At 41.8% G+C, this 62,157-nt stretch overlaps 3 protein-coding genes across 3 annotated transcripts; 1 reads left to right on the top strand and 2 right to left on the bottom strand.

Annotated features, from left to right (window-relative positions):
• Positions 1–2,811: 2,811 nt before the first annotated feature.
• On the bottom strand, positions 2,812–5,001 carry LOC6506193 (zinc carboxypeptidase). The gene is made up of 5 exons (XM_001958333.4): positions 4,554–5,001; positions 3,986–4,501; positions 3,684–3,777; positions 3,322–3,618; positions 2,812–3,264 (listed from the first exon to the last, which is right to left on the bottom strand). Exons 1-5 carry the CDS (start codon positions 4,701–4,703, stop codon positions 3,071–3,073), a joined length of 1,251 nt encoding a protein of 416 aa, XP_001958369.1. The 5' UTR covers positions 4,704–5,001; the 3' UTR covers positions 2,812–3,070.
• A 56-nt stretch (positions 5,002–5,057) lies between these two features.
• LOC6506192 (zinc carboxypeptidase) lies at positions 5,058–7,065 on the bottom strand. The gene is made up of 5 exons (XM_001958334.4): positions 6,869–7,065; positions 6,300–6,815; positions 5,704–5,797; positions 5,345–5,641; positions 5,058–5,288 (listed from the first exon to the last, which is right to left on the bottom strand). The coding sequence occupies exons 1-5, from the start codon at positions 7,016–7,018 to the stop codon at positions 5,095–5,097; spliced, it is 1,251 nt and encodes a 416-aa protein (XP_001958370.1). The 5' UTR covers positions 7,019–7,065; the 3' UTR covers positions 5,058–5,094.
• Positions 7,066–24,915: 17,850 nt separating this feature from the next.
• Positions 24,916–28,911, top strand: LOC6493752 (amidophosphoribosyltransferase). Its single transcript, XM_001958335.4, has 3 exons — positions 24,916–25,697; positions 25,764–25,927; positions 27,397–28,911. The coding sequence occupies exons 1-3, from the start codon at positions 25,655–25,657 to the stop codon at positions 28,822–28,824; spliced, it is 1,635 nt and encodes a 544-aa protein (XP_001958371.1). The 5' UTR covers positions 24,916–25,654; the 3' UTR covers positions 28,825–28,911.
• Positions 28,912–62,157: the final 33,246 nt, after the last annotated feature.

The raw sequence follows: 62,157 nt of genomic DNA, 5'->3' as shown, positions 1-62,157 counted from the left end.
TTAAATTCCTTAAACTGAGAAGTATAGTCCTTCTAATATCTATATTTTAATAAAACATATGTATAGTACATTAATAGCCCTCGTAGCTCAAACAGTCAACTTATACCCTTTCCTATTTGAGTAACCGGGTAGACAACGAAAATTAGCATTACTTCCGAGTGATCGCAATCTCCGCATACTAATTGCTACGACCGGCGACCGCGGAGTTGGATTCATTCATTCATGGGGCAATCATTGAAGGAAGGCCTCCGCACCAAGTTTGGTATTACCTGAATGATTCTGATGCTGCTGCGGTTGCCGGGGCTGCTGTGATTTTTTCCAGCCTGTCTAGACATGGCTTATAAGGCAACGGCGACGCACCGAAAGCCTGTAGCCAGAAGACTGTAGAATCGGGACTTGGGGCGACGCGATGCGATGCAGAGAGCCCACATGTCTCCTTGGCCTTCACAGAAAGAAATTTAAAGTTTCTTTTATTCAAAAAATATGGTATATAAAAATTTATTAAAGTTAAAACTTAGATATAAGAAAACATTCTTTTTATGACTTCCCCATTTTATATCTTATATTAATTGGTTGAGAAAGCTCTGTATATTTTCTTGTTGTGTACTGGACTGCCGTATTCTCGGGAAAACGGGAACCCTTGGCTTTCCTGCGAAATGGGCACAAAACACCAATCATCCAACTCCAAAGGCACATCATTGTCAACACGCCAGCGTCGTCGTCTCTTTGTCGTCAGTCCATAAACGGAGGCTGGGTCTTTGCCATTTAAGGATCGCAGCTCTGCGGCCTGTCATAACTCCTGGTAGGCGTACCAGGGATCTCCTGGCCATCTGAGCGCCATCGGACCGGAGCACTATGCGATGATCATCTACCTCATCCCCTTCGATTCCATGCCATTTCACATTGCCAAACGTCCAAAAAAGGCGCAGACGCCGCAGCTTCATGACGCGCGTTGGGAATATCCAATCCAATCCGAACCATAGCAATCCACGGAGTATCGTCATACTTTCCCTGCTCCCAGACCATGTGCCTTTCCATTCCAATAGCTACGGTTGGCCATCTAAGCCAGTTGGCCAGCTGGCCGGCCGGAGCGTTCTCAAGCGCTGTTCTCAAAGTGTCAAGCGTCAATTGCCGTTGAAGTTTATTGCCTTGGCAGCAATTAAATCGATTTTTTTTGGGGCTCGGCTTCATGTGACCAAAATCAATCCACTTTGATTTGATTTCTTGATTGGCTGTCGGGGGAATTGAAATGCATAATTGAATTATCAAATTAGAGGTGTTTTGATAAATAGTTTATATACCAAGGGGAGTTTGGGGCTTAAAGTCAGTGAGTCATGAGTGATTTTCTAAGTTACTTTAATTGGATTTATAAGCAAATAATTATACCTCTCTAAAAGTTTACTTAAAATTTATGTAAGTAAACCTTAACCTATGAATAAAAACTTTAGCTGTAAATCTTATTCGTGCAGTTATATTATACAAATTAGATATATCTTTTTGATGCCCCTAACTCCGGGCTTAGTGCAATTTGGCTAAGTAAGTTTTTATTGCCACCGTTCCAACTTCCCATTTCCTTGGACTCTGCAGCATTCCTTCTAAATAACTCAAAGAGAAAAATTCATCACCACAATATGCGCAACATACACCTACTACTTTTACCAAAAAAAAAAAACAAAATAAAAAAAAGAAACGAGAAAAGGCAAAGAAAATCCGGAAAAAAGAAGTGGCAGTGGCAGTGGCAGGAAAATTGTCATAAAGGTGCAACTGACAACAGGAAAAGTGGAAGGAGGAAAAGTGCTGAGGGGCGAGGTTAGTAAATTTCAATTTATATGCAGAAAGAACAGTGAGTGAAAAGGCAGACACAGGACACAGGACCCAGGACATGGGACAAGGACTCGCACACTCACACACCCGTAGAGGGCACACGTTCAAGGAGCTTGCAGCGCAAAAAGTGTCAACGTTATATTTTCTCGAATTTTCCAAGATTTTTCGTGCCATTTTATTTCCTATCTAGTTGCCGTCATTTTTTTTATTTTGTCGCCAGCGACGCAAGTGGAAAACGCAATTTCATTAGACAAATTGAAAAAATAAGTGCAAGCGCACACAACAACAACAGCAGTAAGGAGCCCGGTAGAGGTTCCTATGTAAGGATATATATAATATATATCTAGTATATATACTCCCTATATAATAGGAAGACTGGCGCCATGTTTCTGGAAATCTGAAGAATTTCTCTGGTCGTTTGCCATTCGTTGCGATTGCTTTTCCAGCATTTCCCTGACGCGCGCATACGTGTAGGATCTGAATGTGAACATGTATATGCACGGATATAGTCCTGCCGCCCAACGGTGGCGCAGAGCCTCGTCCTTGTCCGACAGGATGCTGTGCGCGCGTTGAAAAGAGGCGGAGACTCTCTGCCCAACCAACACTTGAGGCTGCGAGGAGCAAGCGGTCCGGTGGAAAAAAGGAAAAGAAAGAACGGAATGCAACCCGGGCTCCTTATTCAAGGACTCGCTTCGTTCGGCAGTCCTCGCACACACTCGCCTCGCCCTGCCCCCACTCTCCCCACTTCCCGGCTCTGCCACTTTCCCCCAAAAAGCAATGCGACGTCGCTGATTGGAAGCTTCGGCACCCGGCTCGGTTTTGGGGCGGAGCAAAAGCTTGCCCCGCAGTGGCGCCACCAAATGGGGGAGCATTTTTTCACCCGAAAAGGGGTCTTGCTTTATTTTTGTCCTAAAAAATATATGGACTGCCACCGTAAATTGTATTATTTCGTATTAAAATCATAATTTCAAAATTTAAATTCTTACAGGAGGAACTTTAAGGACACTTCCAGTTTTTCAAAAAAAATCTGCAAAACTTTTCAGCAAACTTTGTGAATAATTTATTAAAAAGTTGGTTTGTGGGAAGCAACAGTAATTTTATTAAGTTCTTTGATTAAAAAGAAATATATAAGTATATTTTTTTTTCTATACCTTATATTAACTTATATTCTTTTTTCAAATTTGAATCCTTAAAAAATGCAAAACTATTACATTTAGACTAAAACAGATTAAAAATTTAACTTAATCTATAATATATCTATTTCCCGGGCAGCAGCTATCATGCCAACAAATCCTTCGGTCACCTCGCGGGCCACAGGAATAATATCCTCGGGCGGCAGGACAAAACCTAATTCGCCTGTGTCCCTCAGTTCGATGGTATAGGGAATTTTAATTCCCTTTACAGCATAGGCCCACTCCTTACCCGAACCAGAAACTTCATCTAGAAAACAATATTAAAAATTAAATCCGAATATTTTTAAGTTTAATGAAAACTCACATAAAGTTGTGGCACTTGACCCATAGTGGAAGACAGTGCCATATCTTCTAAAAAGAGCATCAGAGAAGCCCTTGGCCACATGCATCATTTGGGGATAGTGCTCCGGGAATTCCTCAGCGGTGTGGCCCCATGGGGAAAGGACATACTGACCATACGAGTGCAGAGATATGTAGATCTTGATAGTCCCCTCTGGTATGGACGTGTTGATGTATGAAGTGAGTTGACTGATCTCTGGATCAGATTCTACTGAAGGTCCGGCATAAAATTCAGAGCACGGATCGTCACTGGCGCCAATTACTATAATGAGCAGATTTAATTTAAAGATAATAAATAAAAAAATAATAAAAGTGATATGTACTCACACATCCACAGATAGTCAAAGTTCCGATTTAGATCAGTGCCAATGCATTCTCCAGTGGGATCCGAGGGCAATCGCGACTTGCGCCAAAGACGTTCCTGCCGGTCATTCAAACAGTGATTATCTGACATTAATATAGCTAATTGATTACTATTTACAATGATACGCGATAAGATAGGCTGTGCCATAAAGAGGCCGGCACTTACTTCATCTAATCGCCAGACGACGCTCGCACTTTCATTTCAATCGATTACATTATTATGTAAATGTTTATAGTTTAACACTTAATTTAATAGCAGAACTTACCACTTCGTGCGAATAAGCGAAGCCATCGACATTAAGCACAGGAATAATGTACCAGTCCACATTTTGGGCTAAATCTCTGATGCCAGGATTACGGGGTACAAGGAGTTCATCGATGAAGTATGTGATCGTCGAAGAAGTAATCCATTCTCGGGCATGAATATTGGACTCAATAAACACGGCGGGATTTCCCTCTTTAAATGAGATTTTTATGCCCCGAATGGGTCTGCCTTCGTAAGAGTTTCCAATTGTGAAAGGTGTGACAATATCAGCATAACGCTGTTCGATCAAATCCAACCAGGCGTAGATTTCTTCCAGTGTGTGATACTGCGTCCATTCCATATAGCCAGTACGCTTTTTGGGCCTCTGGGCATCGATGTGGGTCTGAACATTATCGATCTTGAGCTTATAGGTGAAGTTGTATTGTTTCAAAAGACCCTCGAATCCCTCCTGGTACTGTGGGGGAAGCATTACGTCCGAGGTATCTCCCGGATGACGAGCTTCGCGCCAGCTGTTGAGCTTTAATGGGATTTTGTATTAAATTAAAATTAGGTTGCACAATGAAACTTACTTCAAAGGCCTTTTCCTGACTACTCAGCAACTGGTAGTGCTCCACATCGTCGATCTTTATGTTGTAGACCTTGTAGTTGTCATAACGCACTTGCTCAAGACCTAGACCTACACTGAAGAGTCCTACGAAGAGCAGAATTCTAGACCACATACCTTTCGCTCGTATAGTCACCAGAGAACTGTCGCGTTCCTAAAATTTGGCTGATTAGCCTGTATTTCTACGTTACTTATCGCTTTGGGAACTGCCTATCAAAAATTAAAATAGTTACGATGGGCATAGAGAGACTTTTGTTTTGGCTTTTCTGTTAACATTTCCGTCATTAACATTTTTTTCATATGAAACAATTTTTATAAAATGGTCAATCCTATTTTAATTATGAATGATCTTGACAGTTTCATGAATGATAAATCTTTAAAAAAAAATTATTTCTCCTATAATGATTTAAAAACTGAATTGTAAGCGACTAATGGAGAAGGATTTATCTTGAAACTTAAAAACAAAATGTTAAACAAAACATTCGTATTTATTATTTTATTTGAATCTATAGAATATCTACTTCCCGGGCAGCAGCTATCATTCCAACAAATCCTTCAGTCACCTCGCGGGCCACAGGAATAATATCCTCGGGTGGCAGAACAAAGCCTAATTCGCCTTTGTCCCTCAGTTCGATAGTGTAGGGAATTTTAATTCCCTTTACAGCGTAGGCCCACTCTTTACCCGAACCAGAAACTTCATCTGAAATATAACAAAAAAAATTAATTTTTTTTTTTTAGGATTCTAGAGTAACCTACATAAAGTTGTGGCACTTGATCCATAGGTGAAGACGGTGCCATATCTTCTATAAAGAGCATCAGAGAAGCCCTTGGCCACATGCATCATTTGGGGATAGTGTTCTGGGAATTCCTCAGCGGTGTGACCCCATGGGGAAAGGACATACTGTCCATACGAGTGCAGAGATATATAGATCTTGATAGTCCCCTCTGGTATGGAGGTGTTGATGTATGAAGTGAGTTGACTGATCTCTGGATCAGATTCTGCTGAAGGTCCAGCGTACGTTTCAGAGCAGGGATCGTCACTGGCGCCGGTCACTAAGTTGAAGATACTAAAGTGAATATATGAAAAGATTATTATATTTCTGTCTAATTCTTACACATCCATAGAAAGTCAAAGTTGCGGTTCAGATCGGTTCCAATACATTCTCCAGTGGGATCCGAGGGCAATCGCGACTTGCGCCAGAGGCGTGCCTGTCGGTCATCCAAACAGAGATTATCTGACATTAATATAGCTAATTGATTACTGTAGTATACAAGATGGTATACTAAGATAGCAAATAGAAAAGCATACAGTAGTAAAAGATAAGCGATAAGATAGGCTGTTCAATAATATGATCGGCACGTATTTGATCTCATCGCGAATCTAATCGCTAGACTATTTTCGCACTTTCATTTCCATTCATTAAATTATTATATAACAAGAAACTCAATTTTAAGAATATCCGAAGCTCAAATACCCTAAGCTCTACAGCTTATAATACCTTAGTTTTATAAATAACCTTACCCCTATCCTTAGTTTTATAAATAAATATATAAGTTCTAAAGTTGTAGATGACTTTTTAATGCGTTCAACTGATCTATAATACTCTCTGCAAGTGTATGAAAAGCTGTTATATCGCATCGAAAATTTAATCGCTTGAATATTTTTGCATTTTAAGCCAATCACTGTTTTTAGTTTTTGGCTAGAACTTACCACTTCGTGAGAGTAAGAAAAGCCATCAACATTCAGGACCGGAATAATGTACCAGTCTACGTTTTGGGCTATTTCTCTGACCCCAGGATTACGTGAAACCAGAAGCTCATCGATGAAGTATGTGATCGTCGAAGAAGTAATCCATTCCCGGGCATGAATATTGGACTCAATAAACACGGCGGGATTTCCCTCTTTGAATGAGATTTTTATGCCCCGAATGGGTCTGCCTTCGTAAGAGTTTCCAATTGTGAAAGGTGTGACAATATCAGCATAACGTTGTTCGATCAAATCTAGCCAGGCGTAGATTTCGTCCAGTGTATGAAACTGGGTCCATTCCATGTAGCCAGTTCGTTTTTTGGGTATCTGGGCATCGATGTGGGTCTGAACATTATCGATTTTGAGCTTATAGGTGAAGTTGTATTTGCTTAAAAGACCCTCGAATGCCTCCTGGTGCTGCGGGGGAAGCATTACGTCCGAGGTATCTCCGGGATGTCGAGCCTCGCGCCAGCTGTTGAGCTTTTGAGGAATTTTGTAATGAATTTAATTAAAATTTTAAGACGTAGACCAACCTCCAAGCGTTTTTCGTTGCTATTAAGCAACTGGTAGTGCTCCTCATCGTCGATCCTTACATTGTAGACCTTGTAGTTGTCATAACGCACTTGCTCCAGGCCCAGAACTAGACTAAAGAGTCCTACGAATATCAGAATTCTAGACCACATACCTTTCGCTCGTATAGTCACCAGGGAACTGTGGCACTTGTAGGAATTACTGACAAATAGACTCTATTTCTACGGACTTATCGCTTTTCGCGACTGCCTATGGAGCTTACTCTTGAGTGCATTTTTCGGCCTTATTATCAGGTATACTGGGGAAAGGCATTCCGGGGGAGAATCAAAGGGAAACATTTCAAGCAGTTCGAGTTGTCTGCCGACTGGCGAGCTGAGCACTTGGTACTTAGGCTGTCTCTCAACTTTACACATAAATTTTGTGCAACGGCAGCCCATTTCATTGTGGGTCATTGCATAATGAAGTTACCGCCCCGAGGCACATAAATTTTCCTCGAACTCGAGGAGATTCCTCCGCTGGTTCGCTGTATTCTGTATTCTGTCGTCTATTTGACTTTCCGTGCTTAGTGCGAACATTTTGTTTAGGCCTCTAGTTCCTTTTTTATTTTTTTTCTATCTTTTTATGTCCTGTGGCGAGTGCTTAAAGGACTTTGTTCGTTCTGGGCTTTGGTCATATTTTTGCGCGGGTATTAGGGAAACACGACTGGCTCGTTGTCGCCGCATGAGGTGCGTCAACGTGTGTCCTGTACCGATGTGGGTGTGAGGATTTCCTAAGACCCTGTCCTGGACACGGAAGACGTATCAAAGTGGTTGGAAGTGGCTCGAAAATATTTCGCAAAAATGTTAATGGCTGCGTGAAATATTGACGGAAAATGCAAAACTTTCGCTGGTATTCAATCTGCTTAAGTTTCCACTGAAGGGTAAAGAATTTAAAGGCATATTAAATCAGGGATTTAACATCAATTTAGAATGTACAGCCATAAAACATAAGATACATCACAAAGGATTACAAGAGTTTTAAATTTGTGTTATGGTTTTACTTCCAAAATGTGTTTATTTGAGTCCTCATTTAAGTTTATGATTATCTCCCATTCTTTATCCATAAAACGTCTTATTCTTATTTGATTTTTATCAGCTATTTTATAACATAATTTTTTATGAGTTTATTATTATAAAAATTATTAAAGTTTGATCACAACAATAAACATTTAAAATTTAACAAACATTTTGATTTACTCTTGACTAAAATACTCTTAAATAAATATAAGAATAGGATATAGCTGGAAAAGAGGTAAGACTAAAAAAGACTATCTTAAAAAGACTAACATCTTCAATGCGGTGCTGGTCCTGTCGTTTATCCATCTCATTTCCTAAAAACTTAGATCTTAGATCTATGTAAGCGGTTGTGTCTTAGACCAGTCTCTATATATTTTGAGGGGAGTTCTTTATAAAGATCGAAGTAGCCTTGGTTATTTCCTATGGTCTGCCATGGGATCCCTGAAAAGAAACAGGATGAAGAATTCTGTTTGCCGGCAACTCCTTTCGACAATTAGTTGTGGATTATTTGATTAGCCAGCTAATTACCTTGTCCCTGCCACCTCGCCAAATAAATTTGTGAACACTTATTCCTTATCAGCCGCAATAACGGCGAGCCAAGCAGGATTAAAGCCACCGCAGGATTACCCGCCTGCGGCGAAAACTTCCACCGAAACTTTCAACACCTTCCAAGGGGCCAGCGGAGCATGGAAATTGCGGAAAAGTTTTTAACCAAAGGGAGAACACAACACTTGTCGTGGCGCGTGCGATAAGCCAGCACCGCATTTTTAATTGCCAAAGTCCTTGGAAGTCCTTGCCGCGTTCGTGGCAACGGAATCGCTTAAAGCCGCCTTTAAAGTGTCATAAATATCGCGGTGCAAACATTTCCTTTCCGACATTTTCTGCTCGTGGCAAGAACTTTTAATTGTGTACTGGGGCTGCTTTTCTCTAAAAAAAATCAGGAGGCCGTAACATAAATCTCTTGGGTTTGCTGGGAGGACATGTCGTATGCTTAATATTTTGCACTCGCTGACACGGGCTGAAAAAAATGTCAATGCCGGAAAACGTTTAGCATTCGCTTTTTCTTTGTCCGCGATGGATTTAATTAGCCTCAAAATGTCCCCGGAAAATGGCAACCTGGCATGCCACATGGCAAGTGTCCTCGCCACTGTCGACCCGAGGGTCAGGATAAGCCAAGGAAGTCGTCCTGGCCGAGGAAGGAAGTTGCATGTTTGGCCTCAAGTTCAATTTGCTGGTTTTAGCCACATTTTTGGACAGCTCATGTACTTTTGGGGTGGGGTGGGAAACGTTGACAGGATTAGGTCTTAGCCCCTTTGTTCATAACTGTGTATTACAAACTCCTACATAGCTCTGAGTCTCGTACTGAGATATCTGTTAAATAAGAACAAATATGCTTGACTACTCCACCCCAGTTTCTTATTTATGATGGCATTTTATCTCAATTAAAAATGATAAAGCCTCTTCTCACCTGAATCTATGCCGCATGTTTCCCGACCATTATGGTAGAACATCTCGGAGTCGGATCTTCTGATCGCTATCATAGTAATTATGATTCTCTATCATGAGCAACTATCTTATTGTTAATTTGACTTCATTTCCAGGCGGAACATTCCAGGAGCAATTGCGTACAAGTGGTAACATGCGTCGCCACGCCCAACTGGAGCGGAGGAATTATGCGGAAACGTAGGAATAATTAAGCCATGAGGAAGGTGGTGCAATTTAATTGGCAAATGGGCACGCTCGTGTGATCAGCTCTATTCCGAGTTCAATTCTGAGGTGGCCCCAACCATTATATGGTCGGTATAAGAATACCATCAACCGACTTCAACAAGTGCCACTTGGATTGACTTTTGGCAGGGGGCGTGCCACATGCCACATGCCGCATGCCAATGTGCCGTGTTCAGTAAGCGATTATTTTTTCAGTTGAGCCTTTCTTCGCTCGACTCGAACATCGAATTGTTTTCATTTCATGTGTTTGTTTTTTAAACGTCGTTGCTGCCAGCTATTTATTGTTAAATGAAGCGATTTGTTTGTTGTCGTTTTGCGCCGGAGCGTTAAAACATTTTCGCTTTATTTTTCTGCTCTCGAAAAATTGTGTTTGGCCTCACTTCCGCATGGGGAGCACGGTGAGAAAATTGGGAGTGGGTCCTGTGGCAGGAATAGCCTCAGGTTGGCGTGGTTGGGATTTTTTTGGCACATCGTCGTTGGTGTCTTTGGTGGTGAGGTAACTGCCTTCTAAGCTGCCGTTGTCGATGTGTGAATTCCAAACAAGCTGTGCCAGCTGTTGAGCATCAAGGCAGAGCGGGAAAAACAAAAAAATTTCAAAATATGAATTGAATTAGGAATTTTAAAATTGAGAGTCTAACATTGAAATTGGACTACGAAGGGCGCTTGAGGAAATCAAACTTTAATACTGATTTCTCAAAAAGGGTTCTTGTGGTAATACCTCTTCTAAATAGGTGATACTGTATATCACATTAAGAAACGGATATTGAGAATATCAATACCTCTGTGATCCGCCCTTCTCGGTGCTTCTCATATACGTTTCTTGTTGGCAACCATTTATCACAAGGCACCTAACCCCCATTCCTCTCTATCCTGCTATATCATGGGTTTGATTCCACCTTGACATTCTTTTGGCTTGCAACTAAGAACAAGAACCCACATCAACGAACTCAGACATGCTAACTAAGCCCTTCACCTCAATGTGGACCTGGATGTGGATGTGGATATGCTGATGCCACCGTGGGCGTTTGTCTCCGCCTAATCCGCTTTTAAAGTAAGTAACAGAGTAGAAAATGTACAAGGCAAACCGGAAATCACAAGTCAAGTTGATGAACTGTCGCTGCGGAGCTGTCCTCGTCTGAAAATCGGGCAGACGCACACACAAAGCCATAGCACCTGCAAAAAAACTTTGCAGACACATTTGGACCCTTTGCCGCTGCCCTCATCTTCCCTGTTAGAGATTTACGCATTTATTTTGCATTTTTTATTTACCACACAAAACATGCGCGCAGATTTCAGCAAAAATCGCAAGTTCCCCCCCAAAAAAAAAAAAAAGAAAGGCAAAGGCAACGAGTTGAGTTGGTTAGAAACATTTTTCGGTTCGGTTGTCGATTTGCCTGCGTTGACATGACAAAAGGCGCAGATCTGCATACATTTGCATGTCATTGGACCGCAGAGTGGAACGCATCATCAGGCAAGGACACTGAAATCCCCTTAAGACATTCGGGGATTGCTGCGGAACATGCCGTTGGCCCACGTTAACAATATGTTAAGTTGGCCTAAGTCAGGCGGTACACTTCCAACCTAGGCCCGAACGAGTTAATCGCTTAATGTCGCCCTGCCTTGGCCTTTCAGTCATTTGTCAGCTGTCTGTTGTGACTTTTCTGCCATTGGGTGGGGTTTTCTGCCTCCAGGGGGAGGCATAATTGTAATTTGTTTGAATTAACGGGTGAGATCCAGCCCGTCCATTGACAGGCCAATAGTCATCGCTTGAAAGTCCCAAATTTATTGCCGGACCCCACGGACCATTAGCAGAAGTAGCAAATTGCTTTCGGCTGGTCACCACTCGAGGCTAATGTCCTGACTATTTGCTGACCGGAGATCTGGCCGCTTGCTTTCGAAAGGTAATAAATATCTAAAGCACCCTGGAGGCAAATATTTACTTTAAAATTGAAACCCCCGGCCCCCTTAGACTCTCCCTGTTTGTTCAAGATGCGTAAGTGCGTGAAAGGGTTGGCGGATGGTCGATAAAAAAAAAAGAAGTGTGTGGGAAAGAAGCCTTTAATGGCCTCGCTTTTTGATGTTTCCTGAGCCGTGGGTGTTGGCAGGCAATTGGCCTATTCCCTCCCTCCCTCCCACCAACCACACATCAATAGATTTAGGATAGCATTTTGGGCCATTTCTCTATATCTCGACACATCAATACGGCTTAGAGCATTGCATGCCCTGTTGAAATTCAATTTGAAGCTATTTTCGGAATTTTTATGGCTTGCTAAATTGTTTTTATAGGCTCTTTCCAGGCCAGCCAGAAGCTCTTCTTCCGGGCCACTTTAATTTCTCTATTTCCCCAGTGTTCTGGGCCTTTTTTTTAGCCCGGTCTGTTGTTATCTGGCTGTTCTTGTTGTTGTGGCAATTGCCAGACCATAAAAATTAACAATTAACAGAGAGCTCTGGCAGCGAACAATCGCAAATCGCGGCTTACAAAATAGCCGTGGAAATGCCATGATAAAAATTAAAAAAATGGCGTGTCACACAGGGGAAATGGAGACCAAAATCATAAAAAATTTAGCATTTACGACTCTAGCAGATACTCTATGTTTTCTTTAACTAATTATTCCAAACTATTCATAAATGGAGGGAATAAGTCTTAAGTGGTAGAGAATAGTTTATTCTATTTTAACTCAAATCTTGTCTAAGCTAGTATACTTAATCAAATAGTTAATCTTCCCTTAATCAAAAGCCAAACATAGAGCATAATTATGAGACGGAAGACTGGCAACCGTGCCGACCAACGGACAGGGCCGACAAAAAGGGTTATGAATGTGAAATTGTCATGCAAGAATTAGCCATGTTCTATGTTCTGGTCGCGTAGCGAGTATTTCGTTACATTTTATATTTATTTTTTTGTTGTTGTCCAGTCTCTCCCCGGGGCATTTTTATCGGGGTTTTCTGTGGCCACCGCTTCTGTGGCCAACCGTCACGTCAAGTGAACTGGGCTGAGGGGCTTTGGCTTTTTATGGCTCCATTCGGCCTGGAATGTCAGCAATTATTTCCGAAATGCTGGAAAAACAATGCTAAATGTTTGCCATGTTAACCTGACGCTCAGGAAACGTAAACATTTAGTGTAGCTGGGCATAGGTTCGCCCACTCCATGCAGTCTCAGGACCCCCTCTGAATTTCACATCCCCCATCCAGATCCGAGTGGTGGGGCAGTCAGTCCCCTCATATGCATTCATAACTAACCCGATGGAAAATGCATTTTAATGTGCGCAAAAATCCAATTTAAATTCAGAGCATTTTCTCTTTCTCTTCCTCGGTAGCTTCTCTGCAGACGCAGCATGCAATCACAAAATTAGTTGGCGACGAGATAAGAATTTTAGTGCTTTCAGGAAAAGGCACTCAGAAAAATAATAAGAAAAATAATAAAATTAGTGATAATATATTTGAGAAGAAATAGAGAAAGGGTTGCGAGTATCATAAATGCATATTTCATGAACAAAATAAAGCTCGGTAAGGAGTTCTATATCTTTTAAATATAAAATATCTAAAGCAAGGACTTTTTTAGGTTCTCTGTAAAATTCTCTAGGTGATTTAAGCACACCCTAATGCGTAATGCTTATAAATCAACGAAATAGATGAAAAAAGCAGCCACAACGGCAGCTGCAAACAAATTCCAAATAATTCCTGTGAGCGACGTGGAAAATTCATTTGACAAAATGCACAAAAAAGCAATTTCGAGCTGCAGACAAATTGAAATCTACGCAGAGGGCAGGTGGGTGGGTAGCTGTGAAGGCGCTCTGGAGGTTCGGGGGGCGTGGTACTGCAGTGACAGTTGGGTAAATAAAAAGTGGATATATATACACATACATATACTTATATAACTATATTTGAGTATATAGGAGAAGGCGAGGCGACAGTCGCCTTTTATGTATTTGCGAACGAAGATGCAGCCACCACCTAAAAGTATGCTACGGAAACAGACGAAGCTGCTGTTTCAGCTGCTTCTTCTTGCCCAGCTGCCGTATGTGAGAGGCGCCTACGCTTATTATTGTCAGAGTGTGTGTGTGTGTGTTTACGCGCCCGAGCTTTCTCTGTTTAAGTGTGTGTGTGTGTTTGGAGTGCGATTCGCCATTCGCGCGCTGAAAATAGGAGGAGCTCAGAAAAACTTTCCATGCGCAGACCGAAGTGATAGCCAAAAAAAATATTAAAGGGAACCTAAAACATATATTGGAAAGTAATATAATATTTTTAAAGTTTTAATTTATAAGTTATCCAACTTCATAAATACATTTTCAGTTGCCCAATAAAAAGCAGTGCAAGGATTTTTAAATATATCTGATTTTTTCTAATTTCTAAGCATTGGAAGTGAATTTAAATGAATTTAAAGTAGGATTCATTAGTTTTAGTTTAAGTAGAAATTAGGGATTTGGAGAATATTATATCCTTGTGTTTTTATACTTTATGAAATCCTTCTTAGAAAACCCACCCATTCTTAGAAAACCCTTATTATTCTTATATATTCTCAATTTATATATGGTATGTAATATTTGACTTAAATGGTAATTAAACAAAGTGGTTACAAAATTCCAGTAAAAAATGGCTTAAATTATATTTTTCTAAATCCAATATTAAAGCTATTATTGTCTGTCATGTATGAGTTTTTTCCTCTTGTCTTGCCCTGCAACTTTTGTTTCAACTTTTTCCCATTTTTCAACTAATGCGGAAAAGGCGGAGCTGCTGGCTTGTCGGTTTGGGGTTTGCCGCCCCTTCTTTGGGCTAACCCCACGACATCCAGTAGCCAGGACTACCCGCTGCGATCGATAGCTTTGACTATTAGCACATAAGTCAGGCCCGGGGGCCAGAGACTGTTCCCGAGATGGCCCAACAGGCTGTTTAGCGCCATCAGACAATTCCCGCTGGCTCAGTGGCATTCACGCGTGCGCAAACGGGTTATGGGACGGTTTCTTTTGAGGAAGGGGACTCCGATCGGGAGGGGCAAACAGGATGAATGCAAGCTGGGAGCACCCAACAACAATCAGTCGATTGTCACAGATATTTGTCATGTTTATCTGGCTGAAAACGAACTTTCCCTGCTGTTCTTGGCCCGAACACTACGCTGTAAAAATGTCAATTGCATTTTCTGCCGTTTTTTCTGTCCAACATTTGTTTTGTTTGGGCCTCTGTATGGGAGTATAGGAGTATCGGAGTATCGTAGTATCGCTGTTACTGGGTTTCGCCCGTTTCTCTGTTCATCGATCGGATTTCATGTAATTACATTGTTTTCTGATTCATAATTAATTTGATCTGTTCTCTGAGCTCCCCAGTCTGAGTCTGAGTCGACCGGTCCACCAGCATTTTTCTGGGCACTCCAACTGATTTTTACATGAGCGCCCAATCGAACATTGATAGTTGCTGAGTGATGATTTAATGAGGCAAACGTGGCATGTTGTGAATGAAATCAATTTTGTGAATGTGCAGAATGGCAAAAACAATGCCCCGCCGCCTGATGAAAACATCCCAGGAAGCGAAGGATACATAGTTGCCACAACAAGCATGAGTACGAGCATAAATATGTGTAGCCTGGTGTTGTAATGAGACTTATGAATCAATGCAATGTTGATTGAGTCGAGCTTGGGGCCAGTTCTGCGGCACAAGTGCAGCTGCCGATGTGTTTCCCTTATTAGCCAATCGATTGATATTGCTACGCGACTCAGACTTTGTCAGTAATGATTTGAGATTCTTTTCCAAATGGAGGTTACGGAAATAGGAACATTAAATATGGAGGCGGCGGCTCCACAAATAGGAACATCAAGTTCCACATACAAGAAAATAAGAGTTGAGAACTTGGTAGCTTATTTTTAATTTCATGGTTGTATGAAGAAATCTTATTAATATATTCATAGTATCCTCAAAATCAAAAGTAATCCAACTTCTTTTTTCATTTGTAACGCACGACTTGTGATTGACAAATTAATTCGGATCACAAATCAACACCTCAACATGTTTATCATATTAGAAGGGATACTGAGTAGGGGAAAAAGGGAAGAGCCGACCTTGTAAAGTGAACCCTCTCAAAAAAGTCGAAGCAACCCTCTGAAAAACCAAAAATTAATTAAAAACATCAACAGAACGCGTCGAGATTTACAAATGTCTCGTTGGGCTGTTCGGAATTAGTTCAGATGATTTCCATGGTGGGAACGGATTTGGGTTTCGCTTGGATGGGGTTCTGTGGGCTTGAAACCGGGCTCTTGTGGGTGGCGGGCTCTCAGTCGCACCTTTCCGTGCCGATGACTTGATAAACGATGAAATGATGGAACGACCGCAGAGCGAAGCCGTTCATTCACGGTTCACAAAACCGTGAACTCTGAACCAGGCCCTAATCAGCAACCCTTTTGTGCTACAGCTCACTCCGCCTCTTCCCGAAATTGGGTTGGGTTTTATTTTATTTCACAATTTTTTTTTGATATGCAGATTCTGGGCGAGGAACTACGAAAAAAAGGAACGATGATGATGTCATTCGGTGGCTGACAAAACGCTTGACTGATTACACTTGTATCTGTTTTGTGTACACGGCTCAATATGCTGGGAAGGATATGAAGGATTTTAAATTGTTGTTGACTCCCTTCTGTCCTGGGGCCCGTGGCCTTTAGATTGTGCGCTGGTGATAAATTTCGGTTTATTGAAAGGCGTCAGGGCGTGAAATGATGTGTGTCAATTGCATGAATGCCACCGCATATCCTTCCTCCTTCGTGTGGGAAGGAGCTTCGGATTTTTGGTTTTGTTGTCGGCGAGTTGACAGCGATTATGCAAATCGACTGAGCTGGCGAGTTGAAAGTGCATTTATTTTTGGAAAAGGCTTTTGTCCAGGTCTTAAGCTGCTTTCGGCTGCTGGGAGACCCTGGCTGGCCCACCCCCACTCTCTTAAAGTTCTCCTTTTTGGCCGTTAAACTAAAAGGTATGAGCTCTCGCCAATTTGCATTGTTGCAGAATTTTCAATTTATATGCTAAGCAATGCACAGGATGCGCAGGATGCACGCCCCGCTTTTTGCAGTTTTAATAAGCAATTAAAACTTGATTGGTGATGGAGTGTAGCCTCCCGGCACTCCCGTCCCAGCATATGTGGCTGTCATTAAAGACAACACCATTTAACAGCCTTGGCCGACAAATTTATTGTTTTCATTTGTCGCGTGGCCGACAAATCAACCGCAAATAGCCCTACAAATTGAACAAATTGTTTAAAATTGCACCACCTAAACGGTTCATTGCACACCCCGATGAAGGGAAAAGTGACCGCCACCTTGCCTCAGAGGGGTGCATTCTAATGCGACCGGTGCCCAGTGGACAGTGACCATCGCACCCCCATCCTCCGCCCCTGTGTCATTAAAATAATTGATACGCTTGTTCGAACAACGCCTTTACACCAATTTAATTGATAGCTGTCCATTGGGCATGATCGGAACGCATGTGTGTGATTTAATTTGATGACTCCCCCGATTGTCCCTCTTAATTAGTTAATAGATTTCAATGTTCTGGCCTTTACGCATTCCGTATTGGGGGAGTTCTCTAAAATTTATAGACAGGGGTAGTTTCATTAGTTTATGGGCGCTCGTAAAATGCTTGCCAAATTTGTTGACAACTCAGCAATTAATTTCAAGATTAATGATATGAAGGATTCAGAAGAGAAGTCAATGAAAAATAAAAGTGGTTAGTCCTTTAGAAAACGAACAAGTGTCGACTTATGGATGCACTAGAAATTAGAGATTTTGGTGGAAAATGTTTTAGGGATTAAAGGTATTTTTATAAACATCTTTTAAATAAATCCCATAATTCGCTAGTAACAACGTGTATGTTTTTTTCGGAATAAAGTTTTTATTTTTGGTAAAATTAATTTTAGGAATTCATTTCAAAATCCTTCCTTGGAATGGTGCACCTTTCTGTTTGTTTAATGTGAATGAATTCCATTTATTATTATTTTTAGGTTGTTATATTTAAATTTTATTGAAAAAAAACATATGATCTTTACAATGTATCAAATATTGGCATATATGAGAATAAAAATAAAAGTTAAAAAAATTCTAGCACAAGCATTAGTTGTTTTTGTGCCAGAATAGACCACATTTCCTTTTGACTTTTGGAACCATTTTCTCTCAGATTAATTTCTGATAATTTGTGCTGGCTGGCTAACAACTTAAGTTTTATGTCGGCTCCGCTTCGTCGGAGTCGTAAACTTTTCCGGCCTGGCTTTTTAATCTTCTCCAGCTGGGACTGAGTGGGTCTCGCCGCTTATCAGTTGCGTGTGTAATTGTCGTATAGAAATTAACAAGAGCTGCGAGGAAAATGGCGCTGCCAATGGGAGGACGGCAAAAAATGTGGAGGGTGGGGGAAGGACTCGGAGGTCCTGGTGCTGAGATGCGCTCAAGTGGCGAGATAAAGGCCCTTGAGCTGAGTTAATGACTTCCAGGCGCTGCTGGGGGGCGACTTAAGACGCCATTTTTATCCCAATTGTCCTTTGGTTTCTGCTCCCACTCGAAGGACTCTCAGCCACTTGTGATTCGGATTCGGATTCTGGCGCGAGGGTCCTGGCTCTGTTCTGGCTTTGTCCATGTTGCCAAGTGAGCGTGGCAAATGTTTTAATGGCGAACGTCGCGACACTCGAGTGCAGGCGCAAATCTCCCACTCAGGACCACAAGGATAACGCAAGGAGAAGCACAACCATTTTGGCTTTGATTTCTTTTTGTTAATGAAATCACGTCCAGATTCCAATTTGGCCACACCCTGAATAAATATATTCTTTCCGTTTGATATTTGAAATATGTGTATATTTGAATTTTAATTGCCCGCCAAATAGCATTTTTCCCAATCCATGTCCTTCCCAGAGGGACACACATCAATCATAATCGATCAGCCGGGATTTGGCTGATGATGATTGTCCTGAATCCTTTGGGCCGTGATAAATGCCTTTTTAAATGCATTCTAATGCGGGATAGCCCCAAAAAGCGAGCTATGGATATGGTGTGAGTCCCGTCTGCTGAGCATATAAAATGGTGTGTCACATGTCCTGTGTGTCGTGTCCTGCGAATATCTTTGTCTGGCCCTCGAGAGCACTCAGGAATACTCGTCAGCAACGGCAGCAGCCCAGCAACTTGCAAATTATTTGCATTTCAAACTTTTGTTGATGACATTTTTCATGAAAATTTTAATGTGTTTTGCTTTTTTTGTCGTCCTGGTTTCCCTCCCAGCTATGATTCCTCGCACCTGACATTCTCGGGCCACAGTCACACTTTTGGGATATTAATATATGCAGGGCCCGGCTTTTAACACTCATATTCCTAAAAGCAGAATGTGGTGTGAGTGCTGCAAACTTTTTCCATATGCCAGAGAATGCGTTTCGTAATGAAAGTTGGGCCCGGAAACATTTTCAATATTCATGCCCCTCCGTGGCCGACGTGTGTATGTGGCAGAGTGTGGGATGTAAATGTGGTTGGGAAACTTTTAACATTTGTATGAATATAATTAAGAATAAATAAAAAAGAGTATTTGCCAAAACCGAGTCCAGAAAAAGGCTACACAAATACATTAAAATTCCATTAAAAAGACGAGCACAATTTTTACATATGAAAATGCGAATATATGTGGCGGGGAGCTACTGTCTTTGGCAGGACTTCTTTCGCTGGCCGTTGTCAGTCGCATTTGTGGTCGGCTTGGTCCTTGTCACAATTATTGTATAAATTAACGTCACAAACAAATGTTGCAAAAGTCGCCAATGAAGTGGAATGATGCGAAGAGCGTTAAACGTCCCATTGCCAGTTCAACTTATCCAGCTCATCCTCCCCTAACCGCAAATGTGCCTAATTTTTCGTTGTTATCCTTTGTTACTGTTGTCCTCCGGCTGTCTGAATGTCCTTCTGACTGGCGGCCTCCTAATAATGCGTAAAATTTAATGCACCATCCTGAGGTTTCGCTCGGCAAACAAGAGCCCGAGTTCACTCTTCTCCAATCGCGACAAGTGATTCCGAGATTTACGACCCCGCTTGGGGATGGTTCCGCATTCCAGGATGGTGTCCTTTTTGTTGTGCTAATGTTTGGCATTTTTATGGCTTGCAGCAAATTTGATTTATTGGCCGAACTTGAGCCTCGAGTTGTTTGCTAAGTTGTGAAAAGTTTCAAGAGGAGAGAGTTCATCATATAATTGATGCGATTTGCGGTTCATAAAGTGCAATTGCCCGTGAATTTGACAAAAGCGAGGCAAGACAAATGCTTTTTGCACATATGGGAGGATATTTTTTGAGGTCCTTAAGGAAGCAATCATCGCTTGCTACTTGTGTGTTAATCAATGTCCTAGATTCTAGATTTAGCTCAGGATAAAACTAGATTAAATATAAATCTTACATTGTTTTAGTTTTAAATAATTTTGGAATAGTTTTAAAAAACGAATGGAAATAGTTTTTATCAAAATACAAAAACAAAAAGCCACATGCGAAGCCTAAAATATCTAATAACAATTTTGGTGACGAATCTTATTGACATTTAAAAAAAATTATATATATAAAAATAGTTCTTATTTGACACTTTGATCTGTTATCTTACTGATCTTTCTTTCAGAAAAAATTCCAAGCAGAAATATTAGGTTTTCCATATACTTACTTATAGTACTTCAGTAATATCAGTATCCCAAAAAAAAAAACCCTCCCAAAACTAGATCACCTTTATCCATCAGATCTTTCCTTCTTCAAATGGAATTGTGTCACTGCAAAAATAAATGTCTGACTGTTGTCTATCTTCCACGGAGTTCTGCTCATTTCCCATGCCGAACGCAGCCGCGGATACCGATACAGATCCAGACTATGAGGTGGAGAGCGACGAGTCGCCCTCATTAGGTGACCCAAAGTGTCCGAAACCATGCAATTTACATGCACAGAAGCCCCTCGGAGATAGAACCCACGGAGGCCAATAGACCGTGGAAGATAAGAGCGGAACTTCTGGAGACTCCAGACTGGAGAGTCGGACGAGAAAATAAAATGAACTAAGCCCGCCGCCAGACACCAAAAAGCCAGTCTCAGGCGAATTATGTTGTACAGGGGCTTGGTGGTGGGAGGAGAGGTGCGAGGTATCCGAGAGATCGTTTCGGGGCGATACATAAAATTTGAATGCGTTTTGCATACATTAACCCACTGTTGCCCGAACCCGGCTCGGGGGTGACTAGGTGGAGGTAACGGTCAGCAGTGACCAGCGGCGAGCAGAAAATGTGTTTATTAAATTTTATGATTATTGGCCTGCAATTGAGCAGCTTGCCTTGGGAATCGCTGGTGTCGCCAGTAACAGTCCCCGCAGACCGCAGTCTGCAGTTCCCATTCTCCATCGGAATCGGAAAATTGAAATTTTATGCGCACAAGTCGTCCCTTTCAGAAAAAGACGAGAAATGGCCTGAAATTCTCACGCGTAACTGGAGCAGTTTGGTGTCTCAGTTCTCGGTTACAGTCCGAGTTGGTAATTCATTTTACGTTTCCAAAATGCTAATTAACCCGGCCAAGAAGCTATCTGGTTATTTTTGGGTGTTACACATGTTCTGGCGTTGTTCCTCGTTGCCATCTCCTGGCCTAATGTGCCACAAATTGAAAGTCATTAAGGTTTCATGAAGCCGAGGCCGCTGTAGACACGTTCCGCTCCCCTTTGGATGGACGGACATCAATCAGTAGTTTGAAATCGCTCATTACGAATGCAGATCTTGACTTTAAAACAGCGCCAGCGAACAGATTTTGGTCTAGTTCTTAAAGATGCCCCAGAGGGTACTTCCAATTGGAAAATTAATTAGAGCTGTGGTGGGAGGGGCGTGTGGCGGTACACTTCGCTGGACAATTTCAACGCTCCTCAAATTGGCAACTAAGTAAACTTGAAAGCCGGCATAGCTGGTCCAGTCGCCCAGGTCTACACGCCCACTTTTCTGGGGGGTCTGTTTGGTTGTTGTGACTGCTTCGTTATGCAAATTTTGCTGACAAAATCCGAAGCAAAAAAGTCTGAAATAATAGCGGGAAAACAAAAGACAGAAATGAACATTTTTGAGCTATATAGTAAATACATAAAGCAAATGCAAATGGTATATAAAGAAATGCCAGAAAAGACAAATAACTTGCTGGGGACAACAAATTTAAACGACGGATTTCTTCAGCTTTTTTTTGGCCTTATCCCTCGCTCCTCTGGAATAAATAATAAACGTAAACGAATTAAAAACGTTGGCCAAAAGCAAAAGATTGAGAGGAAGGACCCGAGGCTCTGAAGCTGTCCTTTCGATATTTTTCGGAGGCTGCTCCAGAGGTTTGGGAGAAAGCGACTCGGCTTTGGTATTGTTTACTTGGACCAAGTTTGTGCGTCTTTCAATTAGTTTTAATTGGAATTGCCATCGTTTTTAATTAAAGTTTCTTCCATCTGTAATGATTGCATTTGAATGGGAACGAGTTGTGGTGCTTAAAGGTATTTAATCATATTGAATCACAGGATTTTATTGGCTCGGATAAAGTTATTCTAGAGGTCCTTGCAATTTTTGGCCACCCCTTTCAAATGGAATAAAACGAACATTTTATTCAATTGCGGCGGCCAATGGAGAAAAACAAATAAAATTTATTTTCCCCACAATTTTTTTTGGTCATTTTTCTGGTCAGCATAAAATAAAATGAAATGATGCGTTGAAAGCAAACTCAGAGCTCTTGGCTACTTTCCTCCAAAAAAACAAAAAAAACATACTCCATTGGGCGGGGCCCAATCGTGTGTGGCTGCCAAAGGGGGTAGGATTTCATACACACACACATTCGAGGGGAGTGTGGGGTTGGTATAACGTTTTTGGTTCAATAGATACGCAGACCACTCGTGGTCCTCGTGGGGTCCTGCCTGGACCATTTGATGATTTTTGCGTCACCGTTGGTCAAAATCATTTCGAGCGCAAGCAACTGGAAACTGTATAAAAATAACGAAAAAGACGGATAGATAGTGGCAGAGAGAGAGACAGGAGCAGGAGCGATAGCAACTTGAAATAAATGGTCAAAAGAAATAAACAGTCCCATAAAGAATAATCATTCAGAATTCTGCTGAATTATGCATGAGGCAGACGGTCCATGGTCCGTGGTCCGTGGTCCGTGATCCACGGAATACGGTCCAGTGTCCATCGCCCAGGAGCAGAAAACTGGACGCCGTTCCGGAGGCGAAAGCGGTTCAAGGAGCGGCCCGGGCAGCGCCAGCGGGGGGTGTGGCACTCACATATGCGAACAGCCCCTCCTGGCTACTCCCGGCTCCTTCCCCTTTCATCTCATTCAGCGCTGAAGCATCATTTTCCTCTTTATTATCTGTTTGCTTAGCAATGGGCGAGTGTGCTGGATTTTTATCAGTCTTCTAAGCAGTTAGCCAGGGTACACTGAGAGAAATCATTGGGAAATAAAGAACAGTAACTGTATCACTTCATATATTAGTTACTTTTAAAACAAAACTAGAATATAATATAACTATTCTATTGATTCTATTGATCAATTGGTTGATTCTTTTTAATGAAAGTTTTTAATGTATTTTTAACATGTATCAAAATATTTATATTTTAAAATATATTAGAGTATCTAAAAATCGAGAAAATTTCATTTATTGTATTTAAATAAGTATTGTATTCAAATAATATATTAAACACAGAGTCAACCATACAATTAATTATATAGTTTTGGATTTAAAAAATAATTTTACTTAAGTGAGAGGTGAGATACTAAAAAATTAAAAATATAATCCCTCTTATTTTTAATATTCTTTCAACATTGTTGAAGGAAGGCTGTGTTTAAAAAGTTAATTAAAATTAAGTTCATTATCAGGATAAATAATACCGAGATTTTGAATTTTTTTTAAACTGTTTCAAAATTTTTACTGTAAAATAACAAATAAATCGAAAGTGCAGAGCTCTTAGATACTTATAACAATTTTCCATCAAAAATATTATATTATATATTTAACATGCATATAAGAGCCAAAAAAATAGTGTTAATTTTCTCTGTGTAAAATCCGAGATCTACTCCTATTTTTCTGGGAAGTTTCTGGTGATGGCGCTTGGAGTATCCCGCGGAGCTGGCTGCCCGGCCTGCTTGGTGGCGCTTGGCCAAAAGTCAACCAGCATTCGCATAATTTTCGATAAAGCTTTTCGCCAAATGAAATTCAAGTGGTTACACATGTCTCGCTGTCCTCATCCGGGCCTCTAACCCACCTCCACCTCCACTTCCACATCCCCCCAAAGCCTCTGGGCAGAACGGGCATATTTCGGTTTGGTCATTTTTCTTGGACACCCCCAGTTATATTTTTTCTGGGTTGACCCCCCAGCCCAGTTGCCAAATCATTCTCATTTCCACATTACTATATATGCCGCATCTGATTATCTCCGTGGTGCTGTTTGTTTGCTTAGTTTCTTTTGTGTTTCGTTTGTTTGTTTGATTGTTTGTTGTTTTTGCCGAAAAATGCTGATAATAAAAGGTAATGATGGGTTGGGGCTCTACCTATACGTATGTGGGTTATCGCTTAGCCGGAGGGCAGTCACATTTCAAATGGAAACTTTAAGTTCCGATAAAGCCATGTTCGTGGGGATGCTCCATGGTGATTATTCAAAATACCTAATTGATTAAGAAGTGTTTGGCACTCTCTTAGCACTATCACTGCGGTTTACTGCGTAAATTTTGTAATTTTCCAGATTATTTAAAGAGCTAGTTTGTATTTAAATGTCTGGCCCGTGCAATTTAAGTGTTTCGGACCACGGGGATCTTACACAATGCGTTCATGAAAGCGGCGGGGACTCGTCTGGACACCTCAGTCCGGATTTATAGACCCAACTTATCAGGTAGACGAAACCGCAGCAGACGCTTATGCCTGCGGTTGTTCGGATTGCATCAGATGAGGTGCAGATCCAGAATCAGATTCTCAATCGGTTCATCGCAAGGCAGTTGATCACATGGCTCAACTTTTCCGTGCCTATAAACAAGTTGTTTATAAACTATTATTAGCGCAAGTGATTAGTTAGCGACTAAGCTTAAATTTGTTTATTGTTTACGATCGGCCATCGTGTGATTGGGCGATTCAGCGGATCGATCAACCCTCGCTGGATCGCACTCCATTGGGGGCCGCGATAACACAGCCCATTTAAATATTTCGAAAAAAGAAAAACATAATTAAATCTGTTATTGTTTACGCGAAATGTGCATGGAAAACGCATCCAAAGTGCGTCAATGAACGCATTTTCCAATCCACCCGATAGGCAACAATGTAGAATGTAAGCATAGCGGAGGTTTGCATAAGGACCCTGTCTCCAGGCCGGGGGGCCCTAAATAAACAATTAAACTTTGATCTTGAAATGCATGTGCCAGCCAGTCAGCCAGTCCGCCTCAGCCCAGCGCATTCCGGCCCAGTGATAAGCCCGAAGTCGGGACTGATTGAGGCCTCACATGACTTAAGATCAATGACAATGCCAATGTGGCTGTGCGATTTGAAGACTAGACGGACATAATGCGGTCATTGCATCTTCGCGACTATCCATCGATTGCCGAACGTGAGAATATCATATTTCAGCGCTTATTCGGCATATTTGGCAAATATCTCGCCAATCCACGGGGCATCGAATTTCGTTTTTCGCCGATGCGGTTTTTCCCTCGCCCAGTTGCATTTCCCCATCGCGATTGCTTCCCCAGCGAAACTGATAAGTGTATCAGCTACTGTTTGCCATATACGTACCGCCGATCCGATGATGGTGATGTGACGATCGGAGGTTTAATTAGGCGCGGCTGTAACATGAACAATCATAATTCCGCTGGCATTCAATCAATGCAGACGTGAACGATTCCGATTCCGATTCCAATTCCAATTCCAGTGATCAAGTGCCAGCGATCTCGTGCAAAGTGTTCAGTGTCTCAATTCCTCTCAACGTAATTCCCACAGAAGGTGGGTCCTCAAAGCCATCCCATAACTATCTATAAACGTTAATAAAGTACCAAGGAGACCATCATGGAAAGTGATTCGGGAAATTGCTGTGCCAATCTCAGAAATGGTAAGAATAAAATTCTCCAATAATAACAGAGCCTAAAGAATGTAATTGTGAACTTTTCCAAATCAGGCGAAGTGTGTTGCCAGAAGACCAAAGTTTCAAAGGAAATAGTACCTAAAGTATTTCCGGATAAGATCTACAAATCAGTTCAAGTCAAAGGAGTGGATGTCACGGGGATGACCTGCGAGTGCGGAGTGTTTGGAGCCATTGCCTGCGGGGATTATCCGACACAGGTGGGTGTCCTTAAAGTCCCCAATTTAACACATAGGGAAGATATAGTTTTTACAATTTTTGGAGTGTAGTAAAAATATTGATTTTGCTCAAAACGCTATAGAAAGATGCTATACTTGATTTGGCAAACAAACACTGTCATTTAAAAGGTCATATATTCTTTTTAATATTTTTTAATCTATGGTTATATTTTCTTAAACCCATATAACCTAGATCAGATTCCTTTAAATATTATTTAAAAATATCACGTTTTAAAATTGTGCGGAATTATAATTAAAATTTAAAGCCATGACAGGAGAAACTTAAATTTAAAAATAATAATCGTAAAAACAGTATGTCATCTCAGCTTCAGACAGATCGCAATCAGCAGCTATCATGTAAAGTATTACTTGGCAATTTTAGAGTCTAATAATAACCTCCTACAACCTGAACATTCGTATTCGATTACCACACAAACGAGATCAAAAAGCGATCATTGAGCCTGTCAAATGCAGATCAGAAACCTAACAAGATTCTATGCTACATGGCCGTACGTCAGACGTATGCAAATGGCTTGCAAGTGGGTCAATGGTGGGCCCGCTCGCCCCCTTCTAAGGCGGTTGCTGTGATGACGTCAATGAAATCGAAGTGTTTCGCGGTTGTAATCAGTCGCGCAGCCGATGACATCTCGGCTGATATTTTTGTGTATTTTTTGCTTTTCTGCTGACTGTAATGAAATGGAAAATAACATGAAAGCGCTCCTGTTATCGGCGGTAGGCAACCAGAAAACTCTAGCAGCACCCCTCCTTGGGGGTCGATGTTTTCAAAATGCCAAGTGTTTTGATTGAGTTTAAATACATTATTTCAAAAAACAATCATATTAGAGTCAATTTTTAAGCCTGATTTTTAATAATAACTAATTATTGTGGTTAAAAAATACCAGTAGGTTTAAATAGTTCGTTATTAGTAATTTTTTATATGAGTTTTTGGTGCATTTGAAAAAGTAAGTTTTTAGAAAGCTTAGTTATGATAAGAAAGTATTAAGCTGACGATGTAATGTATTTATAAAATAATAATCAGGTTAATTACAAATATTTTTATATAATCAGTTATTTAAAACTGATTTTAATAGAACTGATTAAAACTGATTAAGAATAGAATTCATCAGAGTTTCACGAGGGAAAATAATGTGACGAAAGCACTTGCAACTTTAAAAATAATTAATATTGGTTTTGAATACGAAAATTTGTTTACATTTTACTATAATTTAATCTTATTGTTTATCGTAATTTTGAATATGCTACTTTGTTTTTAAAAATTATTGCAATAAAATTCTTAAATATTTTTGTCAGTGGGACAAAATTATAAATGACTTTTTAAAAAAAATAATGAAGATAGAAATGCCTTTGTAAGAAAAGTTTGTTTTTAGAAAAAGTTAAGAAAAGCTATAATATATAATATAATATATATTATTAACTTTATTTTCTTACAGTTGGACATTGCTCAAATGATCTGCCTAGGATTGGTGGCCCTACAGCATCGAGGCCAGGAGTCCGCGGGAATAGTAACCAGCCTGGGAAAGTGCTCGAAGAACTTCAGCGTCCACAAGGGTATGGGAATGATCAACAATCTGTTCAACGACGAGGCCATTAGGAAGTTGAAGGGCAACCTGGGCATAGGCCACACCCGGTACTCCACAGCAGCGGCCTCCGAGGTGGTAAACTGCCAGCCCTTTGTGGTTCACACGGCCCATGGAGCCCTCGCTATTGCCCACAATGGGGAGCTGGTGAACTGCGAGTCCCTCAGGAGAGAGGTCCTGGAGCGAGGAGTGGGACTGTCGACACACAGTGACAGCGAGCTGATCGCCCAGTCCCTGTGCTGCGCCCCCGAAGATGTATCCGAGCACGACGGTCCCAACTGGCCGGCCAGAATCCGCCACTTCATGACCCTAGCCCCGCTGTCCTACTCCCTGGTGGTGATGCACAAGGACAAGATCTACGCCGTGAGGGACTCCTACGGCAACCGGCCGCTGTGCTTGGGAAAGATCGTGCCGGTGGATGCAGGACACGCGAATATCGATGACCAGGTGGCCGAAGGCTGGGTGGTCAGCAGCGAGAGCTGTGGCTTCCTCTCCATCGGAGCGCGATACGTCCGGGAGGTGGAGCCGGGCGAGATTATAGAGCTCTCGCGGAATGGCTACAGAACGGTGGACATTGTGGAGCGGCCCGACTATAAGCGCATGGCGTTTTGCATCTTCGAGTACGTCTACTTCGCCCGCAGCGATTCCATGTTCGAGGGTCAGATGGTTTACTCCGCCCGCCTTCAATGTGGTCGCCAGTTGGCCAGGGAGTCCCCCCTAGACGCGGATCTGGTCAGCTCGGTGCCGGAATCAGGAACAGCCGCGGCCCATGGCTACGCCCGAGAGTCCGGCATGCCATTCGGGGAGGTCCTGTGCAAGAATCGGTATGTGGGCCGCACATTCATCCAACCCTCCAACCGTCTGCGGCAGCTCGGGGTGGCCAAGAAATTCGGAGCCCTGGCCCAGAATGTCGAGGGCAAGCGCATCGTGCTGGTGGATGACTCCATCGTGAGGGGCAACACCATTGGTCCGATCATCAAGCTCCTGCGAGATGCCGGCGCCTCGGAAGTGCACATCAGGATCGCCAGCCCTCCCTTGCAATATCCCTGCTACATGGGCATCAACATTCCCACCCGGGAGGAGCTCATTGCCAACAAACTGAACGCCGATCAGCTGGCAGACCATGTGGGAGCCGATAGCCTGGCCTACCTGAGTGTGGAGGGTCTGGTGAAGGCCGTCCAGATGAACAAGAGTCACGTGAATCCCCTGAAGGCCGGGTACTGCACGGCTTGTCTAACGGGCGAGTATCCTGGCGGACTGCCAGAGGAGCTCAGCTGGTAGCTCTTAACTCTTCATTGCTCTGGTAGACTTAACGTAGTTGTAAACTCAAGTGTGTATATAAAATATATAATATTTACAAAAATTTCATCAGAATGGTAATTATCCTTTAGTTTAAACGCTTCTTTGAGTAATATCTCTTCTGGATATTCTTCCCATAAATGATAAAATGTGTCTTGGGGGATTTCCTGTTCTAAGGACTGGCATTTTCCGACTTTGAGTGATGAAAAAGAAACACATACTCTAAATGCTAATGGGCACCACATCAACGTCTGATTATTTCCAAAAGTGTCTAATGCCATAACTTCAATTCATTTCAATTTATATTTCCAAGCTCTGTTTGCTGAGGAGGACACGGGGCGGGGGCTTCCGGTTATAGCCGAGCTCAGATATAGCCTCATATCATACAATATGGTAATCATGTTTGCTTTTTTCGCCTTGTCTCTTTCCGGCTGGGTCCTGCCCTCCATATCCTTGTGTTCCTTCTCCCTTATCCCCATTGGGGCGTTGCAGTGTCTAAAGCGGGGCGTTTAGGGCGTTTAATCCTGCGGAAGATGTCCTTGCGGTTATGCAGGGGGCCCCTCCACCTCTTGGCCCGTGCATATAACTTTTTTCTTTCTTTTTTTTATGACTCTCGCCGGGTACTGGAGTCAACAATGTCATCATTATTCTTGAATATTGTGTTGTATTTTCGCAAACAATTTCGCTAAGCTGCGCGGCATTGGCAAAGTCGCAAAAGGGGGTGGGATGGGTTGGATTGGGTGCTGGGTTGGGGGTTTCGGGAGGGATGTTGGTAGCAGAGGGTGGACGGAAGTGTGCTGAGGACATGCGAGAAGAAAATAATATGCGCTGTCATTGTAACTCGCTTGATTAATTCTTGTAGAGGGTATGCGGGTCTAGTTCGAGTTTTTTAGAATTTTCAAAATATTTGTACCAAAAATATAATATTAAATAGGAATAATAAAAATAGATATTTTATTATAAACATCTTTGAGAGGTAAAAGTATTCATTTATTCAAAATATATGTTTTTAAGAAATGTTCCAACAATAAAAAATTTACATTTATTTTGTAAGTAATTTTTCCACAATCAGTGTTACTAAAGCTATGTTTTTATATAAAATTTAACAGTTTATACTATTCTAAAAAAATTTAAAAAATAAAGTAGAATATCTCATAAAGATGGTCTATGAATTCTGAGTATAATTTTAAATAATCCTAAAGAACATTCAAGGAACAATTATTTGATAATGTCTTTCCAATTAAATTGAAAAAGGACTTTAAAAAAATGTATCAAAACCTGGGTGAGACTTAGCCTTAGCTACCTTTTTTAAAAGATTAAAATATATAGTTTTTATTTGTAGTTATATTTTTTAAATTAAAGTGTATTTCATTGTCTACTAAGCTTGTTTTGCAACCGAAGTAACTCCTATGGCACTCCATCTAAGGCATCACCAAGTGGCTACATAAAAGAAACGACTTCTGGCAACATTGAAAACAGACGCTGGCACTTCTATCCAACACACCAGCACCGCTTGCCGCTACAAGGATATCAAAGAAGGACCAAGACGCCCACGAAAAAAATAAAATATATAGAGCGAACGGGAACGGTTATGTGCAACGTCGGTCACAAACACAAACACCCGCTGCCACAGACAGTGACAACTAAGCAGAGCACAGCCATATTGCCGGGCCCCAGATACACCCTCTGGAAGCGCCCCGAAGACCCCGGCAAACCCTCCAACAGCAACCGAGTTGGGAAAACCTCCTCCGCTGCGCCGCAAAACATGCTTTAAATTTTTTAATAACGCCGGGCTACAAGAGCGCTGACGCCCACGTCCGGACCTGGGATCCGGCTTTCGTGCCCAATGATGACGGCAACTGGCCCCGCCTTCCCGCCTCTCCGTCCATCAGTCCCACCGCCCATCAGTCCCCCCGCCCCAACGTCGTCATTTGCACAGAAGTTATGTAAATTAATGTTTACTTAAGTTCCCCATGTTATTTCTTCCTTGAGTTCCTTTTTTTTCGCCTTGCACTTTCACAATGTTTCCCATTTTGGAAAAAACAAAAGCAGACAGCAGGTTTCTAAGCCTGTGGGGTGGGGGGCTTGAAGGTTGGCCAAAAAAAATTATTTTTTGCAATAAATTTGGCAGTCACTTTTGCAATTTAATAAAAAGCTTTCAAGGGGAGTTTGGGGCGGACGGTTTGTATAAACAATCGGGCTTATTATTGAGTCAAATAGCTGAGCAAATGTATGAGCCAAAATTATGGGATTGGCATGCAAATGAAATGGCCAGAAATGGCTGGAGGTAGCTCATCTCGATTATGAAGCCATTATCCGAACACTTCATTTAAATTGTCGCCACAGAAATTTAATTTAAACATCGGAGGCATATGCCCCTGGGCCGACACTTGACGCATGCAACAAGTATTCGGCAGGGAGGGTGGGGAAACCACACGCAAACAAAGGACTCCTTGTCGGCTCGATGTCCTTCGAGTTTCCTCACTTTTCCCTTCGGTTGATAGGCACGCAAAACGTGCCTGGCATGCAAGACATGCGATGCCAGAAACGACAACGAATCAAATGTAATTTTCTGGCCAATAGAACACTTTGTTCGTCCTGGTGGCTATCAGGATGGCCTTTCGACTGAATATCCTTTCTTCAGTTCATTAGCAAATCAAACTTCCGTCTTTGGTTTCAAGACATGTGTCCGACAACCCAAAAGGGTCACCAATTCCTGGCAAGTAAAATTTGCATTCCTTGAACCCTTGAACTGGCCAACTAGACGTCCCTATGTTCAGCTGGTAATTTGATTTAAAGGATACGCCTTGACCAGTTAAAAGTTGGGACAAAAGGTAGAAATGTATCAGTTGAAACCAAAACGGAGTCATTTTTAAAGTCAAAACTTTTTTCCCAGCTAAGTTTCTATTCCCAAAGCGGAATCTAATCAGCTTGCCGCACTTCCATATATTTTCTGAGAATTAGCATAATATTTTTGTGGACGCTTTCAGGCACCTTGGTAGACTCAACAAAATTTCCACAACTTTGCGTTAATTTTCTAAATATTTTCTAAAATTTCCAAATTGCATTTGGAGCACTAACGAGGCTGACAACGAGCTGGCGATGCCCCAGGGCGATCCCAAGCCAACTTTCCGTGCCCCAGCTCACTCAGCAAAAACATCAGAAAAGTGGAAAGTCCCCCAAACCACCCACTAAATTCATGTACAAGCTGAATTTTATAATTTAAAATTATGAACTAAAAATAATTTAATTTTAGTGACTTGCACGCAGAGCTCCAACATCATAGACGATGATGCCCGTTGGCTGAACAATTTTCGGGTTTTGCGGTGTGCCGGTGTGGCCGAGGGGCGAGGGTGTACTTTCTGGGCGGACACAGGCAGGAAATTAAGTGCATTATATATATAATGCTAGTTATTGTGCACAACAACAACAACAGTAACAATAACAATAACACCAGAAAGTACAACAAAAGCGCGTTGAGGTAATAAATATGCATGAAGTGTGTTTTTGTGCACCAAAGAATGCAATTTCCCTCGAAACTCAAAAAGATGGGGGGGAGGGGAGAGCCTACATTTGACATCGCGTGCTTGGGGGCGATTTTCCCGCTGCATTGGCCAATTCTGAAGAGCCAGAAAAGATAATAACGATAATTAAGGCAAGCGGCAAACCAAATCTCTGATTTGAGTGACATGCAACAACAAAATAATTCACAGCAAGTGCGTTTGTGTTCGTGTGTGTGTGAGTTGTGTGAGATTGTAATTGTAAGAATGTAGCCGCCATTTTGGTTTCTGCACTTCCGGCCATCATTGTCACAGAGTGCGACAGTGCATGATGGAAGACAGGTTAAGATTTTTGGGATAAAATTATAGAAAAGGGGGGTTTTTTTTTAAATATATTTTTTAAATATTATATATTTTACATTTATGTTTAATGATAGAGTGCTTCGATAGTAGAGTGCTAATAAATATAAATACCCATTTAAATGATTTAATTTCTTTATTCCGCAATCATAACGTTCTTAATTAATAAATTAAAACCGTTTTCCCTCTCTTTATGGAATTTACAATTGCCGGAATGGATTGTTGGGGTGTTGGTAGTTCATTTGTTGTTTTATTTTTTATTTTTTTGTATCAGCAGCACCTGGGCGACTGCATCTGTTGTGCTTCCCATTGCGTGTAAGTTCATTATGTTGCCAACAGTTGTTGTTGTTTTTGTTTTTGTTGCTCTTGTTCATTGTGTGCTGAAAAACACAACAACCACAATAACAACAAAAACAACAACAACAACATCCGCAGTTGTCTGGCCACCATTGCAAATTTCTACATGGCCGCTCAACTGAAAATTGTTTGTGCAGTTTTATATTTTTTTTTTACACACACTTTTTTTATTCACATTGTTGATGGTGTGTTGTTGTTGTTTTTGTTGGTTGCCTGTTGTAAATTGCAATTTCCCGTTGCTTTTGTTGGTTACTTTTGTTGCTATTGTTGTAAAGTTGGTCTTCGCTGACGGATTATTTATTATTTTAATTAATTTATTTAAATCCATAGCCCGAGGGCTTATCAGTGATGTGGTTAATTTAATTACAGCTCATTAATTAATGTAAACTTAATGCAGAGTTAATAATCGTGTTTAAAATGCTTTACGGATAAGAAATATTAATGTTAACAAACGAAATGAAACGGTCCATTAAACGCATGCATACCATTTTAATATTCCTTTAATTAATTCCAATAAAATTATATTTAAAAAATTAAATCATACAGTTAATTGTATAAATTAAAATGTAACAGTAACTATTATTTAATGAATGTGAAAAATATTAATGGTAATATTGGACGAGATTTTTAACCACAAACTTAAAACATAAGTCGAATTATACGTTTTATATCCTTAACATTACATTTTAAATAATTTCTTAAACAATTAATCATAGAATTACTTTAGTTTTTAATTAAAAAATAAGATTATATTGAGTTAAAAAATTAAAAAAAAAATGTATTACATCCATTCATCCCTTATTTCAAGCGCTTCGGTTATTCCGCCCCCGGAAAGCCATCGAAGCTTACTGAATCCAAAAACTCCGGCAAACTCCACAAGTGCTTCCATGTTTTTCCATGGATTGCCGCCGGAAAGGACTCCCTTTCACGCATGTCCTTGGCGAGTGGAGCTCGTTTCGTTTTATTGTGTTTTGGGTTTGTGCCCTCACTAAGGCCGTGAGTGGCGCCACCTGCCGACCCTGGGCCGCTCTTGCCCCGACTTATGAATTATAAAAGCAAGAAACTTAAGGTAGCAACATCGCCGCCCCAAACATGCCAAACCGAAATGTGAACCGAGAAAGAAATCACGTAACTGTCAAATATCTCATCATATATCTCATTTCATGTTGATCGACTGTGGGAAAACTTGGCGATAGAGCTTTGAATTGGGATTGTTGTGGGTGTCCCAGGGTCTTGGCGGGGAATCTGAAAATGGGGATCCGAAACCGAGAAAGAGATCTCCAGGGTCTGATAGGGCGGCGAATTCACACATGTCTTGGGGATTATTATAATGTGAACCGCCTGGTATCACTCGGCTCGGTTGGATCTTTCGGGCCTCTCGACATTATTCCCGCCCGTTGTGGGTGCGTTTTGGATTGGGATTCCGATTCGACTACGGAGGAGTCTACTGTTTTCAGTTTTGTGAGTTTTCTGCTTTTTGGCAGCCGCTGTCACGTCTTGCAGTTGGCTGCACTCGGAGCGACAGATTGCGGATGGGAAATGAGTAATGGATTTGAGTGAATAATTCTTAGAAAATGAGATTTTGTCTGCTGTCTTCTGAATTTATTAAGGTTGTTCTCCGTCTTTGGCTTCTTTAGGTGTTTGCTTGGGAAGCGAAATTTTGGCGGAGAGGACAAACTAGACATCGGAAATGGGGTTTGTTTGGGAAGAGGTGTGCCAAAAACCTAATTATTTGGTTATATTTTTTTTATCTATTTAATTACTTTTATGATATGATTAAATAATAGTAATAGTATGTTATTAAATTACAATTACTAATTAGGTATTAATTACAGAAAATATGGTTTGAGGTCAAGCACCTTGCATGCCACTCAATTGGCACAAATCCCACCCACTTTTAATTGGATTACTTTCCTTATCTGCTGAGTCTCGTATGCCGAGTCTTCCCGCTCGCCCACAACTCCATCCGTCCATTAGCCGCTTTCTGGCCTGGCTCTTTATTCCGGGCCATTTGGAGTGGCATCCACGGCACGCTGCACTGAACAATAAGTCGCCAGTTAGGTGGCAGCCAGTCGAGATCGCCTGGGAGTTGCTAGTTGCAGGTTGCAAGTGGGATATGCAGAGGAGCGTATCGTAACCGGATCGCTTTGGAGCGGCGAGCGTGAACCCCCGAATGCAATGTGTGCAGGTTTACTGGAGCGTTTAAAGGGGGGCAAGGGGAAAGGGCACGCGGGGGGCACTTTTATTAATGGACGAGTGTCCATGCTTAGAGCGGGAGATACGAAATGACTCTTAGATCGCTGGCCCAAGATAGCCACGGTCAAGTTCACAGCGTTTCATTAGCGTGTAACGTCCAAGTCGGCGAAATTGAAATTGTAACGGATCGCAGGGGTAGGATCCCCTAGATAAGGATCGCCCTCTAAGTGGTTTATCGATATGCCCCTGCCCGAAGGACACGGCCGCAAACGAACTGCACCTGCCTAGGATCCTTAGCCATCGTTTTTCCCCCCGCTTTTGTCCCAACGCTGCTCCTGTTTCTGGTTCTGGTAATTATAATTAAGGAATGACGCGGCTGTTTCTTTTTTGTTTAGGTGTTTTTTTCTTTCCTCTTCCCAGACATGATCACCTTGAAAGTAAAAGTCGCTCAATGCATTTTTATGGTAATTTTTCCGGCCTCTTTCCTTTTCTTCTTCATATAAACATTGCGCGCAAAAATGTATTAAATTAAAACAAACAAATAATGAATAATAAGCAGTGGTCGAGAGTGAAACAATTTGCATAAGACGAGCGGTTCTCCGGAGAGAGCACCGGGAGAGTACCCACCGATCGACACCTGAGTGTTTGTGATGTAAAGAGACCCAAGCCAGCTGATTTTAAATATTCATCTATAAGATACTGTATCTATGTATATGTTTGAGTTATGCTTAGATAATTTTTCAACGGCATGCAAAGTGCTCATTAAGTCAGACACATGCTAATTTGATAAAGTTTGTTATGCTTGCGGATTAACCCATTTTTAGGTGCCATAAAGTATTATTTGCCTTAGGGAAACAGATAAAGGAAACAGGTATTCCTGGAAAACATATATATAATTGATTGGGTAATTTGGTTTTATTGGTTTTTTTTTTTTAATTTTATATAAAATATTTAACTCAACTTTTAATTTGTTAAACTTTACATCAAAAATATAAGTATGTATACAATAACTATTTAAAAAGGGTTTTCAAGCAACAATTCTTAAAGTCACAATACATTTTTCATTATATTCTTTATATTTTTAGTCATAGTTCTAATTTTTGAAAAATTGCGCTTAGAATTTATTTTTGGAATATTTATTTGGCGCTTCTTTTAAATTCAAAACCCCAACACATCCGCAAAAGCTTCGAAAATGTTGAAAATCCGTCCGCGAGAAAAGGGGAGAGAGTCGAGAATTGTGTACTCTTGGGGCTTCCAGTCCACTGGAAACACCGGCTCAAGGTATGGCTATCCCTTTTACGCCGCCGTCCGTCCAGTGGGCGTTGCCCTCCACTTTCGCTCTGGGAATGCCACTGCGCACACTCGCCTCTCAGAGAGTGGGCGTTGCCAGAGCGCAACGCAGTCGCAGTGATCAGGTGACTGGAAGGTGAGGGATAGCGCTATACAGGTGGTGTCTACGGAAGCAAGACAACACTAAACAAAATGGCTGCTATCATGCCCCTTTGCCGATAGGTGGCGCCACCAAGGGCTCCACCGGCTTTTCGTTTGGCTCTCTTGGTGACTCTTTCTTCCCCAATTTCTTCTCATTCGCTGAGCGTAAGCCGTTTGGCGCACACTGGCGAGGCGATTTGAATTTTGGGTTAGTCGGTTGGTTTGTCGGAAGCTCCGGTCCGCAGGACTCGCTTTTCGCTCTTTCGTTGCTGCGAAAATCGGAAAACTCCTTGGGCACTCCGGCCTTGTAGGCGCATTTCCGCTTGGTAATTTTTCACTGTGTGACGAACACGGAGGAACTTGGATACCGATTGGTTGCATACTCTGCCTACAGGAACGGCCTAGCTCAGGGAAGAGACATAGGGGTCGGTTACTTCCTAATCAGTACCACCGCCACACAATAAAAATATTGTAGACAGAGTTTGGGAGGAGATCCAGTCAGTTGGAAGGATATGAATTCAAGACAGGAAACCGTGCTATCGAAGAACTAAGGTGGTGAGGTTCTTCCGCTTGGCCCGCCCTACCTGTAAAGACTTAACAACTTCACAACGAAGTATTGTTGCCCTTACCCATTCAAAATGAAATCTTTCAGCTCAGGTGCCCATTAAACTATAATTTTACTTCATTTCAATATCAATTAATCAACTTCATTATAAAACATGATTGCTCTTCTTTCTAGATTGTGCTTAGCCTAATTCCTATAAACGGTTGTAATACCGGTTAATTAACAAATAATAATGGATTTAATAATAATAATAATGGAATTTTTGGATGTAATACAAAAGTTAAATATTCAAAAGATAAAGGAATATATATATATATGTAGCTGGGTCAAATAATAGTTAAAGTAGATTTTATGCATTACGATACCTAAATATTCATACGCTTTCTTTGAGCGGCAATAATACATGATCGAGTCTATATTGTACTCACGAAACCAAATCCCTCGAAGTCCGCAGGCCTGTAGACTGGAGCGCAGGGTGCTTTGATGAAATTTAAATTAAATTACGAAGATTCGATGTATATGTTGCCAACTATTTTGCTCTACAGGAAAAGAGTATGAGTATTGGTTCGATCCAATAGAATTTACAAAAAGGAAATTTAATTAAATGCTACTTAAAAATACCCGCTGCTACTGGCACAATTTATTGCGCATGTCTCCTTGTTGTTGCTGTTGTTATTTAGTCGCCTCTAAATGATTGCTGCAACGATCGCCGAACTGCCCTTTACATGGCCGAGGTCATGTTGCCGAACATGAGGTGCTGCTTCACAAAGTGAGGTTATGTCCTCACACACGTTCCTCGAAAAGTTTCAGCACCGCTCCTGATCCTATGCTGCCCCAATCACGCACACGTCTCCGGCTACCAGGGAACTCCTCGCCTATCGTGGCTTGGGTCTGGTCCGGATTCGCGCACGTTTAGGAGCTGATCGAGGAAAGCGTTTCACGAACGTCTACCCAGCAAGGCACGCGGTGGCTCCGCCGTGGACTTCTGGGTCGCGACGGGACGCGTTGTTTGTCGTAGGCTCCGGTGTAGCTCTACGCCCACTATTACGGGGTTTTGAGGATGACCTAAAACACTTCTATTAATAACCTAATAGGCAACTTATCCGCCTGCTCACCTGAATGTTTCAGACACACACACACACATACACAGACACGCGTGCTGATGCCAACGGCTGCGCACGTTCACGGTCAATATTCAGCTGCACTTGGTGGAAGACTTGGGTGCCACTTTGGGTACTAACTTTTCCCACGTGGGATTTGGATGTGGATTTGGCTTGGGTTTTTAATTGCTATAACTCCAACCGTTCACTTTTGATTCTGGATCGCAAAAGAACTTTTCCTGGGTTAGTGAAGGGTAGCTTGTCAGTTTGCAGAGTTGCCAGATAGTTCGCCTTGACAGCTTAACAGGCGCTGTTACCGCGATCTGTTATCGACTTATTATATCGAATAAGGCTAATCGACTATCGTATCGAATAAGTTTGTTTACGTTTTTTTATAGAATTTATTTTGTCTTGTTTTAATTTTTATTCGTACCCTCACACCACAGGTTTTATCGACCTGCTCATAGAAAGGAGATGAAAGCTGGAAAAGGGTACCTCACCAAATGTCTTTGGCATGAAAAACTCCTAATTCCTTTCCATTGTAGTCTTCGAGCAAATATAACGACTGGCCTCGCTTCTCTTTTATTCTGGCCTTGATTCCTACAGGTGCTAGTTTTGCGTTAACATGCATAGCCTGGTTGCTGAGAACGAAATTCCTCTTTATGACTTCCTGACCCACTTCGAAAGTTCGAGGTCGAGCGCGCAAGTCGTAGTTATTTCGGTTCTTCTCATATGCTTTAATCAATCTCTTAGCGATATCCGCTCGGATTTTCGGGAATTCGTCTGCTCTAGGAACCTTTGCGGATCCTTCTGACAACATATGGATGTTTCTTAGCAACTTATAATCTTTTCCATGCGTTAGCATGTGCTGGCCAAAGATTACATAGTAAGGAGATTCTCCAATTGATTGGTGAATATTATTTCTCAAGGCAGAATTAATTTTTCCTATATACAAGTCCCACAACCGTTGGTCTGATCGAATATATGATCGTAAGGCTGCATTGATCGACCGATTGACCCGCTCCGCCGCGTTGGACTGTGGGGAGTAAGCACCAGTGAAGATATGTTGGATTCCATGCTTGGATATAAAGGCTGCGAAGTCCTGGCTTTTAAACTGAGTGCCATTATCGCTAACCAAAACCTCCGGGGTTCCAAAACATACAAAAATCTCCTCTTCTAAGTAATCCATCACTACCTTATAAGTGAACTTTTTGACCGGCCTTAGCCAAGTAAATTTGGAGAAATGATCTAAGAGAATTAATATGCCTATATTTCCGTTCCGGGTTCTTGGAAATGGACCGATAAAATCGATATATAACCGCTGAAATGGTCTTTCACTTGTGGCTTGACAACCCATCGGCGGTCGAAGACGTTGCGTCGGATGTTTACAAGTTTTGCAAATATCGCAATGTGCTATATAATTGCGCACATCTATCACCATATTTGGCCAATAGAAGTTTCTTCGAAGTCGCTCGAGACATTTTGCCACCCCGCCATGCGACGATGTTGGTTGGTCATGTGCAGACTGAATTACGCTTGCTCTCAATTCGCGTGGAACTAGAAGTTTGTAATTTGCATCGTCAACTTCTTGATTTCCGCTAGCGAAGCCTGCTCTATAGTAAATATAGATATCCATGACTCGAAATCCAGGTACACTGAATTTTTGGACACGGTCCCTTAGCTGACGGTATTCCTCCGATTCGAATGCATCTGACTGCAAGTCAATCTCTGGAAATACGTCTACTTCTATCGCCAGTATCTCGGTTGGCTCCTCGAAAGATCGTGATAGGGCGTCCGGTACGACGTTTTGACTTCCCTTGCGATGTTCGATTTTAAACACAAAGCCTTGTAGCTGAATCGCCCACCGGGCAAGTCTCCCGCTGAGATCAGTATTGGTCATCAGCCATCGCAGGGCTGAATGATCGGTGACAACTGTAAACTTATGCCCTTCTACATACATGCGAAACTTCTTGATGGCAAACACAACGGCTAGACACTCTAACTCGGTAACTGTATAGTTACGTTGAGCTCCATTTAATTTTTGGGACATGTATGCGATGGGACGTTCGTTACCTAATTCATCGCATTGTGCTAGCACTCCTCCAACTCCGCACATTGACGCATCACATTGGATTATAAATGGCTTGTCGTAATCAGGATGAATTAAAAAAGGAGCAGCACACAGCTTAGATTTGACTTCGTCAAAAGCTTTCTGAGCGTCCTCGTTCCAGCTAAAGATCTTTCCGCGAAGTAAATCAGTAAGTGGGGCTGTTATTGTTGAATACTGGGATATGAATCGACGGTACCAACCGCACATACCAAGAAAACGTCTCAGTTGCTGTTGGGTTTTGGGGATAGGAAACTGAGATACCGCACTGACCTTTTCTGGGTTCACTTGCAGTGTTCCTTCACCCACTACATAACCTAGGTATTCTACTTTCCGAAGGCAAAACTGGCTCTTCTTAATATTGATTGTGAGGCCTGCATGGCGTAATCGAGTCGCCACTTCTGACAAGTGCTTTAAATGCTCGTCGAAACTTGGTGACATAATAAGGAGGTCGTCTAAATAGACAAACACGTGCGATTTCAGTGGGTACGGTATGACTTGGTCCATTAAGCGACACATTGTCTGAGGAGCGTTGCACAGTCCAAACGGCATACGTCTAAATTGATATAATGGCCTATTCGGGACGGTGAATGCCGTTTTAGGTCGGGACTGAGGGTCTAAATTGATTTGCCAAAAGGCATCTTTCAAATCAATTTTTGAAATGCAGTGAACTGGGGGAAGACGGCTTAACAATCCTTCTAGATTCGGAATCGGGTATGAGTCTTTTATCGTGACCTCGTTTACCTTCCTAGAATCGAGACAAAACCTGACTTTATCGGGCTTGACTATTAGCACAATCGGAGATGACCATGATGATGCGGAGGCTTCTTCAATTACTCCTAATTTAATCATCCTGTCGATCTCAGAGCACAGAAGCTTTTCACGTGCTGGTGATAACGGGTAATGTCTTTGTTTGATTGGTTTGGCATTGCCGGTATCAATCGCATGTTCGATTAAGTTCGTAATGCCAAGACCATCTCTGTCAGATGACGGAAAGAAATCTATTACACCCTTGAGTCTGGATCGATCCACGGGTGATAACTGAAGTTTGGAAGAATCTTCCTCAAAGTTTAATTCGCTTACGTGGCTTTCCAAGGAAACAGAAATTCCGAATCTTTCCCAAAAGTCTATTCCGCAAATAACATCGAGTGTGATCGATGGTACTATTAAGAACTCCATTTCTGCCTCAATGTGGTTATAGCTAATCTTAATTGTGATCGTGCCGAGGGTGGATTGTTTTGTTCCATCTGCGGTTCGTACGTGGCCGTGAGCCTTAATGTATTTGTATTTTCCTGAAACAATACTTTTAGCTAACGATCCGCCGACTACGCTCTTATTCGCACCACTATCTAGCAACGCTAAATACGATTGATCGAACACGACTAAATTTGCGAACGGACGGATGTCATTGTTTACTTTACTTATTGCTGATATTACGCAACTATGGTAACCATGTTTTGATTTCCAAAAATCTCGTTGTCGTACTGCTGAGCGACTTTTATTTTTCCTACAACTATCGTTTGTAAATATTCTACTCCTGATTTCTTTATATTCTCTTAACCGAACGTGATATGGCTTGCTATGTCGGTCCTGGGATTTGTCCGGTGTCTGGTTTGGGTGGTCAGGGATTACTACGCTTTCATTTGATTTATTCTTCTCCTCGTCCGAGTCTACAATCGGGCATCCGTCCTCGGATTGGCACGGTTGTCCGCTTGGAAGTTTCCCGGTCTTTGGGAGCATTTTGGGCAATTAGGCTTATAAGTATTTATTGCGCCACACCCGTAGCAAAATACTCGATGAGGCTGGGGACAATCTTTGAATCGATGACCTAATATATCACAATTCCAGCATTTCGTTCGATTCTCATTTCGAATCGCCAAAATCTGGGGTTGGTTTTCTGGCAAAGCTCCTTCGGGCTCTTCGTCTAAAGAAATTTCATTTATGTTTCGTCTTACTGGTGGATAACGTGAATTAGTTTTAGCTCTTAGATTGTTAAAGAACTCTTCATGAAGGTGACAGTGCCTGCGTAAAGCAGCTATAGTTGGGGTTTCGATATGTAGAAGGTCATGTCCTAGGTCGGATCTAAGGTTGTTTCTAATTGTTTGAACCAACTCAGAGTCTGAAATGGGCTCAGATAGCGCATCTGCGATGGCTAGGATGGAGTCAAGAAAATCGTCGAAACATTCATTATTTCCCTGTTTCCTTCTACGCATCACGGCTCGAATGTCCTGATCTGATCGTTGGTCTTTATATCGTTCCCTCAACCGAGAACAAAGTAATCGCCAATTCATCTCTTCTGAACTTCGGTGGCATCGCCAAAAGAAGGTTAAAGCTGGGCCTACAAACAACAAATTCGCGTACTCATACAAAAGATCAAAGTTTCCGTTTAACGAGCGACGTGTTAAAGTATTCACTCTGTATATAAAATCCTCTACGAAAATATCTTTTGGTGAGCCGGAAAACTGTAGCTTCCAGTGAACAATTAAGCTTGAAATTTGGTCAGGTCGGATAGTGTGATTCTCTCTTCGATTCTCTAGTGAACGATTAGCAGAGATGTTATGGTTACCTGACAAATGACTATCAAAAGGCTGGCTTTGTAATGGGTCGGCTGGCGGTAATTCCACATCCCACTCAAGTGATTGTCTTTGAGAGGTAGGTATGTGAAGGTTTTGCATTGCCAGACTGATTTGTTCTGACAATGTTGAAGAGAGTTGGGTTTGGTATGCTTCTAATGCATTCGTTATGAGTTCCTGAATTCTCCCTTCTGAAATGCTAGTCGTTCTTTGCGAACCTCCAGCACGTGGTGAACGCTGAGGTTGCGAGCTGGTGCTCGGACGGTTATTGGATATGGTTGCGGTTGACCTTGTTGTCGGTCTGGTATTCGGACGACTTCTAGGAACGGCGCCTGTTCGTGAGTTTGGATTGGATCCGTTTTGAACTCTCGGAACTTCTAGGGTAGTGTCTTGCGCTCTTCGCGTGCTATCATTGAGCTGCGACGATAAGCATGGTTGTCGACAATTTGGACACGTTTCATTTTGCAGTAACCAGGAAGTTACGCACGTTCGATGAAAGCGGTGTTGACAGGGGGTTTCGACAAAGTCTATCTCGGCGTTGGTATCATTGCATATGGAGCATTGCACCGACTCAATGGCCAATCTTGAACTATTTTCGGGACTACGCCGAACTGACATTGTTTCGTTTTCGATATACAACAACAACAACAAAATATAACGAAATTTGATAGATATTAAGTCTATTATTTCCACAATTTAATTTCGGAAACCTGAATTTTTATGGGATATCTTGGGTCTTATCCTTTGCTGTATCGATTTCATTTAGTACATTACAAGGGTTTCTGTCTGTATTTTCATATCTGTATTGAATCTAAAACAAACTGATGTGTTCATTGCGCTAAATGAAAGAGTATACTGCTGAAATACTCCAACCAATATAAATCTCAATTTCTTTTAGGCAACTTTTGACAATAATAGAGGCCAAAATTGAAGCCAAAATATTCAAAAATGAGGTATTGCTGAATGTTCCAACAACTACAAATCTCGAACTTATGAATATTTATGGTTTGATGAGTTGATCAAGGGCTAAGAAGGAGTTATTGCTGAAACATTCCAGCCAATACAGTCTCGACTTCTTGTTCCTTAGATACATGTATAAACAAAGGGATATTTCAAGAGAAACATCTTTCCTAATCCTTAATTTGTTCCCTGGTCTGGTTCTGAGGATTTCCCAAAACACAGCAGTCCTAGTGGAATTAAAAGAAGGGTTTTCTGAAACTAAAGAAACTTGGTTGGAAGGCTGACTGTTAGGATAGGTTGGAGGTTAGCTCGTGAGAGCAGGGGCTGCGATTTGGTGTTTTGTTTGTTGCTTAGCTAGATGTTTTGCTAGTCGTTTTGCTAGCCCCACGTTGGGCGCCATTTTATTCTGTGACGAACACGGAGGAACTTGGATACCGATTGGTTGCATACTCTGCCTACAGGAACGGCCTAGCTCAGGGAAGAGACATAGGGGTCGGTTACTTCCTAATCAGTACCACCGCCACACAATAAAAATATTGTAGACAGAGTTTGGGAGGAGATCCAGTCAGTTGGAAGGATATGAATTCAAGACAGGAAACCGTGCTATCGAAGAACTAAGGTGGTGAGGTTCTTCCGCTTGGCCCGCCCTACCTGTAAAGACTTAACAACTTCACAACGAAGTATTGTTGCCCTTACCCATTCAAAATGAAATCTTTCAGCTCAGGTGCCCATTAAACTATAATTTTACTTCATTTCAATATCAATTAATCAACTTCATTATAAAACATGATTGCTCTTCTTTCTAGATTGTGCTTAGCCTAATTCCTATAAACGGTTGTAATACCGGTTAATTAACAAATAATAATGGATTTAATAATAATAATAATGGAATTTTTGGATGTAATACAAAAGTTAAATATTCAAAAGATAAAGGAATATATATATATATGTAGCTGGGTCAAATAATAGTTAAAGTAGATTTTATGCATTACGATACCTAAATATTCATACGCTTTCTTTGAGCGGCAATAATACATGATCGAGTCTATATTGTACTCACGAAACCAAATCCCTCGAAGTCCGCAGGCCTGTAGACTGGAGCGCAGGGTGCTTTGATGAAATTTAAATTAAATTACGAAGATTCGATGTATATGTTGCCAACTATTTTGCTCTACAGGAAAAGAGTATGAGTATTGGTTCGATCCAATAGAATTTACAAAAAGGAAATTTAATTAAATGCTACTTAAAAATACCCGCTGCTACTGGCACAATTTATTGCGCATGTCTCCTTGTTGTTGCTGTTGTTATTTAGTCGCCTCTAAATGATTGCTGCAACGATCGCCGAACTGCCCTTTACATGGCCGAGGTCATGTTGCCGAACATGAGGTGCTGCTTCACAAAGTGAGGTTATGTCCTCACACACGTTCCTCGAAAAGTTTCAGCACCGCTCCTGATCCTATGCTGCCCCAATCACGCACACGTCTCCGGCTACCAGGGAACTCCTCGCCTATCGTGGCTTGGGTCTGGTCCGGATTCGCGCACGTTTAGGAGCTGATCGAGGAAAGCGTTTCACGAACGTCTACCCAGCAAGGCACGCGGTGGCTCCGCCGTGGACTTCTGGGTCGCGACGGGACGCGTTGTTTGTCGTAGGCTCCGGTGTAGCTCTACGCCCACTATTACGGGGTTTTGAGGATGACCTAAAACACTTCTATTAATAACCTAATAGGCAACTTATCCGCCTGCTCACCTGAATGTTTCAGACACACACACACACATACACAGACACGCGTGCTGATGCCAACGGCTGCGCACGTTCACGGTCAATATTCAGCTGCACTTGGTGGAAGACTTGGGTGCCACTTTGGGTACTAACTTTTCCCACGTGGGATTTGGATGTGGATTTGGCTTGGGTTTTTAATTGCTATAACTCCAACCGTTCACTTTTGATTCTGGATCGCAAAAGAACTTTTCCTGGGTTAGTGAAGGGTAGCTTGTCAGTTTGCAGAGTTGCCAGATAGTTCGCCTTGACAGCTTAACAGGCGCTGTTACCGCGATCTGTTATCGACTTATTATATCGAATAAGGCTAATCGACTATCGTATCGAATAAGTTTGTTTACGTTTTTTTATAGAATTTATTTTGTCTTGTTTTAATTTTTATTCGTACCCTCACAACTGCAACAATACCAACAACAACAAAAAAAAAAGTAAAACAACAACAACAGCAGCGTAGAGAGGGAAAACTAAACGGAACGAACGGCCAGCCGCCTTGACGATTTTCACGCTGACTGCGTTGCTTTTGACCAAGAAGTGCACTGGTTTGGTACACAGAGAAAAAACTTAAGTATTCTAAGGAATTTCATAGATCATTTTCATTCAAAAGGAAGTTAAACAAGTTATTTGATTAGGATTCGTTGTAAAATACAATTGTTAATACAAGGACGAAAACAGATTCTAATTTATTAGAAATATGTATTAGGAATCTTAGGGTTTCTTTTTTGTGGTAATATTTTCATAGCTCAAGGTATATTCGATGATGAATATATGATGAATATGATGAATATAGTGTATATTTTTTCTCTCTGTATTGGGGGCAAGTCCGCACTTTGGGCAGCGTCTTGTTCCACTTCTTCTTCTACTTGGCTTGTGCTCAATAATTTTAACATTGTTGCCCGTAATGAAAGCTTTGCTCTTCATTTAAAGGCGAGGAAAAAACGGGTACAGGCTTTGTTGTCCTCCTGCCCAGCCCCCTCCTCCCACCTCGCCATCGTATCGCCCAAAAGCCTTGATCCTGGCTGTGCGTCCTTTTCCCCTCCATTCTGTAGTGTCCTGCAATTGCTTATTGCATTCTGACTCCGGGTGTAAGGTCCTTTTTTGTGCGCCGTCCGACTGCGAGTGTAAGACAAGTTTCCTGCAGCAAGGACGATAGGCAGGCGGGAGTGGGCGACGATGGCGAGCGATGGGGTCGGTGTGGGGGGGGGGCGGCGACGGACGCAGCAGTTTGCGTAATAAAATTTGCATAATTTTAAATGTATGTGTGCGTGTGTTGTTGTTGGTGTCTGTCTCTGGGCTGTCTGTGCAAGTCTCGCATATCCTTTTCGGGCATCCTTACGCATTGTCTACTGCTTTGTTGCACACACACACACACACACACACATAAGCCCACGAAACACTGAAACAAATGAGTCTCCCTCTCCGTTGCAGCAGGATGTGGGTACTTTAAGGTTCGATTCTATAAATTATCTTGGTTTATGTAATATTATTTAAAGGGAATATCATTTAATCTTTTTCTTTTTAAAAACAATGCTAATAAAATAAAGTTTCCTTGGATGGTATTTAGTAGTTAAATTAAACAAATTACTCATGATAGTTTCCAAACCTAATCAAATAGTGTTCTGAATGGGTCGGAAGGGTGAAATCAGTGAAAAAGCTCTCCTTTCATTAGAGCCAGGACATAGGTTTTGTTTACCTTTGTAAACCAAACTATTTGCGTGTTTACGAGGAGAACCTAAGCCCTCTTGAAAAGAAAAAACGTTGAATGTCAAATAATAAATAATAAAAATGTTCAACTCGGCTGGCGAACACGCAGCGCACGCAAAAATGTTAGGAAAACTACACAAGCTCCAACGTCAGTGGGAGTGTGTCCTTGTGGTTCTTAATCCTTGCCGACAAGCCACTTGTTATGCTCATTAAGCTTCGGTTATTAGGGCCATCAAAGTGAATCAGGACAGAACTATAAAAGTCAAACCCTTTCATTCTCTGGCCCCCCTCCATCCGACTTTTCCCAATGAACTGGAAAGAAAGTTTTGCGTTTCCGTCTTTTCTATTTTTTCTTTTTTGGTTCAGTCTTTATTTTTCTTCATTTTTTCCCCTTTTTGTTGCCTAAAGTTTTGGGGTTATTTATACATGTATTTGTTTGCCTGCTGTTGCTGTTGCTGTTGCTGTTATTGTTATCAACATTAAATCAAATCACAAAGACAACAAAAATTACAAAAAAAGGCTCTACCTTGGACCTCGAAAAAATACAAAAACCGAATAGGAATAACAGAATTTCTATAATGGCTCTCCGGCACCAGTCGAAAAGGAAAAAAAAGAGTGCGGGCCACCAAAAAAAATACAAAAAAAAAGGAAAAGGCAACAGAAAATTTACAATGTCGCCGGTTTCCGTTCGAGGGGCGTGGAAATGCGGCCTGGGAGGGGGTGGTGTTGCTTTGGTTTTGCTGTGGCAATAAAATACATCATAACGGTATCATAAGCGGGGCGAACAAAGCGATACACACACACACACACACTCTCTACAGATAAAGAAAGGAAAAGAGCTGGGGAAAAAAAGGCATCGAAAATCTGTGGAAAAAAATCCATTTGCAGGGCACAAAAAAATATTCAAATTTGGTTACGATGCGCAAAAACAACAACGAAACTGGGCAAAAACAAAGGCCACAAGAAACAAAATACACATATACACTGAGAAAAAAAATCCGCATAGCGAGAGAGTGAGAAGCAACAAAAGCAACGACAATGGCGTCCACCGGAAATAGTCACACACACATACTCGCCAAAGTATAAATGAACATACGCATGCAAATACTTACCCACACATAAAGGGTTGCACATGCCGTTAGTTGGTGTCCTTCCACCTCCCAAACATCCTGCCACCCACTTTTCACCAGCCGGCAATTCCTGTGTCCTACGTCCTGTGTCCTATGTCCTGCGTCCTGCGTCCTGCGTGCGTGCTGCAACAAATAAAATATTAAAATTGGTTCAATGAATTTCAATAACAACAACAAACACGAAATCAAAACTAAATTTCGCTTTATTGATAACGAAATACAAGGTAGCACAAAGGGCCGAGTGGGGAGGAGGGCCTGAGGAATTTTTGGAATAGGGGGGCCACTCAGTGCTGGAGGTGTGGCGAGGGTGGCAAACGGTTATGGATTGCGTGTGTGCTGATGTGGTTATGTATGCCCGGCACTTGAAATATGCGAGTTTATAAGCGATTGGCCAACAGCAGGGGCGGAGACACCCAGGGAGAAAAGGGGTTCTTACAGGATACTTATATTTGCTTAAAGATAATCTTTATACTAAAAGGTATTTGTGTTAGTTCCCATATCAATACGGAGAGCAGTTCGTCACCTACTAGAACTTCCGTCAACGGTCATCATCGTCAACATATTACTTCCACAAATTTAGCGGATGTTTATATAAATTAGTTAAAAATTATAAACATTTTTTGTTTATAAAACTTATTAAACAATATTTAAACAATAATATTAAACAATATGGTCTACAGTATAACCCATTCCTGATCTGTTCATATTTCAACACAAAATAAACATAAACTTAGTTTCAAATCAATCTAAAATTCTATTTTTTATTCAAATTCCATTATTAATATTCTATTATATAACCATTCTATTATATAACCATCATTTAAAGCATATATGATTTTGTTGCTAAATAACCTATTATATTTTTGTTTTAAATTTCATATTAGTTTGCAATATATTTCAAAAAACCTTTAACATTAGTTTTAAATTTTAAAAGCTTGTATAAATATAAAAAATACAGCTTTCCCTTTTAATTATGAATATAAAAGTGTGAAAATACCTACATCCTCCACACTCCTTAACCCTGGAGTTATAGACCTTATCGCTGCTTACTTTTAGTTCCCAATGGATTAATAAAATATAATATTTCACTCGATAAGTTTTTTAATCCCCCTTGAGCGACCGCCTCTGTCTCCTTAAACATTGCCGCACATCACACATTTTGCACAAAACACACAGCACACCACACACAGCACACACACTGGATATGAATATATGTACATATGCAGATAGAAATCTGCACTCAGTTCGGCCTATCCGTGTCCGTCTGTGTTTTAGCATGTGCCTGTGTGTTGTCTGTGCGGCCGGAGCTGCTGTCCTGTCGTCCTGCCATCAATCCTAACCCTTCTGCGGCGATCTCCCCGGTGGCCCATCTATCGACTGTATTTGCATGTTTTGTGATTCATTTTTTGCGTAAATCGATAAAAATGCGTGGCGAGAGGCCCGTCATAAAAGGAAAAAATAATAAAATGGATATATTTGCAGCCAGATTGATGGGCGACAAAAACAAGAAATCAAATACTCTAATCAGTGTAGCGGCAATTAATAAAAATTGCATATGGAAATGGAAATTGAAAGCGGGAATAGATATAAAAATCTATAAAAATAAAATCTACAATTTTTCCAGGCTAAAATAATAAAAGTTTTTCAAGGAAACTGATTTTTTCTATTTAGTAGTTTTCTCTGCTAACTCGTGTGTATGTATTTGTGTATCCTGCACACGCACAGGCCTTTTCTATTTGGCGACAATGTCCAAGGAATCCGGCACAAAATGGCAACATCAGAGCCGGAGCCACCTCACCCGGACCCAGATAAAGGTACATTTATAAGACGCGGGCGGGTGGGGGGCTGGTGCGCTGAAGTGGAGCCCAGACTCGGGGGTTGAAAGGACATAAACACAGGACACACACACACACAGACACTCACGCAGAGATACACGCACACACTGTGGTGGATAGCGACAAATAACAAACAAATACAAACCGAAGTCCTGCCAGAAAAGGGGAGCTCCTAGCGCGTATTTGCCCGGCCCCCCCGCCGTCCTTCCCCCGGACACTCCAAGGACCTCCTGTATTTAGTTTATGGTATGCGTGAATATTCAAATATTGCGTTGGGTGCTCTCGTATAAGTGCGACAGTGTGTGTGTCCATGTGGGGGTTGCCACAGCAACAGGATATCGGACGCATGCGTATTGTTCGTGCCCCCATCCCCATCCCCACTTGCCCGCCTCAGTTTTTCCTTTCTTTCTTGTTTGTGTAGCCCTCCTCCCCTCCACTACCTCCCCCTTAATTTTCGCCCCTTTCCGCCGCCCCTGGGCACGTTCGTTTTTGGTGGAAACAAAAGCAACGCCGAAACAATAAATAATTGCTAGTTCGGCATTGAGGTGCAGAGCTCGCCACCCCCCTCAGTTAGTTTTCTTCTGATAATTTGCCTTTCTTCTATTAGTTAATTAAGGCTCGGGTGGGCCCACCGGGCGTATGCTTGATGTGCTGCAAATTTAAACTCTTATCGATTAATGTCTGTTTTAAAGCCAAAGCCATCGAACGAGCGACGGCCGGCATGTGTGTGTTTTGTCATTTTGGGGCGAATGGCGTGCCTGTCTGTCAGGATGTCTCCACGGGCAGGAGCTGATGGTGGGGGTGCTGACGAGGGCGTTGCAACCTGTCTACATAAATACTGTCTGCGATAAGGCCTTTGTTTTTGTCATAAATCTCATTTTATGATGAATTGATATGCGACATAGAGAGAGCGAAATGCAATCGGCCCATCCAAACAAAAACAGGAATAAAACATACAGTTGCCAACATAATATTAGTTGTTTTTAAAAATATGAAACTCATAAACTTACAATAGTATGGATAATAAGTCTATAATATTTTAAATACTTATTTAAAGTCCTGTCTGTTTATTTATAATTAGTTAAAACTATTTCTACCTCTCTCTACTCTACTATAGTCTCAACCACAATAGTCTAGAGTTAGGTGTCTGATTTGTGGTTGGCCTGAAACACTCCCAAATAATGGTGGACGGGTAATAGATTCCTTTGATATGGCCAACAATTTGATAGCGGTTGATCCCATTTAAAGGGTCTGAACGAATCTGCCCAGCGCTCTCTGATCTCTACACTTCTGGTGGTACAAATCACAACGAAAGAGTTCTGCCAGACCTTGTCGGCAGTGAAAGTTATGCCAGGATAATGTCTGCCCGTTTGTCTATCTCCGTCTCCGCCTCCGTCTCCATCTCCGTCTCCGTCTCCATCTCCATCTCCGCCTCTGCCCAAGCTCCGTCTGTCTGCATGCGTTTGCACCTAATTTGCATAAACGCTCTGGCAGCAGCGGCAAACTTTTGCCCACATTGCACAAAAAGAAGGCGGGCAGGGAAAACTGGCCCTCCCCTCGACTGGCCGACTCTGTGTGGCTATGAGATGCGAGTCGAATCACAGGCACTCTGGAGTCCGGAGATGAAAACGGAGGAGGGCGAAGCGAACCGAGTGAAAAATGCGCAAACTTGGTAACCAAGTTAGCGCGTTATTTTAACATTTTCCGCTTTGCTGCTGGCGCGGCTGTCGCCTTTTTCACGCTCTCTCCGTCTCTTGGCCTCGGTCTCGCCGTCCTCCTCCGTCTTGAAGGACTTGGTACAAATCACTGCCAGTTGGAAATTATGATCGATGAGGTCCTGCGAGCAGCAGTCGCTCCATAGTTGGGCAAAAGTTGTGCGGCGGTTTGTTGGAAAATTTGTTAAGTTTGCTGATTGCATTGATTTACTTTTCTTTTTGGCCGGCATAAAAAACAAGTTTTGTATTCGATTCTATTTTTAATTTAATTCCGACCTAATTAGTTTTATTGGCAGAGTATTGCGTTTCCTATTTTTCTAAAGTTTTGCCGCTCTTCCTGTAATAAAAGTTAGCTTTTCATGCAAATGTCTAAGGTCAAGAGTAAGGCTGCATATCCTCGGCGCCAGCTCCATCGCTACAACCATCGCTCGTTCAGCGAAATGCATAAAAAGTTTCAGTATCACTGGGTCACATGCTCGTCTGCATCACTGATGAGCTCTCCGGCGGAAGCGCCGGCGACAGCAGACGAGCCTCCGCCGATGTTCCGATATTAACAACAAATTATGGCATCCAGCTCATAAAATTGCACAATAAACAAAGGCCAAGGAGACCAGCCAGTGTGTGCCACCCAGTGTGTGTGTGAGGAGGAAAATAAAACAAATGAGTTGAAGGCGCACAAAATGACTCGAAAAAAGAAAGAAAAATTTGCGGTAATAAAAACTTTTTCGTGATCTACCTCAACGCAGGATACAGGTCCGGGTCCTCCCGCCCGGAGAGAGGCGAGATTCGAGATGCGAAATGGAAAGTGGCGGAGCCAACTCTTCTGGACCAACTGTGCGTCGGGGGAATAAAAAATCAGCTCTCGTGTAATAATCATAAATTAGTTTATGAGTCGGAGGAGCGGCGTCATCGCGTGTCGCGTAACCTTGCCCTTCCTTCGGATATATTACGTCCTCGTACACTAAAATACAGTTTCAGCTTCCACTCATGTGGGTAGTGTGTGTGTGTGTGTGTGCTTGACACTCACTTTGTTTTATTTTTTTTTTAGCTTGGCAGCGATTTCTTTTTATTTTTGGAGCACCCTGTTGAATTTTTACGGCTGCTGTTGCTGCATAAAAATGGAAAGCTCCCGAGAAAGAGCAAGCGGGATGGGCTATAAACAAATTTGAAATTCCGGCAGCGGCACCCCTTCACTGTCCTCCTCCTCCTTCCCACCTAGCCCCCCTCGAAGAGGCAAATCTATTCGAAAACAAATTTTGAATTACAAATCGACATTGACACTGCTGTGCGGGGGGTATGAAGGGGCAAAGGGGGGGAAGCAGGATGACGTCACCCCGCAAGGATGTGCAGCAAGGACAGCGACAGAGACTGGCACAAATTTTCGCACGAGTTTTGCATTTGAATGTGAGTTACGAGCTGCTCACTTTATGTACATACTGTATGTGTATTTTTGTAGATGTGTGTGTGTGTGTATGGGTCCTTCCGGTGTATGTGTGTGTGTGAATCAGCTGATTTTTGTTTTGGCGCGAGCTTCAGGAGATCCATTCGCCCCGATAAGGCTAATAAAACTCCCTCAGACTGCGCAGACTCCACGCGGAAGACTTTAAATGGGAGCTCGCCAAAGAGTCCTGAGTCCAGAGCCCTCAGCCAGGACTCAAAGTGGAGGCATCACAAAATGGCCGTCTTGGCCATAAAGTAGCAAAACAAAGAAGAAGCCGGAATAGGTAGAAAGGGAGAACAAAAAACGCTGAAACTTGGCGAAAGTCTTTGGCTGTCAAAAGCAGGCAACGAGCGCTTTGGTTTTCAAGAAATATGACGCACATAACTGTTTTCAATTAGCTGGAGGTCCTTCGGGGGCCAGGGCTCTTGTGTCTTTTCTTTGCCATGGTCCTTTATTGTTCCCCAAAAAAAATATGCAGTGTGAAAAATATATCTTTAATTCGAGGGGGTTTAGGAAAGAGTTTGAAGACTAAAAAGGATTTTTGTTTCTTGGATAGATCAGGATAGCAGGATTAGTCAGGTATTAAAATATAATTAAAGAACTTTAATATAAGGTATTCGTTATACATTTTTTTGTTAAGTCAAAAATATTTATTCTTACAAAAAATATTGGATAAATATCTTACACTTTATTTCAATATTTGTTGCTATAAAAATAAAAGGATACTCACCCTGTCTACGTCCTTAGTGTTTTTTAAAAAATTTTAAAACAAAATTGATTTCTTTCAGTGCCTTCTTAGCTTTTTCCCTAGATGCCACTTAAAGCTGTTTTTAGCCAAGACTTTAATTTTGTATACAAAAACAAAACTTTGCCGAGCAACGTCCTCTATATATCCGACCTATACACACATACCCATACACTTGCATACATGGAGCTACACCCACTTTCATCATCTGGAGGGGGGAAGGATGGTGGGGTTCGTTAGCATTCCGGACTGCGCTCGCATTGCAACACGCGTCTGGAATACAAATGAGGATCGCTTTCGTCCTCATTCTCGTTCTCGTCCTCGTTTTGGTCCTGTTTCTTGTTTCTCGTCATCATCAGCGGTATTCGGCATTTGGTAGCCGGCAGTCGTCAGTCGACAGCATTCGCCATTGACAGCCAGTGTTGTAATACACACAACCACACACACGCACGCCCACTCCCAGGACACACATACCCGAGCAGACATATGGATTGGCTGGCGGAAAGGACAGAGTGTGGAGCTCGCTTATTTTTAGTATTTGTTTTTGCTCGTGCCTGCTCTCCAGCCTCGTGTTACGACTTTTTATGCTGTTTTTAGCTGCGGTTCTGGTGAGATTTCAATGTCCTGGCTTGTTCCGGCTTTATTTTATTGAAAAGAAAACTAGTTCATTTCAAGAATTCAATTTTATATTTTATTGTAGGTATTTATTTATAAATCATACATGTATTTGAAAGTAAAATCATAAAAAGTAAAATTTAAACTCATTTGTATTCATTAGAGGTTTCAATCGAGTATGGTTTGATTTTGATAAGTTTGATTTGAATAAGGATTTATAAAATTACTGACAAATATTTCAAATTTTTTTTCATCATCATATTTTTTTCTAATTCTTTTTTATTTTGAAACTGTATTCAATTTGTTTTTAAAATAAAATTATTTAACATTTAATCTTAAAATACAAAAATTGAAAACTTCTATAATTAGGTAAAGAAAAAAATCTGTCAAAAAAGAAAGATTTTTATCTCATAGTCGGTTTAGTCCTTTTTGAAATGATCTAGTTCCTTTCCCAGTGACTCTTGGCACCTTTTTGTTGGCTATTTCAATGGCAACAACTTGTTCCACTAAATTACGCCCAGATTCCTCTTTTGTGCTGGCTGTCTCCACGTTTGCATTGGTCATCCGCAAAAAAGCCCTCCTCGAGCTGGCCAGCTTGGTCAGTTTCCGGTTCCTGTGTACGGGAATTTTTCGTTTTTGTGTGGGGTTTGTCGGCGCCCTCTTGATTTGCAGTCGGAAAAATGGCTTTTTGTTTGCCTATTTCCTCCTGGGCCAGGAGACAAGATAAACCAGGCTGATTTTTGAATGGTCCTGGCCCAGGACTCATATCCTAATGAGCGGTGGGCGCTGACAGTTGTGCTTGATAAGCGTAAAACCGTAACGAATGCCGTGGCCAAGAAGCAGGGAGCCGGGGTAATTAAACAGTCCCGGCAACAGTCGAAGCGTATTAATCATTTAATTTACTCCTTTTCACGGCGCAGACATTCCTAGGCCGCAGGACTCTCGGCTCCTGGGGGCACTTGTCGGCGAGAGCATTAACACCGATGTTCCTCCTGCCGTAGCGGGCGAATCCTTTTCACGTGTCCTTGCAACCCTTTCGTGTCTTTGGTGCGTTTAATTCGTTCGGGCATGAAATTTCCGCGTGCGTAGCCCCCTCACAGAAAGGAGTCCTGAGCCACGACTCCATTCACTTCGTTCTGTCTGTTGTTGCTTCATTAAAATAAATTTAAATAAACTACGCTGATTACGAAAGTGCCATAAACCGCGAAACTTTTGCTTAAGCAGCACAACAGGACCTCACCTCACGAAAGGACTTCTTCAAGGTCGACCCGTAGCAAGTTTCCTGCTCAAATAATTTTAACATTTGTGCCAAATGATTTGACTTCCAAGTCAATTTATTAATTAGTATAATTTAAACATTTGCAACCCCTCTTTAGACGGCAGGACGGGGAAAAAAAACGAATACGCCTAAAATGCGGCAATACAAAATCGATGACAAATTGCGGACACGTTACGCGTAGTTGAGCCCGAGACGAGTTGAGCTCCGGGTGCTCTCCGGCCATCCTGTTCTGTTTGGGCTTGGGTTTTCGTTTGGCGTGACTGCTAAATACGCTGACAATGCCGCTGCACCCTCATCCTTAACAAGAGACAAGGGCAACAACACCAGCAGCCACCCCACACAAAGGGCGAAGTCAGGCGGCGGTGGCTGGCGGCTGGCAGCTCGGAACAGGGCTATATCAATGGGCAAATTAAAATAACAACCTAATCATCGTTTTAAGACCGCGAGAAAAAGGCGACACGAGACTGCCAGCGCGAGGGGTGGCATGTCCTTTTCTTCTAAATACATATATCCCTCTCGCACTTTTTCGCTGCCAGTGCTGCTAAATGAAACGAAAAGGCCTTTTTGTCAACGCTACACTGAGATAAATAGACTGTACATTTATTATGTCACATTTATACCATTATTCATGCCTCTTCTTATAATAATACCTGTCTAAAATACTTTATATTATTCATTTTAGGGATGGTAAGATTTGAATAAATCCTTTCATATATCTAGGAGAGAGATCTAAATTATTTAAATTATCTCTAATGTTTTAAGTATCAACTATTATTTTTTACAGTGTCTAACTCTCCCATCCCTTCGCATATCCGGCGCTTTTGAGCATCCCTTTTTCCTCTTCTGTCATTTTTATGTTCCGGCGTTTGTTCCGCCTTCTGTTCCTGTTCCACTTCCTATTCTCCGTCGGCGGCGAGACAATTGCCCAGAAGTGTTGGAAGTCAAACGCAACCGACCCGCCACTAATGCGTCCGCCTCGGCTTCTTTTTCGGCTTCAGTCCGGGAATCAAAATCGGAATGGGAACGGGAATCGGTTTCGGAACCGGCATCGGAATAAAACTGCAGCGAAGGCAGCAGCATCAGAGCCGTCGAATTGCTCCCTTGTGACAGGCCAATATAATGCGCCACGGGGTGATGGGCCTGGCAGGGCACGCCAAGAGGGTGGGGGTGCTAGTGGGTGGTGGGTGGTGTGGGTGAGTGAGGATTGTGCGATTGCACAACAGATTGCCGCACTCATATCAGGTTGCAGCCGAACTCCCTGCTTGTCTCTCGCTGATACGTATGATGGATCGCCTTAAATACCTTTAAATTAAAACGGCGCTCAAAGCGAAATGAGTTGTGGGAGTTGGCCAGACGCTTGCCGCAGGGGTGTCGCAGCTCAGCGGGGGTCGGAGCAACAACAACGAGAGGTGAGGGAGCTATTTCGCAAAGGTGGAACTTATCCTCGATTTAAATGCCTTTTAATTGAACGCAGCATGGGGTTATTATGCAGGTGGAAGTCAGTTTAGAAATGGAGATTGTTCTTTAATTTGGAATAGATATTGATTATAATTTATTGGGTTCTTAGTTATGGTTGTTTTGATAAAAATTGCTATCCATTATGTAGAGTGCAAGTCCAATTCCCACTACTGCTACTCCCTCGCAGTACCAACCGCTACGAGGTAGCTCTACAAATTTATTCACCATTCAGTGACAGCTCCGAGAGCAACTCTATCGCTCATAAATATATATCCGACTAGACTAAGCCTGTCAATGCCTGTTCCGTCTGCAAGTTTTCTCTTTTTTCCGTTCTGACACTAATCAGATTAGTATCGCCAACGCCAATGGCATTATGCATACGTACTTGTATAATTCTTCTGTTCCGTTCCTCTGTGCTCTCTTGTTGCATCAAATTGCAAGCCACCCACCCACACAGCCATGCCACTTACATAGTCGCAAAACGGGGGGAGGTAAAAGCCACAGCCTACAGCCAAACTTGACATGCACACTTCGGTATGTAACGGACGTTGTAGTTTGGACTACGGATTCAAGTTTGGCAGGGTTTCGGCCCCGACTTGGAATTGGGTTTGGGTCTGGGTCTGGGTCTGGGTTTGGGCTATGGATTCGGTTTTGGTGGGTATTGAATGACTGCTCTCTGACTGACTGTTTGACAGACACTGATGTTGATGAATATCAAGTGAATCCTTTTGTGACATCAGGAAAAAAGCCCTCCCGCTGGGCCAGTTCTGGGGTTCTGCTCTTCACAGCTCACAGCTCTTCACTATTTTCAGCTCTGGTTACAGAGAGAGAACTTATTTAATAGATGATATCTCATTTATGTCGAAATGGATATAGGATTTGCTAATAATATCCTTTTGAGTTTCAAGTATCATAAATAAGAAACTAATTATAATTACTTCGAAGAGAAGCCATTTTTTTGTTCTAAATGTAAAAATTATTGAAATTTTCTAAACTAAATCTAAATAAAATAAAACTTACAACATTCATCAAGATAATAATATCAGTTGCTTTTTGAAAAATTACTTAACAGCTTACTTTCGATTAAAATCCTCGACTAAAAATAATTTATAAATCATATAAGCCGACAGAAAGTCGACAGTCTGTGTAATTTATTATTATAATAATTATCATTACTTGTACTTAATAATTTAATTAATAAATCAATTACATTTTATTAAGTTAATAAGTAAAAAATTTACAGTTTTCTATAAACAAGAGTTAGGAATGAACTTTGTTAGATATGAACTAAACTAGTCCTAGGTTTTGGCAATGTATTTATTTATTTCATGGCCTAAACCTATTCTAAAACCTATATTCGAGTCTCTAGATTTTCTCCGAGTGCAGTCCTTTAAAGCTTGTTGCCAGCGAAAGTGACAGCGACGCCGCAGAGACATCGAGCAGAGAAGTGCGAGAACTGGGACCTGAAGGGACGACGACGACGACCATCGCTGGAACTTACTTAGCCCCTGTAAGTAAAAATGCTCAGATTGAAAAACGCAAAAGTTGAGATACGAACGGCCCGGGCCAGATTGATTGCGACTGATAAAGCCAAAAGCCCAGGCAAGGGCAAGTGTACTACATAGTATGGTTGGTGTATGAAAAAAGGAACCCACTCTGCTGATTCAGAGGGAGAGGGTGGGCACAGCGCTTGAGGTTACCAACAGCGTAAAAAGATGGCAGATAGGACAGAAAACAGGACAGGATGAGGGCCAGGATAAGGACGAAGCTGAGGTCGAGCAGCAAAGCTAGTATCCATAATAGACAGCGGAATTATGAAAGTGTTGGCGTAGAACAAATCGAATTAGACATTGCGTGAAAGTTGATGTCATTCCAACAAAAGGGAGGGTTTCGGTTTTTGCGACACGGATACTTGATCGAAAAACATACACATGCATATATAAAATTTGGCTTGTTTATTATGATTTAACAAAAAACTGAATAAATATTTTTTTCCAGCAGATATAAATTTTATTTATAATGGAAAAATGTTTTAAAATGTCTTTAAATTTCTATAAAAATAAAATAAATTTATCAAAGCTTTCTCGTCCAAGTTTAGCATAATTTAATTCCTTTAAATAATAAATAACCAAAATCTATATATAAAATCTATAACTTATAATTAAGTTAAATTTATTAAATATTTAGAATATATTTTTGCACTATCTGAGAGCTAAGATATTTTGTTAAAAGAAACAATCTTTCTTAGTTTAGAGATAATAAACTATATTCCGTATAAAGATTTACAAAGGTTTTCATTTCTTCACTTATTAAAAACCTTAAAACAGCTTAAAAAAAAAAAAATGATTTTGGAAAACTTAAAAAGGTTAAATAATTCTGAAAGTTGTATTATTTTGTAAGAGTTTGTTTTCTAGTCCATTTATGGAAGCAAAAAAAAAATATACGAAAAAAAGAACCACCATTAAGTAAGGCTGAAAGAAGGCGTGCTCCTGGGAAGGGGAAGTGGACCGACATCGCCCCCTCGATCCCCTCCCTGCCACCCCTGTCAGAGAGTCCCTGCCATTAGTGCGTGTGATTTCCATTTCATTTTGCTTCGTGACAGTTGGCAACTCCAACAGATTAAAGGCATTTTCCATCCAGCACGCAATTCGCTTGAATTATTGTTGTCAGCAACCAGCCAGCCAGCCATCCAGCCAGCCAGCGAGCAACGTCGAACAACCAGCCAGGGGCGACGCAATGGACAGTCCCTGAGCCCGATTCCATGGACCCAGCACCCAGCTCCCAGTACCGAGTACCCTGAGCCCCGAACCCCGGGCCAGAATGTGAGAACCAGGACATCGGAGGACCAAGGATGGCGTCGCGACATGCGTCGATGATACGCAAATGCAAACAAACAAGGAGAGACGCCGGCGAGGAGGCGGGGAGAGTGAAACAAAGCGGAGAGCATTATGCCATGCACATTGAGTGCCGGGGGGACCCGGGATCCTGGATCGGGACACGGCGATGGGTGGGGGTAACAGAGGCGTCAGAGAGCGGGGGGCTGAGAGGGAGCGGGAGGCTTAAGGCATATGCAAAAACGTGGGGCAACCAGCCAGAATCCTCCACCCAGGCCGCACTCACTACCTATCTGTCACTATAGCGAGAAATCAGCTGTGAAAATTTTGAAATTTTTCCACGAGGATTTTCGCGACTTTTTGCGTATTTTGCATCAATTTTTATCAGTTGGCATTGCGCAGGAGAGCGCGTGTCGGCTGCGAAGGGGGCCAGGATCAAAAGAAGGGGCTGGGCTGGGCCGAGGGCAAAGGGGTTCGAGGGATTCGAGGGGTTGGGCGGTGCCCAAGGTGGTCTTAATGGCACGAAATACTGCGTGAGTGGTATCGGAAGCTGCAAATGGCGAACTTTGACGCCCGACGACTGAGATTCAATGGGAATTGGGGGGTTTCTCAAGGAATGGATGTCAAGTGACATAAGTTGTTTTTCAATATTTATAAATGTTCCAAAATCTTATGTTCCAAAATCTTTGGTTGAGAGGAATAATCATGTAAAATTGCAACAGTGAAACTAATCCGAATATTTTTATGTAATTTATTGGATGACAATTTTATTCCATTTCACAGACTTTAACCTGATTTCCAATTATATTAATTTAAATTTGCCATTCCATTAACAACGAACTTACCATAATTTCATAACACCTAGGCATGCAGGTCGTCACCTCGTGGACTTCCGTCCACAGTGATTTATGCAAATACCAAATTAGTTCAACCATGCTTCTAAAATTAAAAAAAAAACCCTTTAATGAATTATACAATATATATTTTAATATATTTTACAAATTTAAAAAACCATTAAATAGAAAATTGTTATGTCATTAGCTTTTTAAAAAGCTTTTAAAATAATAAAAATAATCTCCAAACAAGGCAATGTAAGTTGTACAAATATTATCATTAAGAAGCTGCTGATTTTATCCTTCCGCTCCGCTGATGTTACCCATTCGACACTTCCGATTCCTTTCATTTTCAATTGCAGTAATACAATAAAACTAATATCAACACTTGATTAACCCAAATGAGGGCAATCATCGCGCTCTAATGAACCAGACCGGACCAAACACACGCACCGCACAAAGCACAAAGCAGTTGGCAACCAACCACCCAAAAACTCGATTCATCTAACAATATAGATGAACCGCCCAACCACCCAACCACCCATCCACCAAACCACCCAACCGCCACACCAGCCACCCACCGAAGCAAAATATTTTGGGCAACGCCTTTTGCGAACGGGGCTTAACCCTTTTGTGGATGAAGTACATTTGCGTGTGAAAGTGCCGATATTTGCTGCTGACTGCTGCAGTGAGCTTTGATAGGCCGATGTCGCCAGGATGCTGGGATGCTGGCACATAGCATACAGCGTCCTGCGTGTGTATCCTTCTTGTACCTCGTTTGCCTTTAATCACGTGGAAAGGCG

Source organism: Drosophila ananassae, chromosome 2R, assembly GCF_017639315.1.
Source record: "Drosophila ananassae strain 14024-0371.13 chromosome 2R, ASM1763931v2, whole genome shotgun sequence".
In the NCBI taxonomy this organism is placed as follows: Eukaryota; Metazoa; Arthropoda; class Insecta; order Diptera; family Drosophilidae; genus Drosophila; species Drosophila ananassae.
Note: the sequence above shows the minus strand (reverse complement) of the source record. Positions and strands in the feature narration are given on the sequence as shown.

Coding starts and splice junctions, on each gene's coding strand:
- LOC6506193 (XM_001958333.4), bottom strand. CDS start 4,703: ATGTGGTCTAGAATTCTGCTCTTCGTAGGACTCTTCAGTGTAGGTCTA. Junction 4,502..4,553: donor GTCAGGAAAAGGCCTTTGAA/GTAAGTTTCATT, acceptor ATCCCATTAAAG/CTCAACAGCTGGCGCGAAGC. Junction 3,619..3,683: donor CTTTGACTATCTGTGGATGT/GTGAGTACATAT, acceptor TGCTCATTATAG/TAATTGGCGCCAGTGACGAT.
- LOC6506192 (XM_001958334.4), bottom strand. CDS start 7,018: ATGTGGTCTAGAATTCTGATATTCGTAGGACTCTTTAGTCTAGTTCTG. Junction 6,816..6,868: donor GCAACGAAAAACGCTTGGAG/GTTGGTCTACGT, acceptor ATTCCTCAAAAG/CTCAACAGCTGGCGCGAGGC. Junction 5,642..5,703: donor CTTTGACTTTCTATGGATGT/GTAAGAATTAGA, acceptor TCTTCAACTTAG/TGACCGGCGCCAGTGACGAT.
- LOC6493752 (XM_001958335.4), top strand. CDS start 25,655: ATGGAAAGTGATTCGGGAAATTGCTGTGCCAATCTCAGAAATG. Junction 25,698..25,763: donor CTGTGCCAATCTCAGAAATG/GTAAGAATAAAA, acceptor TTTCCAAATCAG/GCGAAGTGTGTTGCCAGAAG. Junction 25,928..27,396: donor GCGGGGATTATCCGACACAG/GTGGGTGTCCTT, acceptor ATTTTCTTACAG/TTGGACATTGCTCAAATGAT.